This window comes from Canis lupus, chromosome X (assembly GCF_003254725.2).
Source record: "Canis lupus dingo isolate Sandy chromosome X, ASM325472v2, whole genome shotgun sequence".
In the NCBI taxonomy this organism is placed as follows: Eukaryota; Metazoa; Chordata; class Mammalia; order Carnivora; family Canidae; genus Canis; species Canis lupus.
This window is the reverse complement of record NC_064281.1, coordinates 92739781-92801593: the sequence shown is the minus strand read 5'-3', so window position 1 is coordinate 92801593 and position 61813 is coordinate 92739781. Positions and strand designations below refer to the sequence as shown.

Genomic DNA, 61813 nt, shown 5'->3' with positions numbered 1-61813 from the left:
ACAACGACAGCATTCTCAAGGAAAAGTGGTGCGGTGTTCCTAGGATATAATGTGTATGTGTTCTAAAAGCATGATTATTCTTAGCCAAAGACCTGCTACTGTGTGAGAGAGGCAGTTAATGAGAATACAGAAAAGAAAAAGAATGTGTCATCATGTCAGCCTCTCCAGGGTGTCAGCCAATTGGTAGCAGCCATCCGGAGTCCACCACCTGTGAACTTAAATGCAGTTGCGAGAATTTTCCTTTAAAGGATTCATTAACATATTCACTAGAATCTTTCTTTTTTCTTTTTAAAGACTTTTGTCTATTCATGAGACACACACACACACAGAGAGAGAGAGAGTGAGGCAGAGACACAGGCAGAGGGAGAAGCAGGCTCCATGCAGGGAGTCTGATGTGGGACTTGATCCTGAGTCTCCAGGACCACGCCCTGGGCCGAAGGCAGCTCTAAACCCCTGAGCCACCCGGCTGCCCGAATCTTACCTTTTTTTTTAAAGCAGTACACATGCGGGAGGAGCCTCGGTGTCCATCGCCAGATGAATGGATACAGAAGATGTGATCTATGTATACAATGGAATATTACTCAGCCATTAGAAATGACAAATACCCACCATTTGCTTCCATTGGATAGACCTGGAGGCTATTATGATGAGTGAAGTAAGTCAATCGGAGAAGGACAAACATTATAGGGTCTCATTCATTTGGGCAATATAAAAAGTAGTGAAAGGGAACAAAGGGGAAAGGAGAGAAAATGAGTGGGAAATATCAGAGAGGGTGACAGAGCATGAGAGACTCCTAACTCTGGGAAACGAACAAGGGGTAGTGGAAAGGGAGGTGGACGGGGGGGGGTCGGGGTGACTCAGTGACCGGCACTGAGGGGGGGCACCTGACGGGATGAGCACTGGGTGTTATGCTATATGTTGGCAAATTGAACTCCAATAAAAAAATATATGAAAAAAATAAAGCAGTACACATAAAATATAAAATAAAATAAAGCAGTACACATTACACACACACATACACGTGTAATACAAAACTGTGGAAAGAGACCCAACTGTGGAAGTAGTGATATTAATGTGTAAAAAATGGTTATTGCTTGATGGTAGGATACTGGAAATTTGGGACATTTTAAATTTTCCTATGATGTGTCTTTTATCAGAAGGGGGACTCCAGAAATTGATTTCTTTTCAGAATCTGTATCAGTTCTTTTCCACATGCCTAAATTCACGGAGGAGCTTGTTTGGGGGTCAAAGTTAGTATCTAGATTTTCTTGCATTTATCACCAGCCACAGGAAAAGTAATCACCTCCTCCACCACAGGCGATCCCAATCCTTCCTCCCCAGGTCTGAGACAGGTTTCTCCTTTTGCTGGGATTCAAAGGCTTTCTTACCACTTGGTAGCTCCAGCATCGCTTCCTGCATTTGTTGCTTCACTCCATCTCCTTGGCTCCAGTCGTGCCCTGAAGGGTTTACTACGAAGTGAGGCATCACAGAACCTTCCTCTTGGCCTTGGCTCCTCTGGTCCCACCGTAGGACTATCTCCCGCTGGGGCCCGAATGCAGGCCACGTGGCAGGTGGGTAGATCACTCCAGCAGGCATCTGGGGTGGGAATGCTGCTCCTGCTGCTGCTTCTGAGACTACTCTGGGTTGGGGAGCTGGTGGGTAGGAGAACACTACCGGGAATGGCTTGGGAAACGACATTGGCAGAGGGAGTTGAATCTGGAGACTGGCGGCAGCGGTCCCAGCACGTAAAGCACACCTTTTGTCGTCGGGGCCATCGGGGCCATCGGGGCCTCCTCCTTCTGCGTCTGCGAATCCTGCTCACGCTCGCAACCGTGCTGCGACCAGCACCTCATTGCGCTCCGCGGCATTCAGGGGCCACACGTCGGTCGTCAGCTGCTGCACTCGAGACTCGACCTGCTGGGGCAGCGTCTGGGCCTGGTGCAGCTGCGCACGCAGCGCTTCGCGGTCATCCAGCTGCGTGGAGCGGAAATGCGAGGCGACCTGCTCACGCCCCTGGCGCAGCCGCGGCCGCGGGGAGGCCAGAGCCCAAGTGGTGGCCTCGCGCTCCCCCAGCTGCTCCCGCAGCCGCCTGACCTGGTGCGCCTGCGCGCACGCTCGAGGCCAGCGCGCTCCAGGAATAGGCCCTGTTGGTGGCGCGCGGCACCTGTGGGTCGGCCTCCAGGGCCGGCAGCTCGTGCTCTATCTCGTTCCAGGGCTTCGAGCCTGGCCCGCCGCCATTACCGAGCACCTCTTCGTTGATAAACACGACCACCTCGTTGTGGCGGGAACCGCTCCCGGGGTCCCCGAAATCCACGGCCACGGCCTTCGCGGCCTACTCAGCCGGGCCGGCAGCGTCTGCCGCTGGAAACGACGGCGCCTTACGGATCCGCCCCTCAGCCCCTGGCTCGGTCCTTGAGTCCTTGCACAGTCCTGGACCCCCCGCCCCCCGCCCGCTTCCTCTCTCACCCACCCGTTCTCCTAACAAAGCGTGAAACCGACCCGCCACACCAACCTCGTTCCGGACGACAGAGTAGCGCGTCAGACACATGGGATGTGAGTCGCGGCCGCAAGGCCTGATGGGACCGGCCTCCCGGGGTAGAGCCCCCTACTCGGCAGGCGGGTTGGCGGCTGCACCGGGCTCTGCCCCCTTTCCTTGGCTCAACGCCTCCTACGGGGCGGCTCGGGTGGGCGACTGCGATGGAGACTGCAGGGAGCCCAGAGATGGCCTCGGGTTCCCAAGAGCTTCTGAAGGACGGCACCCAGGCGCGCGGAATTAATTTCGGACCTGAAGGTCGGGTGAGTGCGTGCTTGGGGGGCTCTTTTTGGTTCAGCTCCCCCTGCCGTAAATCGCAGGTGCTATATCAGACTCCCCATAGTCTCAAGCTGTCGGCTCGGTCAGCTCATCCTAAGCAGGAGACCGTGGGAGTTCCTCCCGTCGAGAAAATCAAGTGAGTGAGTTGTGAGGTCCCTCAGCTTTCCTTGCCAAACCCTCTGTCCATGCCCCAGACCCTAGGTCCTCCTATTCCATTTCCTCAGCCACTTCAATACATCTTATCCACCCACCCACCTCGTATTTCGCTGCATCTCCACCCCTCCCCATGCTACTGGATATTTTTCTCCCATACAGTAAACCTGTTCAAGGTCCCTCTGTGCTTAGAATAATTGCCCCCCCTCTACCCTATATCCTTCCCATTAGAGAACAGTCTGCACTCTGCCCACGGCATCGTGCTTCCCGTCACCATTCAGCCGGCTGCACACTGGTCCTCACCTTCCAAAATCTCAGTGAAAGTTCTCTATTAACATCATCGGCGGGGCAGCCCGGGTGGCTCAGCGGTTTAGCGCCGCCTTCACCCTGGGGTGTGTCCTGGAGACCCAGGATCGAGTCCCACGTCGGGCTCCCCGCATGGAGCCTGCTTCTCCCTCTGCCTGTGTCTCTGCCTCTTTCTCCTCTTTCTCTCTCTCTCTGTGTCTCTCATGAATAAATAAATACAATCTTTTTTTTGTTAATAAATACAATCTTTTAAAAAAAATCACCAGCAGTCCCTACCTCAGCACAAAATCAAGGGGATATTTTGAAAGTTGGGTTTTTTAAAAACTATTTATTTATTTATTTATTTATTTATTTATTTATTTATTTATTTGAGAGAGCGAGAACGTGTGCAAGCGCAGAAGCAGGCTGAGGGGCAGAGGGAGAAGCCAACTTCGTGTTCAGGGGGAGCCTCAGGTGGGGCTGGATCCCAGGACCCGTGGATCATGACGTCAGCCTAAGGCAGATGCTTATTTAACTGACTGAGCCACCCAGTGGGCTTCTTCCTCTCCCTCTGCCCCTGCCCCCTCCCCACTCGTGCTCTCTCAAAAATAAAAAAATAAAAATCTTTTAAAAAAGAATAATGAATTTCATTCTAGGTATGAAGGGGAAACGTAGTATTTCCTGTGATAGTGTTGTCAGGTGTAAAAAGTTTCACTCTGGATGTTATGGAATAGACATTATATGAAATTATATAAACAGGGACAACCGTTTGGAAGCTGTTGCAGTGGATTAAGCAAGAAATGATCATGATTTGGCTTAGTCTAAAGTGGTGTTAGAGGATATGGACATCGGGAGAGAGATTCAGAATGTATTTTGAAAGTAAAATTGATAGGTATTTTAGATTGTATGAGGGTTGTAAAGATTGAGATAACAGTGACCCCTGGTTTTTAGGCTTGAGCAAGTAGGTGGATGATGGTACCACTTCCAAGATGAACAGGGAAAGATGTCTCTTAGTGACCTGGGTTGAGATATCAAGTAGACCTTCTGGGGTATACAGATCCGGAGCAGAGAGGAGAAATTGTATTGGATATATAAATTTGGGGGGAAAACCCAGTGAGCTGATGGTATTTAACAACCATGGACTTGAATGAGATCCCCTAGGGAAAGAGTTGAGTAGAAAGCAGAGGACTGAGTCCTGGAGCATTCCAACATATAGAAGCGTGGCTTGAGTGTCATCAGTTATTAAAAGCACAAAACATGATTCCATGCTAATTCCTATTTAGCCTTTAAAATCAGATGATTATGACATATGCCATCTCAGCCATAGAAAAATATTAAATATTAAAATTCCCTAGATCATTTTGTATGGCCATTATAATATAATATCCAATGAGAAAAATATATAACCTCAAAAAGAATGCTATTGACACATCTCACTTATAAATATAGCTGCAAAGAGATTGTACCAACATTTCTATGTTGGTTAATATCCAAGAGCAATTCCTTGTTTCGAGATTCTTGCATAATATATGGAGTATAATAACTCTTAAAGGTATGTTATGATAAGCTAAAGATGTGTATTATAAGTTAAGGATGTGTATTCCACATCACAGAAAAAGATGGACAGCTCCCGAGTTCGTTCTGTGAAGCCAATAAAATTTAATAGCCAATCAGATAAAATAGTGTAGAAAATAATATAGTATAAAATATACTGGCCTATCTGTAAAATTCTACATTAAACATCTGAAAAAGGACTGTATCAACATTCCTGTGATGAGTGGGTGTGTTACCCTGTGCTGGTCAGTGAGACAGAAAATTTGCTGGTGGTTTCAGTGAAACATACTCCTTTGTAATAAAGGATCAATGAAATGAAAACCTTACCACAAGCCCTCATCCTTGGGATGCTGGTATGAGAATGTATTGTTGTTTAGACCTTGAGACCATGAAGAAATATGTGGCAGACATATGTTGTGATCATCATGAAGAAACAGGTGAATCCTCACCCAAAATTTGGTTTAGGTGTCTAGACTGATGTCACCACATACACACTAAGAGGGTATGAACATGTTTATTCCTTACCCAATGGGACTCCTGGGGAGAGCAGCCGGGCCTCCACAGATGGTTTAAGACAGTAAGGAAAGGAGACTGGGATTTTTTTTTAAGATTTTATTTACTCATGAGAGACATACACACACACACAGAGAGAGAGAGAGAGAGAGAGAGAGAGAGAGAGACAGGCAGAGACAGGCAGAGGGAGAAGCAGGCTCCATGCGGAGACCCCGATGTGGGACTCCATGCCAGGACTCCAGGATCACGCCCTAGGCCGAAGGCAGGCGCTAAACTGCTGAGCCACCCAGGGATCCCTGGTTTGGGATTTTAATGGTGTTAGGGTTAGGGCTGGGGTGACAGTTCCTAGATGGGGCAGGGGCTTGTGTGGTTTGAAACTCCTGTCAATACCAAAGGAGGAAGGACTCAGGCTTTCTTATTAACTTTCCCAGATGTAGAACACAGGGAAAGAGTGAGGGTTGAGACATAAAAGCTGTCAGCAGTCAAACATTAAAAAATGGGGTCGGGCTTTTCATTATAATTCACCCCGGATGTTTGAGTGATGACAAAAATGTACCATGCTTCATTTAATTGAATTTGAACTTGTTTGAATAAGCCACATGGCATACTCTATGAGGCCTGAAGCCTGTAGCCTGTAAAAAAAGTGAAAGTTTCACTGAATATCTTATTCAAGAGCCCAGTGTTTTATATTCTGAAAAAAAAAGTGCCTTGTTCACTACCAGTAATGTTTGGAAATCTAAAGGGGATAAAAGAGTGTCTTGGTAAGGCCATATTTTGTGATTTCAGTATATATACAGGCATATATGACCTTGATTTTATGTGGGGTATCTCTGAGGTAAGAGTTCTTTACCCCAAAGAGGAAACCTCAGACAAGGAATTATTAGCTGGACCAGAGGGCCAGATCACTGGCAACAGTCTACAAGTCTGTAAAACGGTGCAGATGGGGCTGATTCTTGGCCAGGGAAAATAGTTCTGAGATGCATGCTTGAAATTTGGCCAATTGTGTTGACCTTTGTGGCTTATCCTTTGTCAGGAATGTCCTGGTTAAAGGACGAAAATAATACCTCTCTAGTGAACTTCTGTCACATACGATGGTGACATTATCATCTGTAAAATGTATAAACTCGCATTACTGCTCACTCAGTTGATCTCAAGGGGCTCCCCAGGTAGCCAAGGGGTCTGGCAGAGGGATGGCTTCTCCCAGCACCATGCCATCTGGCAAAGAACTGAGGACAGGAGAAGCCACCCCTCCTGCAGATGGGATATGCCCACGGGCCGAGGTTTGGTTCTGTCCTATAGCAAAGGAGGCCTTTGTGGTCATGGCAAACTTATGGGTGCTACTCCCATGACCCAACCATAGTAGGTGGCTGGATATGGAGTATCATGGTCTCAGAGCCTGTGGGACTTCTGTTTCCAGGGAAGTCCAGTATGTGGCCAGCAATTGCTGCTCCTACAGCGTACAATACAGGGCCGAAGAGGACAGTTTTTTGCACCAGAAGCCCATAGGTAATTCATGGCCAGGGTGAGTGGTCCAGAGACTTAGGAGGCATGAGAGAAGGTTGCTAAAACTTCTACCTTAAAAAGAGTCTGATGGAGGGATGTTAATGAGAGTGGCTGTTACAATGCAATTTTGACAGAATCTAGAGCCTCTTGTTGGAAGGTGCTCCATTCAAAGTGGACTGATTTACAAATAATGCCGAAATGGACATAAGGGAAATTTGTAAATGAGGAGTATGTTGCCTACAGAACCCAAAAGGCCTAAAAGGTATTGGACTTGTTTTCATATTGTGGGAGTTGAGAGGGCCAATAGCTGTTTCTTGACAACGTTAGGTATGGAGGGGCCCTTGGTTTGCCAAATAATTTTTAGTAATTTACAGAGATGACAGGGCCTTGCACTATGTGTGAGGCAATGGTCCATCCCCTTTGCTGAGCTGCCTGTGAGTACTTGCATGTCCTGAATCAGTGTACCAAATGAATATCCTCGGGGGAGTATGTCATGAATATAATGCTATACATGTGCCCCAGGAAAAAACTAGATGCATCTAAGATCATGTCTACGAAGACTGTGTGCAATGGCCAGGCTATTGTGGTACTCCATAGATAGCCAGGCAAAGGTGTATCATGTCCATTAGGAGGTAAAGGAAAACTTCTGGTAGAATAGACACAAACAAAACATACGAGCCAAATCTATTATGGAAAAATATTTACCAGTTGCTGATCAGATAGAGTCAGCAATTTCAATAATTTTGAATATGGGAGCCTTAATGAGTGAGACCACAGTGCTGAGGCTGCAGCAATCTACTGTGAGGCACCACCGTTCATTTGAAGTTTAAGAAATTGGTCAGGGGCGCCTGGGTGGCTCAGTGGTTGACTGTCTGCCTTTGGCCCAGGGTGTGATCCTGGAGACCGGGGATCGAGTCCCACATCAGGCTCCCTGCATGGAGCCTGCTTCTCCCTCTGCCTGTGTCTCTGCCTCTCTCTGTGTGTGTCTCTCATGAGTAAATAAATAAAATCTTAAAAAAAAAGAACTTGGTCAAATTGGGTTGTTAAATGGAAGAGTAGTGGTTAACAATCACTCTTTTTTTCTAAATAGGTCTTATATAATGGGTTTCAATCCTTAAAGGTTCTATTTAAATTTACATTGGACCTTATTAGCTTTTTTAACAGGTATATGGTGGGGAGAAGGTCCACATGGTCTCATTTTTAAAAGCCAATTTGTAAGTTCCAAAGATTTAATTTTAATTTATTGCCCACTGTGTTGGAGTGTCCATGTCCTTATTATAGGATATTTTAGGGCAATGGGTGCTACCATCACAGGGAATTTAGGCAAGGCTATTGTCTGGATAGTTAAGATGAGGTATAACTGGGCAGCCCGGGTGGCTCAGCGGTTAAGTGTCTGCCTTCAGCCCAGGGTGTGATCCTGCAGTCCCGAGATCGAGTCCTATGTCGGGCTCCCTGCATGGAGCCTGCTTCTCCCTCTGCCTGTGTCTCTGCCTCTCTCTCTCTCTCTCTCTCTCTCTCTCTGTCTCATGAATAAATAAAATCTTAAAAAAAAAAGATGAGGCATAACTGTCCTCTATTTTGTGTTACAATAATTTCCCTAAGACTATAGGGGTTGTGTTGTTCAAATTTAGAAAGATCCTCAGGTATCACTATAATTTGAGCACAAGTGTTGATTAAGGCCATCAAGTTTTGCCAGTTGATGCATTTCAGCAGAAATTAAAGTTAATTCAGGGAATGTCTGGGTGGCTCAGCGGTTACACGCATCTGCCTTTGGCTCAAGTCGTGATCCTGGAGTCCCGGGATCAAGTCCCACATTCGGGCTCCCTGAGTGGAGCCTGGTTATCCCTCTTCCTATGTCTCTGCCTCTCTTTCTCTGTCTCTCATGAATAAATAAATAAAATATTAAAAAAATAAAGTTAATTCATAAGCTATGTTGTTAGAGGTCCTAAAACAAATCAGCACACTTTTGTCTTTTTGTTTTATAAATTCTTTTGATAAATTTTGGATCTTCAATTGGGTCAAACTATGGGTCTGTTTCTTTTCTTTTTAAAGATTTTATTTATTTATTCATGAGAGACACACAGAGAGAAGCAGAGACACAGGCAGAGGAAGAAGCAGGCTTCATGCTGGAGCCCAATGTGGGACTCAATCCCGGGACTCCAGGATCACACCCTGAGCCAAAGACAGACACTTCAACCACTGAGCCACCCAGGTGCCCCTGTGGACCTGTTTCATTATTTTCTTTCCTCCCTTGTATCCAGATTTCTCCCTCCCTCCCTCTCTCCTTTCCTTCTCTTCCTTCCTTCCTTCCTTCCTTCCTTCCTTCCTTCCTTCCTGCCTGCCTGCCTTCCTTCCTTCCTTCCTAGTTTTCTGCTTGCTTGCTTGATTTCTTTTCAGCTACATTTCCCAGAACTTAAAAATTTTTAATTTAAAATTCAATTTAATGACAATATAGTGTATTATTAGTTTCGGAGGTAGAGTTAGTAATGACTCATCAGTTGAACATAACATTCGGTGCTCATTACATCAAATGTCCTCCTTAATGCCCATCACCCAGTTACCCTCCACCCACCTCCTCTCCAGGAACCCTCAATTTGTTTCCTATAATTAAGAGTCTCTTATGATTTGTCTCCCTCTCTGATTTCATCTTATTTTATTTTTCCTTCCATTCCCCTATGTTCATTTGTTTTGTTTCTTAAATTCCACATGAGTGGAATCATATAATATTTGTCTTTCTCTGACTGACTTATTTCACTTAGCATAATACCCTCTAGTTCCATCCATGTCGTTGTAAATGGCAAGATTTCATTCTTTTTTTATTTTTTAAAGATTTCATTTATTTATTCATGAGAGACACAGAGAGAGAGGGAGAGACATAGGCAGAAGGAGAAGCAGGCTCCCCACGGGGAGCCCAATTCAGGATTCAATCCAAAGACCCTGGGATCACACCCTGAGCCAAAGGCAGACCCTCAGCCACTGAGCCACCCAGGCATCCCAAGATTTCATTCTTTTTGATTAGTGAGTAATATTCCTGTGTGTGTGTGTGTGTGTGTGTGTGTGTGTGTATCACATCTTTATCCATTCATTTGTCAGTGGATATCTGGGCTCTTTCCATATTTTGACTATTGTCGAGATTGCTGCTATAAACACTAGGGGAACTCTCTTTCCATTGTTTCCAGTTAGGGTGGGACACAAGAGAGTTTATTATGGGAGATTTGGAGGAAAAAGTGAAGTAGTAGCCATGAGAGAGCAAGCATGGGCACACAGGCGGGGGCAGTGAGGGAGAAGCAGACTCCTCGCTGAGCAGGGAACCCAGTGTGGGGCTCGATCCCAGGACCCTGAGATCAGGAACTGAGCCGAAGGCAGATGCTTAACTGACTGAGCCACCCAGGCACCCCACATTGTAGCTTTTCTGTTAATTCACCTTAATGACAAGGCAGCAGCTGGGTTTGGAACTATTCCACCTTCTGCTGGATCTTCCTTTGGCTCCTCTGACTCCTGGGCCAGGTGTGTGAATTTAGTTCTGTAATGAAGTGCCTTGGCCTCTCTGCAGGATACCCATTCCATCAAGGTCAAATGAAATAAGAACTGACAAAGGTTTCAGTTCATGCTTGGGGGTGCCAGCTCATGCTTGTGGGTTCCAGTTTGTTTTTGTTCTCTCCCATTTTACGTTTATGTCCATCTTGCCTTCCTGACTACCTGTACTGTGGACTTCAGGTTTCATCATTAGATGTGAAGATAACAGCCTTAAAAGACTCCTTAACCAGTTCCCACAATTGTATAAGAGAAAATCTCTGTAGCAAATCCCTTATAAATTACATGCATACACACACACACACAGTAGTTCTACTACTTTGATTGAAGCCTGACTGACACACTTTGAAGTAAAATTTAACAAAAAAGGAGGTAGATTTTCACTACTGGTCAAGATGATATAATAGGCACTGGACTTACAAACTTTAAAAAATGGACAAAAGATATGAAATAACAGTTGAAATAGCAGTTTTAAAGTCATTTAATATTAAGTGATGAAGGACAGTGATCCCTGAGAAATGAGGTGAACCCCATGTTTGTGTAGCATACTGTCTGGCATGAGTTTCCAGGTCATGTCCTGAGGAGAGGGAACCCAGGGGGAACCTGAAAAACTGACATGAGTGGAGAATCTGGGGAGACTATATGGTGGCTAGTGTTTGCAAGACAAAGTACTAAATAGGAGAGATGTATATATAGAGAGGACTCCACAGACCTGCAGAGGGTCCCCTTGCCAAGTACTAATGTGCGCATACATCTGAGGAAACTACCAAGGCCAAGGAATTAACCACACAAAAGGATCAGAACACAAACAGAGCTGGAAATAGTGCCTGGTCCCTTAGACGAGTAAAACTTCATAATTCATGGAACATTGGGTAGAGTATTGAGGTTCTTGTCTTAGTAGTGCAGGATATTTAGACTCAGACTGAACACTGCTCTCAATCCATCTAAAATATCATAAAATCCATATCCTAAAGGATCCAACTGTTTCCATGTAACTTGTGTCTGAAAATGCTCAATAATATTTGTGGGATAACAAAAAAACAACCAATACCCAACAAGTTAAAATTTATAATCTTGGGCATCCAGTAAAAAATTGTGAAGCATGAAAGAAGGAGGAAAATATAACTCATAATGAAATGAAAAAAATCAAGCAACCAAAAGCAACCCCAAAGTAACACAGTTGTTGGAAATAGAAGACAGGGACATTAAAACAGTTATTATAACTAGATTCCATATGTTCACAAAATTAAATAAAGACATGGATAATATAAAAGACAAAAATCAAATCTCTAGAGATAAGAACTATGCAATTTGAAATAAAAATGTACTGGATGGAATTAACAACAAATTAGATATTGCAGAAGAAAAAATAGTAAACTTGAATATGTAGCAATAGAAATTATCCCAAATGACACATTCAGAAGAAAAGGCATCCAAAGAAATGAATAAAGCAAATCCTGTCACATACTACAACATGGATGAAACTTGAGGTCATTACACTAAGTGAAATAAGCCAGCCACAAAAAGACAAATACCATATGGTTCCACTTATGTGAAGTACCTAAATTCACAGAAACAAAGTAGAATGGTTTGTTGCCAGGGACAGGGGGAGGGAGGGAAAGAAGATTTGTTTAATGGGTATAAAGTTTCAGATGAAAAAGTTCTGGAGATCTGTTTCACAACAATGTAAAGATACTGAGCATTATTAACTATAAACTTAAAAATGGTTAGGATGGGCAGTCCGGGTTGGTTCAGCAGTTTAGCGCTGCCTTCGGCCCAGGGTGTGATCCTGGAGAACCAGGATCCAGTCCCACGTCAGGCTCCTTGCATGGAGCCTGCTTCTCCCTCTGCCTGTGTCTCTGCCTCTCTCTCTCTCTCTCTCTCTGTCTGTCTCTTATGAATAAATGAATGTAAAAAATGGTTAGGATGTTAAATTTTATGTTGTGTGTATTTTTTACCACAACAGAAAACTATTCTAAAGAAATAATCAGAAATGTACAAAGAGGGATGCCTGGGTGCTCAGCGGTTTAGCTCCTACCTTCGGCCCAGGGCATGATCCTGGATTCCTGGGATCAAGTCCCACATCAGGCTCCCTGCATGGAGCCTGCTTCTCCCTCTACCTGTGTCTCTGCCTCCCTCCCTCTCTCTCTCTCTCTCTGTGTCTCTCATGAATAAATAAATACAATCTTAAAACAACTTTTTAAAAAAGAAATGTACAAAGAGATTTTTTGTGCAAGAATGTTGATTTCTATATAATTTGTAGTATCAACCAAAAAAAAAAGGTAACAACCTTAATGCACAATTTGGAATTGGCTAAATACATTTTGATGTGCCCATACTCTGAATAGTACATAATACTATTTAGTTATTAAAAGTCATGTTGCAAAAAAAAAGAGGTAATTAAGGCAAACAATAGCGATGTAGTGTGGTGTTTATAACATATGTAGAAGAAAATTGTATGATAGCACAAAGATAAAAATGGAAGTATAGGGCATCCCCGGTGGCTCAGTGGTTTAGCGCCACGTTCAGCCCAGGGCGTGATCCTGGAGACCCAGGATTGAGTCCCACGTCGGGCTTCCTGCATGGAGCCTACTTCTCCCTCTGCCTGTGTCTCTGCCTCTCTCTCTCTATCGCTGTGTCTCTCATGAATAAATAAATAATAAAAAAAATGGAAGTATATTGTAAATTTCCTATACTATATGAGAAGTAGTATAATATGACTTCAAGGTAGACAGTGATATGTTAAAAATATCTACTATGAACCCTAAAGCAATGTCTAAAAAAAGGAACCCAAACAAATAAACCAAGCAATACAGCTAATAAATCAATAAAGAGGATAAAATGGAATCATTTTTAAAACTCAATTAGTTCAATTAGAAAGCAGAAAAAGGAGGAAGGGGAACAATGAACAAACAAGACCAACAGAAAACAAATAGCAAGGTGGTAGATTTAAATACAGCCCATATAAATAATCACATTATTTATAAATGGTCTGAACGACTCAAGTAAATGGTAGAGATTGTCAGGATAAGAAAAAATGCAAGACCCAATCACGTGTAGTCTATAATAAACCCACCCTAGATGTAAAGACACAAATAGGCTAAAGTATAAGAAGGGAAAAAATACATTCTCCTTTTAAAAAATATTTTATGTATTTATTCATGAGAGACAGAGAGAGAGAGAGAGAGAGAGAGAGAGAGAGAGAGAGGCAGAGACACAGGCAGAGGGAGAAGCAGGCTCCATGCAGGGAGCCTGACGTGGGACTCCATCCTGGGTCTCCAGGATCAGCCCCTGTGCCGAAGGTGGCGCTAAACCGCTGAGCCACCCGGGCTGCCCAACAATACATCCTCCTAACACTAATCAAAATAAAGCTGAAATGGTGGCTTTAATTTCAAACAAAGTAGGTAGCAGAGCAGCAAACACAAAGAAGACTTGAAAACTGTGATTAATAAAAAAAAAAGTATGATTAATCAACTTGCCTTAATTGATATTTATAGAACACTATACCCACAAACATCAGAATACATATTTCAGGTGATCATTTGCCAAGATAAACAATATCCAGAGTTATAAAACAATTCAATATATTTAAAATCATTTAGATAATATGAAGTATATTGTCTCACCACAATGGAATTAAATCAGAAATCAATAACAGAAAGATATCATAAATCCCCAAATATTTAGAAACTAAATAATGCTACTTCCAAATATTTCATGAGTTAAGGAAGAAATCAAACAGGAAACTAGAAAGTGTTTTGAAGGGAATTAAAATAAAAGCACAATATATCAAAATGATTGAGGTGTAAAGCATAAGCTTACTTAGAGGAAAATTTAAACATGTTTAAATGTGTTATGTTTAAATTTAAACATACTTGGAAATTTATAGAACTAAATGCTTACATTAGAAAAGGAAAAAAGGTCCAATTCAATGATGGAGTTTCTACTTTAAGAAACCAAAAATATAAGAGCTAATTAAATGCAAAATAATTTTAAAAAATCAAAACAGAAATCAACGAGGTAGAAAACAGTAAAACAATAGAGGAAAATCAGTGAAATCTAAAGCTGGTCTTTAAGAAAATCAATGAAATTGATAAACCTCCAGGCAGACTCATTAGGGAAAAGAAAGTGAAGACACAAATTACTAATAAGGAATGAGAGACAGTACATCACTGCAGATTCATACAGGCATTAAAAGTATTATAAGGGAATATTATGAACAACTTTATGCCACAAAAAATGCCAATGCAGAGTATATTTTGACATATCAAGATATATTACTTCCTCTAAATCTGGATCTGAACATTGTCATTGGTGCTCCAATTTGGGTTCTTCAGAAACAGATGCTGAAATGGAGTTAGGATGTCAGATGTTTGTCAGGGATCAACACCCACGACAGGCGGATGAAGTAGGATTGGGCCAGTGGAGAAGCTGAAATGTGATACAGGCCAAAGACTTCGGTGACCCAGCAAAGAGCTTTGGAATGAATATTGCCAATCAGTGTGGCCCCATGTCAGACTCACTCAATTCCTAGATGTGGGCTGCCACAGGAAGCGTGTAACTTGCGCAAAGAGAGACTGCAGCTGAGGCAGGCCCTGAAAACACTGATAGCTACCTAGGGTCTGCTGACTGCCCTTCCCAAGAGCCAAGCAGTAAGTTCTCCCCCAAAAGGCAGCTATGTAGTATATGTCTTTGTCTACCACAATATACCACTCATGCCACTGGGATACATTTCTTTCTGAATATTTGGGGGGAGATTCTGCAGGACTCTATAAGGTATTTCCTCCTGAGGGGAAACTTAGAAGAAGGAGGTCAGTGTTACAAACTACAAGCAACACTACAGACATTGGTCTTGGGTTCACAATCGATAGTCATCATCTCCTTCCTCTACTATCCATTTTAAATTCCTTTCATCCCCAGTTACTACCTCTGTTGTCTCAATGGCATACCAAGTGGTATGACTCAGACCTTCGTCCTTGAGTGGCCTCAATCTCCTTACCACATCCTTCTCAGTCCAAGGTTGCTGTACCTGTCCATTTATAGTCATGACTGGGAAAGGTTGTACCTAGAAAATATTCAAGTGGATCACCTGGATTCCACACACATACCTGTAGGGAAATGGGTCAAGCATGGCACCCTGGCAACCTTCATATGTCTGTGTAGGCCACATAGGCAAGGCTTAATTGGTTTGACCTAAGTCTTAGCAGAACACCCTGGTGATCCTCCCAGGAACACGGCAAGATAGCAATCTTTTGACGAGCTGTCACAAGGCTATTTCTCATAAGCTTCCCTATCTTGCAGGAGGATGCCACAAATCTGGTTTTTTACTACCTCCCTGCTTCCAGTGAGGCATGGACTATCTACCTTGGCTTCCTTAGTGTATAGATAAGGGCTCAAATACTTCTTAGCTGCAGTCTAGAATTGGTTTCTGCACAACAGAGTGATCTATCAGTCTATTATCTGACCCCTGTGATTCAGGTGTCATCCTGTGAGATTAGGGATGTGGGGAGCTGACACTGTGCTGATCTTGCTTATGCTATCCATGAAAGTAACAAAGCATGTATATCTATTTGGGCTTTTCTCCTTACTGGACAGATCTCTGACAGAATAGTAATCCAATCTAGCAGCTGCTTCTGCTTAGAGACTACTTGATCATCCAGTCATTCCTTCCTATTCCCATTGTATAACAGTAGCCCTATCTCCTGATAGCCAGGGTCAATTGATCAAGTTAAGATGGTGACTCCTCTTCTTGCCTGCTGGACCCTGGACATGAGGAGATCAAAATGCCCAGGTGCAGCCACAAATTATAATTCAATGTGAATCTTTTTTTCTTCTTTGGATAGAGCAGTGATTCTCAACTTGGGGCATTTCAGTCTCCCAGGAAACATTTGGAAATATCTGGAGACATTCTTTTTTTCATCACAGCTGGGAAGAGTGTGCTACTGGTGTCTAGCCAGGGATGCTGTTAAATATCCTAAAATGTACAGGACAGCCCCTACAATGAATTGTCTGGCCCCAAATGTCATTGGTGGCAAGGTTGAAAACCCTGGGTTAGAGTGAGCTCCCTTCAGGGCTAGCACCTCTAACCTTAGAAAGTTCAGAACCCACCATTTGCTTTGATGGAGATAGAACTGGAGGGTATGTATTATGCTGAGTGAAGTCAGTCAATCGGAGAAGGACAAACATCATATGGTTTCATTCATTCGGGGAATATAAAAAATAGTGAAAGGGATTAGAGGGGAAAGGAGAGAAAATGAGTGGGAAATATCAGAGAGGGTGACAGAACATGAGAGACTCCTAACTCTGGGAAATGAACAAGGGATGGTAGAAGGGCAGTGGGCGGGGGGTGGGGTGACTGGGTGATGGGCACTGAGGGGGGCACTTGACCGGATGAGAACTGGGTGTTATACTATATGTTGGCAAATCAAACTCCAGGGAAGAAAGAAAGAAAGAAGGAAGGAAGGAAAGAAAGAAAGAAAGAAAGAAAGAAAGAAAGAAAGAAAGAAAGAAAGAAAGAAAGAAAGAAAGAGAGAAAGAGAGAAAGGAAAGGAAGGAAAGGAAGGAAAGGAAGGAAGGAAGGAAGGAAGGAGAAAGAAAGAAGAAAGAAAAGTTCAGAATTGTGGGGATCACAAACATAAAGTCACCCAAATGTGTCATTGGAAGTGATGCTAAGTGTGGCTATTCCTGCTTCCACTCCCTGGCTCCTGAACCCATATATCCTTCTAATTGAAGATATGCACCATGTAAAAATGTTTGACTCAATGAATTTAATGTATTCTGGAAAATAGCATTCTGTTCTCACAAAGTATTTACTTTGTGTTGGCGCTTCAGCTGTTTTTCAGCAGGCAATTCCATTACTTTGTCAGGATATCAGCTTTCTGGAGGGTATCATATGTTATGGAGCCAGTAGATTCCATCATCATAGGCCCATTCTTGCATCTCCTTTGCTGTAAAATGCATCTCCTAGTTTAGTGCAATGTTATGTAATATCACATACCGATTGATCAAATACTCTATAAGATCTCAGATAGCAGTGTTGACTGGGACCTTGTGATTAAGAAAGGCAAACCCATACCAGGAATATACATCTATTGCCATGAAAACAAACTGGTGGTACATCCAGGAGTGAAGCCGATCATTGTAGTCAACTTGTCACCAAAGGTCAGTTGGACACATAAAGTGATGGTGCCATACCAGATGATCCCTATTGGCCTATTTTGCTGGCAGGTTAGAAAGTCAGAGGTAGCAATAGCTAGACTAGTCTTGGTAAGTATGAATCCATGCTGTTGGGCCCATGTTTAGTCTCCACCTCTGCCATTAAGGCCACCTAAATGTGCTCAACATGCTAGCACTGAAGTCAACTGACTAAGTAATTTGTTTACTTGGTTTTCTAGTACCTCTTCCATGGTAGACATTGTCTGGTGAGCATTAACAAGTGATATAAAGATCTTCACACTTTGTAAGCATTGCTGTATGTTGATCCACATCCTGAACTCTTTTGCTTGCAATCTCCCAATCATTTTCCTTCCAGGTTCCCAATCAGTGGACCAGGTCATGTACAACTGCCCATAAACCTGTGATCACCTAATCTTAAAAAAAAAACAAAAACCAAACTCATTGGGTCACCTGGGTGGCTCAGTCAGTTGAGTGTCTGACTCTTGGTCTTGGCTCAGGTCATGATATCTGGGTCGTGAGATCAAGCCCCATGTGGGGTTCTGGGCTCAGCACAGAATCTGCTTGAGATTCTCTCTCTCCCTTTCCCTTGGCCCCTCCTCCTGCCCTCTTGCTCTCTCTCTCAAATAAATAAACAAACCTTTTAAAAGGTCATTATAAATGTATTTAATATCCTCAATAAACTACAGAAAGACTGAACATAATAAGTAGAGACATGGGAACTATAAAAAGGACCCAAATCAAACTTGTGGAAATTAAAACCACAATACCTGAGATGAAATAGCACTGTATTGGATTAATGATAGATTACCAGTTGTGAGGAAAATATTAGTGTATCTGAAGATGTAACAATAGAAAATAGTTGAAATGAAATGCAGATAGAAAATGAAAAAAAGATCAGTGTATCAGTGAATTATGGGAAAATTTCAAGCAATCCTATATACAGATATAGGTGGGAGATGCAGCCAAAAGAATATTTGAAGAAGAAATAATGTCTGAGATATTTCCAGATTTTAGGAAAACTATAAGCCCACAGATCCAAGAAGATCAATGAACTCCCAGCACTAGGAGCATGAAAACTGTGCCAAGCGCATAATATCAAATTGCTTAGAAACAGTGATAAAGAGAAAATCTTACAAACAGTAAGGGGAAAAAAACATATGTACAAAGGTTAACATCAGATTTCTTGGAGAAACAAGCCAGAAGAGAATGAAGCAACATCTTTGAAGTAGTGAAAGAAAACACTCTCAATGAAGAATTTTTTTTAGAGTAGGTTCCATACCCAGTGTGGAGCCCAGTATGGACCTTGAACTCACAACTCTGAGATTAAGACCTGAGCTGAGATCAATAGTTGGATGCTTACCCAACTGAACCACCCAGACGCCCCTCTTAATCAAGAATTACATACTCGTTAACATATTTTTCAAAAACAAAGGCAAAAATGAAGACTTTCAGGCATACAAAAGCTGAAAAAAAAAAAAACATCACCAGCAGTTCTGCATCACTGAACAAGTTAAGGGACATTTTTCAAGCAGAATGAAAATGATGCTATTTGGAAACTTGGATCTGCACAAAAGGATAAAGAGCCTTGGAAATGGTAACTACATGATTAAATATATAAGATTCTCTTTCTCATTATTTAAATCTTTTTAAAACAATTAATTGTTTATTTTTAAAAAGATTTTATTTATTTATTCATGAGAAACACAGAGGCAGAGACATAGGCAGAGGGAGAAGCAGGCTCTCCACAGGGAGCCTGATATGGGACTCGATCCCGGGACCCCGGGATCATGACCCAAGCTGAAGGCAGATGCTCAACCACTGAGCCATGCAGGTGTCCCAACAATTAATTGTTTAAATAAAAATAATGTGTTGTGGGGCTTATAATGTATGAGTAAGTAAAATATAAAATGACAGTAGCCAAAAGGTCTGGATGGGGAAAATGGAAGTATATTATGGTAAGGTTTATATATAATACTTGAAATGGTATAACTTGAAGGTAGGTTGTGATGTTAAAGAGATAAACTCTAAACCAGTGGTTCTCAGTCTGGGGTGATTTTTGATCCCTGGAGGACATTCAACAATGTCTGGAGACATGTTTGGTTTCCAAAACGTATTTATTGGATAGAGGCCAGGGATGCTGCAAAATGCATATAACAGTCCCCAAAACAATTGCCTGGCCCCAAATGTCAACAATGCTGAGGTTGAAGAAAAACCTGCTATAAACCCTAAAGCAACCATTGAAATAGAGCTTTTCTTGCAGAAATTAACAAGCAGATCCAAAAATTTAAATAGAGGTTGAAAGGATGCAACCTTAAAAAGGTCTTTTTTTTTTTCTTAAAAAGGTCTTTAAAAAGAAGAACAAAGTTGGAAGATTCATACTTTCCAATCACAACTTGCTACAAAGCTATAGTAATTAAAAGACTGTGGTAACTCAAAATGGTCATAGATCTAAATGTACCAGCAAAAGCTCTAAAAACACTTAGAAGAAAATGTAGAAGCAAACTTTATGACCCCGAGTTTGGAAAGAACTTCTTAGATATGAGACCAAAAGCACAAGCAACAAAAGAAAAAAAATATAAATTAGACCACATCCAAATTAAAAATGTTTTTACTTAAAAGTATTCTATCAGGAAGCCCGGGTGGCTCAGTGGTTTAGTGCTGCCTTCGGCCCAGGGTGTGATCCTGGGGACCCGGGAGCTTCCTGGGTGGAGCCTGCTTCTCCCTTTGCCTGTTCTCTGCCTCTGTCTCTGTGTCTCTCATGAATAAATAAATAAAATCTTTAAAAAAATAAATAAATTATTCTATCAAGAGCTTGAAAAGACAACCCATAAAATGGGAGAAAAGTTATGTAAACATTATACTTGATAAAGGTCTACTATCCAGAATCCATAAATAGCTCTAACAAAAATAGTAAAAAAGACAACTGAACTAAAAATGAGCACAGAATCTGAATAGATATCTCTCCAAAGAAAATATACAAATGGTCAATGAGCACATGAAAGAAAATGCTCAACATCATCAGTCATCAGGAAAATACAAAATTCAAATCAAAACCACAATTAGATGCCACATCCCACTCGGTGAGATGACTGTAATTTAAAAAATGGGCAGCAACAAGTGTAGGCAAGGATATAGAGAGATTAGAACCCTCATATATTGCTAGTGGGACTGTAAAATGGTGCAGCTTCTTTGGAAAACAGTCTAGCAGTTCCACTAAAAGTTAAACAAGAAGTTGCCATATGACCCAGAAATTTCTCTGTCTATAGATAGACAGATAGATAGATGGATAGACAGTTGGATGGATGGATAGGTGGATAGATAGATAGATAGATAGATAGATAGATAGATAGATAGACAGATAGTCTCATTCCCATTAGCAGTCACTCTCTTTTCCACTTCCCTCCAGCCCCTCCCTGGCAACCACTGATCTGTTTTGTGTCTTTATGGATTTACCTATTTCTATGACATGTCATAGAAATGGAATCATAGATGTGGCCTTTTTGTTTCTGGCTTCTTTCACTTAACGTAATGTTTTGAGGTTCATCCATCCTATAGCATGGATCCATATTTCATAGCTTTTATAGCTGAATAATATTCCATTATATGGTTATGCCACATTTTGTTTATTCATTCATCAGTTGAGGGATATTGGGTTATTTCCACTTTTTGGTTATTATGAATAATGCTGCTATGAACATTCGAGTACACGCTTTTGGGAAGACTTATGTTTTCAATGATCTTTGGTGTGTATCTAGGAGTGGAATTTCTGGGCCATATGGTAAACTCTGTGATTAATCTTTTGAAGAACTAACTGCCAAACTGTTTTTCCAAAGTGGCTTCACCGTTTTGCATTCTCTCCTGCAGCTTATGAAGGTTTTAATTTTTCCACATCCTCAACGCTTGTTATTGTCCTTTCTTTTAATAGCCATTGTAGTGGATGTGAAATGGTATCTTATTGTGCTTTTGATTTGCATTTTCCTAATGTCTAATAGTGTTTAACACCTTTACATATGCTTATTACTCATTTGTATATCTCTTTTGGAGAAATATCTCTTTAGACTCTGCACTGAAGTTGTGTGTTTAAGAAACCATTGTTTAAGAAACAAAGATTTATGTCTATATTTCTTCTAAGAGTTTTATAATTTTAGCTCTTGCATTTAGATCTTTGATCCATTTAGGGTTAATTTTTGTATATGGTATGAGGTAAGGGTCCAAATTAATTTTTTTGCATGCAGATTATCCTAGAACCATTTGTTGAAGAGACTATTCTTTGACTATTAATGGATGTAGCACTGTTTTCAAAAATCAACTGGCCATAGAAGTATGGGTTTATTTCTGGACTCTCAATTATATTCCATTTTTCTGTATGTCTATCCTTATGGCAGTACCACACTGTTTTAATTACTCTAGCGTTATTTTTTTAAAAGATTTTTATTTATTTATTCATGAGAGACACACAGGGAGAGAGAGAGAGGCAGAGACACAGGCAGAGGGAGAAGTAGGCTCCATTCAGGGAGCCTGACATGGGACTCGACCCCAGGTCTCCAGGATCATGCCCTGAGCTGAAGGCGGCACTAAACCGCTGAGCCACTGGGGCTGCTATAATTACTCTAATGTTATAGACGTTTTGAAATTGGAATGTATGAGTCTTCCAGATTTGTTCTTTTTTGAAATTATTTTGGCTTTTCCTGGGTCCCTTACATTTCTATATGAATTTTTGGATTGCCATATCAGTTTCTGGGGTGAAAAAAGGAAGTTGGATTTTGAAAGGATTGTATTGAATATGTAGACCAATTTGGAAAGTATTGCCATTTTAGCTATATTAATCTTCTAATCCATGAACATGGGTGTCTTTTCATTTATGTAGCTCTTTTATTTCAACAATGCTATGTAGTTTTCAGTGCACAAGTCTTGCATTTCTTTTTGTTACTCTTTTCCTAAGTATTTTTTATGCAATTGTAAATGGAATTGTTTTGTTAATTTCTTTTTTTTTAATTACTTACTACTAGTGTATAGAAAGACAACCAATTTTTGTATACTGACCTTTTATCTTACAATGTTGGTGAACTTGTTTATTAGCTGTAATAGTCTTTTAGTAGATTCCTTAGGATTTTCTATATACAAGATGATATATCATCAGCTGGGGGATTGGAGAGGGAAAGGATGTCACCATTATCCTGATTCTCATTTATGAACATGTTTGTCCTTAATGGAAGACAAATACTTTTCTGATTCAAGTTAACTGTATTATGAAGGTTGTATCATTCTGTTCTGGAAAGAAAATGTTTTATGCAAGCTAGACATTTCATTTAATGCAGAGTTGAATTATAGAATGTTTTTTGGTAAAGATAAAGCAGAATAAATCAAGATGGTTTGTTTCTCTCTTCACCCTCCCTTTCTTTCAAGTGAAAGATGTCAACAAAATGCTAGGGTAGACTGAAAGGACTGTTCTTTGGAGATCTTAATTTAAAATTTTTTTAAAGTTCAGATACAACCATAAATAAATGTATGATTACCTCCCTACAAGATCACCTTGGGCTAGCTTAGGCCTTCAACAAGGTCACCACTCCTCTCAGGGCAGTTAGCTGTACATGACTTGGCCCTTCTGGGTTGTGGGAGCCACTTCCTATGCCTGTCCCTTGGGGTCTAGGGAAGGTAAGAGTTCAGCTTATACTAGTCTGGGTTATTGTGCTATTCTCCGTGGTTCCCTGCATCTACACATTTATCAGTAATCTCTTTGTAAATAACGCCCCCTGCCAATTACTCCATTTTGTCAAGTGTGCTATCTATTGTTAGAACGCTGATTGAGGGGCAGCCCTGGTGGCGCAGCACTTTGGCTCCGCCTGCAGCCTGGGGTGTGATCCTGGAGACCCTGGATCAAGTCCCACGTCGGGCTCCCTGCATGGAGCCTGCTTCTCCCTCTGCCTGTGTCTCTGCCTCTCTCTGTGTGTCTATGAATAAATAAATAAAATCTTAAAAAAAAAACCCTGATTGATGTTATGGCCATACAGGAGCCTGCACAGAAGTATATCCTGGCGACTAAGCTGCCAGACTGAGAGCCTATCATATCTTTCTTAAGCCTTTTAGATCCTCCTATCAGTGTTTCTTCCCTTCTAGCTTGCAACTAAAGAACTTTGTGAAGTAAGCAGGGCTATTCAGCCTTTCAACTCCTTTCTCTCACTCTTTGCCTCCATCCATCCTGTTCTTCCTCCCCATCACCACACACATCCAAACCTCTGTTTTCTGCCTAGATAAAATCACAGTGGAAATCATGTTTCTGTTTGATTTGGTTAAATTCCTTTATCATGTTTGAATACTTTAAGAGGAAATCAGTAAGGAAAATGACTCTAACCAAGAACCTAGATTGGGGAAAAGTATTGGGATCACAGATCTCGCCTCAATCAAACCATATAAGCCTAGTAGACCTTAGGCCAGGGCAGCTCCCAAAGAAAGAAGGGATTCCTACAGCAGCTTAGTTTCTGAGTCAGACAAGGGAGTGGAAATATTTGTCTTTAATTGCAGTTACCATTAGAGATTTGCTCTGGGAGACCATTTGTGGCCAGATGTGCCTTAAAATCACTTAGCCAGGCTTTCATCAAGCAATTGCAGCTTCTCTTTGGATATTGGTTCCTTCTCTCCACCTCAAAGTTTCTCTTGGTGTTCTTTTTCTATACAAACAAATGGAACAATTTACACGAGGACTCGATGAAGAAAGGAAGTTTGCTCTGACAAAGTAGTCTTCCGTGAAACCAGAGCATAGAGACTACAAAAGGAAAAATGCTCAGAAACGAAACAACTTTTAGTTTCATCCTTCTGTGGTTAAACCCCAAGAGTCAAAAAAAAAATAGAGGGAAGAAGAAGAAAAAAGTTTTAAACTAATAGGCTGTCAGTTGTCAAGTTTTCCACCCACATGGCTGCCCAGTATTCCTGTGGGAAAATCAGTGGTACTGTCTAGAGAGAGGAAACCATACACTTCTTTTTTATTTCAATTTATTGTTGTCAACAATTCCTCAATACAATAATAATGTTTTCTACATGAAGATTCCCAGCAAATAGATGCCTAAGGAAAGTTACTTTAGGATAATGATTTCGGAGGGGGTGTGAAATCATAAGTCTAGCATGGACAAAACCACGAAGGCATTTGGAAGTAGTAATTCTCATTGACAATAAAGTAAAGCCAAGTGCATTGCAACAGATGGTATGCAAATCAAATCTTGGTATGATACAGTATGGGGGATGATTTTAATTAATCCACTGGAAGTTTATTGAACTGTTAGAATTCCATTTTAGTGAGTATATATTATAATATCCAGTTCTGTGTGATAAAGCTATTTTTTTCATGTCCCAGCTGACAACCCAAACCATCCTAGTACTATTCAATACTGCTTGGAAACTGTGGATACAATGGATTCCACTGAATGAGAAATACTGTATGACAAAAGATTCATAATTCCTTGTCTGTGTAATAGTCAACGCATTTAACAGGATAATGTATTATGTATAAAATATAGCACCAGTAATTGAATTCCTGTGAAATGTTAACTATTCTAACCCAAATTTGACATATGTTTCAAAATGTTTGGGATATCATCCATTGATTTTTAAAAAGATGGTACTTCCTGGTAAGCAGCAGCTCAGAGTAGAAAGAGCACTGGACCTGGAGTCAGATGCAATGCAGGTTGTTTTCTCTAAACACTCTAATATCCTTTCCAGATCTAATGTTCTATTATCTTTTACTACTGAATCTTGAGAGTTTGATTACTTGAAGTAATCTTGAAATGGTTTTAAAGTTATCATCTTCAGGTATTTTGTTCTTTTTCAAGATTAGTTTTGAAAATTGAATTTGATAAGGACAGGGGTTGGGAGGAGACAGTTTTGTTGTTTGTATTTTTCACATATCTGCTGTCGAATATTTTATCACTTGTTAATAGAGGTCAGCTCCCTTCTACTCTGTTGACAAGAGTTGGAAAGTGGGAAGGAGATTCCAAAGAGCAGCCACAGTGCTTTCTGCCACAAATGAAGAGAAAAACACTATCTGAGAGACTAGATTGGTGTGGTGTGTTTAAATAACTGGCTCAAATTCCCCGAGATCAAATAGCTTAGAATTTCTTAAGAGAGTTCACTTAAGCAAATGTTGCTTTTGTTCTCAGATTTCCTTCTCCCCAACTCCACTTATGTTTACATCTCCACATGGGTGTCTGACCAATAGGAATCACAAGCTTTAAATTGATCACATCTTGCTCTCCAATCTTGCTTCTCTCTTGTATTCCCAGTCTTGATCAACAATATCACCATCACACCTGTTCTAGCCAAGTTCAAAACCTTGGTTCCATTCTTGACTCCTTCTTCTCCCTCATTGCCCACTCCCCAGTCTTGCCCTCTTCAACCCATTTTTCACACTGTGGCTGCCAAAGTGCTCTTTCTAAAGTGTAAATATGATCACAGAGCTTCCCTGCTTAAAATACCTTGATGACACCTTTTCACCTACTGGATTAAATTCAAAGTCCTCTTTCAGTACCTGTACACCTTTCTAGCTCAATCCCCTGCCACTCCTGGCCATTCCTTTGAGCTCCTTACACTCCAGTTACATGAACTGCTCCCAGTTACCCAAACACACCATGGTATTTCGTATTTGTGACTTTGCATGTGAAATTTCCTCTGCTACTTTCTCAGCTCAAGTTACGTTTCCTCATGTTCCCATGGCATTACCACATACTAGTTTTATAACTTGTCATACTAGTTCATAGTTACTTCTTTGCTTGTTTGTCTTCACTACCAGACTGCCAGTTCCCTGTTTTGGGAGAAGATAAACATTGTAGAGGAGATTCAGACTCTGGATGCTTCTAGGTGGCATTTAAGCTTACTTTGGACCCTGAGACACTATGCAATGCTCTAATGCTCACTTTTTCTCCTTGTCCCAGCCCTCCCCCTGGTGGAGGTGTTAAGAAGCAGTGGAATGGTCGCATGGCCAAAGATAAGACAAAGCAGCCTGGCTGATCCACAACCTGGATCTCTATAGTGCTTAATTACTATCTGCCTCCTATCGTTTTCTAGGCAAATGAAACGCTGGCAGTGGGCCTTGGGTTTTGGGTGGCCTGGCAGGAGCTTTCTGTCTTACGATGGATCAGTAGGAAGAGACTGAGATTTCAATCCCCAGAGCTGTAGCTGGGGACCAACATGCCCATCCCTGATGATCTCAATGAACATTATACTGCTGTCAAGCAAATAGCCCAAGAATAATTAACAGGTGAAGATCTTCCTTGCTTTCTCCTTTGCCTGAAGTTGAAAGAAACCTGTGTGCAGGAATGTTTGCTTTTGGATGACCACACCTCAGAGCAAGGAATCAAATGCCAATCACATCCACATGGTAGGTATTCTCCCCAATTGCTGTGGACCCCACCTCCCAGAAAAGTCATAGGAAAGGTCTTCATTTCTATTCCAGAACGATATCCAGTTAGCACTGCTTTCTGGCCCAGTTGAAGATAACCTAGTCTTCAAATCAGTATTATTTAGTTGCCCATTTGAGGCAGCCAGTTCCTCAAGCACCCTTAGATATAGAGTTCTCTAGGTATGGTAGCCCTGAGTGTATTCCAAGTTGATATGATTGGTGGTTCCCAGGGAAGGAACTTGCCAGGCAGGTTGAGAAAAGAAAAAAAACTTATCGGCCTGATTGGGAGGACTCTCACCTCTAAAAACAACAAAATTTTACAAAACACGATGAGTTTAAAATTATCATAGCAATTCTCCTTCATGGCTCTTGTGAATTTTATCAGATACTATGTTTACACTATGGTGAGACTTCTAGCAGCAAGAACGGGTTTTAGTTTTAAGTCGCGGGGAAAGGAAATTAACATCATCTATTTGTCATCAGGAGAGACTACCTTTGAAAAATCAATCCCACAGTATCATTTTATACATATGTCAAAGGCAAGGAAAGATGATCTGCTGTCTTAGGTGTCCATCTGGCTGTGTCCTGATCGAAGAAAAAGAATCCAGGTACTACCAGGGGTACATGAAATAAACAGAAACAGAACAAGCAGGAGGCCCCCGCACAGTTCTTAGGTTTCTATGTTCAGAGTAAAGATCACCCTCCCCACAAAACGATCATTGATGACATCATTTATGATGCCTTTGCCCTTCAGCTGGCACTGTACAGGCACTGCTTGGTTCTTCACCACGTCTGTAAAGTGCATTGCCACCAGCGGGGAGGTGTAGTTAACCTGTAGGTGGAAGAACAATGAATCCTAAGTGGGAAGAGGGGAGGGGGTGGAGTGGGTAACAGGATAGAAGCGATCAGATATTCAGTGCAAGATGGGATAATCCTCACACAGGGAACTGAGTGAGTCCTATGAGGCCAAGTCGCAAATGGCTAAAGCCACTGACATGCTCTCTCTCTGCTCTGGGACAGTGGGGAAATGGCATGTTTCTCCTGTAAGTCACTGTCAGATGTCTGATTGTCCTCTGGGGAAAACCAGTTCTAAGTCTATGTGATATGATTTTCTGGATATCAAACCACGAATGAAACCAGAACTAGTATCTTTCAAATGTTTCTGCTAAAGATGAAGCCTCACTCTATGACCCACCACCACTGCCCCAAGGCTTCACCTGGGAGAAACAGGCAGGTGTGATTATTTGGGTGTAATGGAGTGCAATGACAGTGATTTGTCTGCTCCTGGCTCTGCCGCTAATTAGCTATGTGTTTTGGGCAAGTCACTTTCTCTGAAGCCTAAAATCTCCGTCTGTAAACTGAAGGAGTGAGGCCAGACCATATCTGGGATTCCTTCAGATATGGAAAGGAGCGTTTAAACTAGGAATTGGTAGAGGTAGCACCTGGTCTTGGCCAGCTGCTATTCATCCTGCTGTCTAATGCTGCTCCCTAATTCTCAGAGATTCCAGACAGCCCTTCCTCTGTCTCTGAGCCCTTTCTGACAGCAAAGACTGAAAAGGATACAGGCTTACGTGAGTCAGTTTGCCGTAGTAAGGGTAGTAGCGAAGGTCAAAAGAAGCCGACTCTGGGTAGTAATTGATGGATCGGATGTCATTTTCATCGCCTCTCTGTAAGTAAAAGCAGGTGTATGTGGGATGCTGGGTCCCTCCGTGGGTTGAAGCCTGAGCTCAAGGGGCCTGTGCCCCAGGTGAACTCACCATGTGACCCACAACCAACTGTCCCAGGAAGACCCATGAAAGCAGAATGGGGCATAGCTTACCCCACACCTATATCCCCAGAGCATTTCCAGAGGGAGACTGTGCCTTGGTTTTCAGTTCCAAGAATATTGAATGGAAGGCCTAGACTGAGGAGGCCAAACATGCTCAATATAGTTCTGTACTGCTCCTAGGGGACCTAGACAGAAGGGCTCCAGAGGGCTTGCAGTAGCTGGTGCTGCTCTAGCAAGAGGGCCTACCATGCCAGCCCCTCTCCAAGAAAATCATCCTGGGGCTGGCACCCAGTCTTGGACTTTGAGGCAGGTATAAGTTAGAACATGTTTAGTAGGGGTACCTGAGTGGCTCAGTTGATTAAGTGCCTGCCTTTGGCTTAGATGGTGATCCCGGGGTCCTGGGATGGAGCCTCACATTGGGCTCCCTGCCCATTGGGAAGTCTGCTTCCCCCTCTCCTTCTGCCCCTCCACAACCCTTGCTTGTGCACACACGCAATCCTTCTCTCAAATAAATATATAAAATCTTAAGAAAAAGAACATGTTTAATAAATTCCATGCCACAACAACCTTCACATTGTGGGCTCAGTTCTGTTGGAAGTCAGACAGTCAGACCGATGCACAGGAATCTGATGTATAGGGACACATCCCATAAGTTTGGCCCACCAAAACTCATGTCTCTGACCACGTTCTCTATAGTGCTTAATTACTATAGAGGCAATCAGGGGGATGAGCAAGAGGGAACCAGGGCTGGAAAGATGAAATAAATAAGTCTAGCTTCATCATATCATGTCAGGTAGGGGACGGACCTTTCTGCCTATGAATTAGGCTTGCCTTATATGGCGGAGGTCTGGGGGCTGATAAGGGACAGACAGTGCATCACTACTAGCAAATCACTCACTGGGGTCATGTGATTACTTCTTTCAACACAGTGTAATCGTTCCTAGTATAATTGGAGCTCTCCTTAATTTATTCTAGTGATTACCTTATCCTGCTTTATTTCCACAAGTGGGTGTTGATTTTGACCAGTTGATTATTATAGAATGTATAAAGACTCTTAATATTTCTTGTTTTCGTTTTAAAGGACAGTTCTCAGCAAGGTTCTATGTCAGCTGAAAAATGAATGGCTTCTACTAGAGAACTATAAGCAGGACTCAAGCTAATTAATATACTAGTTTAAGATTGTGTTGGTCTTTATGATTTACTTACATATTCTTCTAGAAAGCGATGCAGTTCACGTTTGTGAATAATCCGTGGAATCAGTTCCACTAATTTGTAGTCACACCTCACATGTGTGTATATTTACACATACTCATGTACATGTGAACAGAATGAATGTCCTTCGATCTTGTTCACAGGGCAAACCATATCCTGACCTTTCAACATTCATCTTCAGCGTCAGCACCTCCCATGTGGAACTAACCTTTCCCTCCTCAGTGTCCCCACTGCACTTTTCATAGCAGCTGTAATATTTGATTGCCCTGATTTCAGAGACAGAGTCGTATTTATCTTGGCACCCCCAACACCTAGCAAAGTACCTGGTATATCATAAGTGATCAATAAATGCTTGCTGAATGAATGTTGCCTCTTGCTGCTTTCTGATCTAGCACCATCAAGACTGGAGTTTTGAGCTGTATTTCTAGAACTAAGAATGGGATTACCTGGCTTCACACATTAGTGAGACAACTGTCCAGGGCTGGGGGTACAGTGGATGTTATGAAACAGGAGGGAGCTACCACTTCCAGTTTGAGAAGCAAACCCAAGATCTAGGGCTTCTTCCTACAAAGGAGCTAATTGGTGCAGATGAGATAGGAGTTAATGGCCCCTCGAAGGGCAGTTAATTAGCATATTAATGGAGTTCTGTTTATACTTCCCTTGTAGTCATTTGTTATTGCAACACGCAGTGCCACTGGTCATTGCTGCAAAAAGTGAAATTCTGTTTTAAAAGCAGGGACTAATGGCTCTAATGAAATCTGTTTGTTTAGTTCAAAGAAAAAAGTAATTAGAGCTAAAAGCAAAAGTGTAAACAGAATCCCAATTAATGACGTGGCACATTATCATTCCCTGCTGTGGCCCCTAACAGGTTCATTGTTTGGCTTTCACAGGTATAAACTGGCGCGCACACGCAGACACACTACACACACACACACACACACACACACACACACACGAATTGAATGCTTTCTGGCAAGAAGAAGGCCTGAAGGTACTAAAGGGACTTGTAGTTATGAAAAAATGAACCCTTTCCCTAACCCATAGCCAGTCAGTCATCCATAGTGAAGCCCTTGGAAGGGATGAACCACCTTTTTGCATAAAACCAATGTGCTAGCCATACTCACTCAAAAAGGCACCTTACCTGAACTTTGCAGGACACTTTCACAGGATCCCCAAGCTCAGGACGAAAGCCTACAATCTAGCAAAGGAAAACCAGCATTGTTGTTACTGTCTTCACATCATAAAACAAAACGGATTGGACAGTGAAAATGGGACTTTTCTAAATCCCCCTGAAGCCACCACTTCCTTAGGCATAAACGTAATCTATTTTGCCCTCATAGGAATATCACAAAAAGCAAAATATGCAAAATATCTTCAGAGTTGCGCAGCTCAGCTTACTCATTACACTGTTACCTGATGTTCATACAGAGAACCCTGAAGATGTAAAGAACTTTCTGGTTTGAAGAGGTATGTACTTGGGAAGGCTCTACCACACCTCAGGCATGGCAAGAGAGGAAGAAAATGTATTTCTTATAAGAATTGCCCCTCCCTACTGCCACCATGTCAGTCCCTTGTTGCAAACAGCTCAGGACCTCATTGCTGACAGAGGGCATCAAGGGCTGGTTTGGGATGGGGGAGAAGAGTGGACATAGGAAGTACTCAGGGAGAAAAAGGTATTATTGTTTGATAGGTTTGTCCCATTGTTTGTATTACTGATGCTGTCAGTAAAAGTGACCACACTTGCAGTGTGTGGAGACAGAGCCCAAGAGAAATGGAGTGGCCAGAGCCCTCCTACCCAGCTCATCCACCTATTATCACCGGAGTATCAAAGGCCAGTATACCCGGTTCATCTTTAGAAGGATGCAGGGCTGTCCCGTAGAGTAGCCAAAAGTAGGGTCCTCCAAGCCAGAGCAGTTCTTGAGGAAGGAGCGCTTAAACTGGCAGGCCTTCTTGTCTTCATCCTCATCGCCATCTTGGATGAAGTACTGCCCCGGGGGACAATCTACATTCATCTCCTCTTGAAGACTGTCATTGTAACCTAAGGTGAGCGTGTGGGTGGCAAAAGGGTACGTTAGACAGGTGCTACAGAGGAAGGCCACGTTTCCAGTAGTCCTCCTCCCTAGTTTCCTGTCTGCAGCTTGCTTGTACTCCTCTGAAAGCCCACTTGGCCTGGCCTAGGCTCTGTGACCCGGATCGGTGCCCAAGGCCCTCCATCAATCAGCCTCTCTCCTGGAAACCTTTTGGGCTCATCCCCCTTGGCCCACTTTGATTGCTTCTCCTTCCTTCTGCACTTGGGAATATCTATCGCCGGGTCATGTGCTGGCCACTTTATAACTGCCATTTTCCCTTATTTCTTTTCAGCTATGGCACATCGTAATCTTGGAGGGCTGCTCCTTCTACTCTTGGAAGAGGAATAGGCACGTAGCAGACAGATTTTGGAAGAGGGACTGAATCGTGTCACAGTGGGGCTTATATAAGGAAGTGAAGCTCTTGGGTGAAATCTCTTTAAGGTCAGTCTAGGACACATCTCCTGTGAGGTCCACAAGAGACACCTGATGCAAGAAAATGAGAAGTGTGTGCTGTGGGGCAGGAGGAAGGGAGAGGAAGAGAAAGAGGGAGAAAGAGAAGAAAAACCAGCTTCTGGTCCTTTACAGAGGGAAGTTAGCACCGCAAAATAGAAGCTTAGATTGAGAGACAGAAACCAACGACAAGATGTAGGGTCTCCCCCAAGAAGGTGAGAAGGTGAGATCTTGTCTGTCGAGACCCGAGGCACTCAGAGTTCACGTCACATGTGTCCAAGGTATACACATCGGGAAAGAGAGTTGAAGAGGGCTATCTGGGATCCCTGGGTGGCGCAGCGGTTTGGCGCCTGCCTTTGGCCCAGGGCGCGATCCTGGAGACCCGGGATCGAATCCCACGTCGGGCTCCCGGTGCATGGAGCCTGCTTCTCCCTCTGCCTGTGTCTCTGCCTCTCTCTCTCTCTCTCTCTCTCTCTCTCTCTCTCTCTGTGTGTGTGTGTGACTGTCATAAATAAATAAAAAAATAAAAAAAGAAGGGGGCTATCTGTGAGCTCACTCTTTGGACTACCAGATAGATGCCATGGAACTGGGCTTTGGAAATTACTACATTATTTCCAATCTGGTGTTAAACGACGGAGTCCAGTTAGTCCTGTTAGGTCCAGCCCTCCTGCACTCATGTTCTTAGCCACTTAGTTTATCGGAGGAGATTGTGTACCTATACGATTTACCAGTGGTGAAACTCCAAATGTACTGCTGGGTCTGCATCTAGACAGGTTGTGACTCCAGTTTAATATTATTAAGAAGCAACTGGGAATTTTAAATCAATTCTGATTATGGTTAAGTCTTTATTTTTCCTTCAACAAAGCTACATTTGATTCAAGGCTTTGTTTTAATCTTTTTTTTTTTTTAGCACAAGAACTATGTTCAAATAATAAGTTTCTAAATAGAAGCTCTAATCACGTGCTCGTTGTTTCTCTTGAGGTAGTTCCATTAAAAATAATGTGACATGGGCATGACCCTTATTGCAAAATCCCAGTCCTCCTGGGAATGAAATTGATACTCTGGGATGCTATTTCAGAGATGTGTTCCTTTTAAATAGGGCATGCTATCTACACGTAGCAACTAAAAACCCACTGCTTTCCCTAATGTTTTCCATCTCTGTCATTAGGTCAGAATTGGTATTTCTCTAGCTTCTCAGACGGATTTCCTCCGCAGAGATTCTGGCAACATGCTTGTAATAGTTCACAAACAGTTTGAAAGAAAAGAAGATATTGTGCTGGCTATGATGCCCAAAACATTTTTTGAGCTCAAAAAGGAACAACATGGACTCAGAAAGGACCCAGCTCCCCTCATTTCACAGGTTAGGAATCTGAAACTCAGACTTACCCAAAAGGACACTGAGCATAACTGATAATAAAGCTGAGTTTCTAACTCCTGGTCATAGGGCAGCAAGCAATTACAAAAAGCAGTGTATTTCTCAAGCTTTAAAGTTTATACAGATCACCTGTGGCTGTTGTTCAAGTGCCAGTCCTGATTCCACAGGCCTTGGGGTGGGGCCTGAGAGCCTGCCTTTTTAATAAACTCCCAGGGGATGCTGTTGCTGCAGATCCTGGACTACACTTCCAGTAGCAAGGGTGTCAAAACCACGGATGTGGGTTTAAACACTGGTTCGGCTGCTGGGAGACTTTTATCATGTTACTTCCCCTTTCTGAGCCTCAGTCGCCTCGTTTGTAGAATAGAGATGGTAGATATTTTTTAATGTAGGCTCCACACCCAGTGTGGAGTCCAATGCGGGGCTTGAATTCACAGCCCTAGGATGGAGACCTGAACTGAGATCAGAGGTCAGACACTTAATCGACTGAGCCACTCAGGCGCCCTGATGGTGGATTTTTCTATGCATGAAATGACAAGGGACGCCTGGGTGGCTCGGTGGTTGAACGTTTGCCTTCAGCTCAGGGCATGATCCCGGAGTCTCGGGATCAAGTCTCGCATTGGGCTTCCTGCATGGAGCCTGCTTCTCCCTCTGCCTATGTCTCTGCCTCTCTCTCTGTGTCTCTCATGAATAAATAAAATCTTTTTTAAAAAAGACAAAATTTATGCATTTACATAGCGCTTCCCATCACATAAGAGATTGTTTTTCTCTTAATTCAGTGCACATTCTACTGCCCCCTATGCCCCTCCTCCACTCCCCCACCCCCCAACGCCCCACCAATTCAGCCAGGAAGGGACAACCAAACCAATCCAACTGGCTTTTTTCCACAAATAATTGGTGCAGCAATGTTAATACACTGGGGCTCTTCTCTGATAGCTGGATCGATACAGAGCCTGTGTGCTCCGTGTCGAACCTTAACCAAACTGCTCCCTGGTTTTTAGTCTGTGGAAGGGCTTCTCAAAAAACCACTCATTTGTCCTCAAGAGTGTGTCTGATGACCCTACAGAGATAGGCATCTTGCAAACATTTGTTATCAAAATATTGGAGTGACGGTCACCCAGAGATTCTTCCTCTAACTCCCTGCCGGGATGCTATTAAATCAAGACCCCTGTTCTCTTCCATCAAGATGGCCCATCTCTGAGAAAGGAGAAAGGAATTCTCTTACCTTGAAAGAGTATAGGAAGCAGGAATCTTCCCATGCTGGAGAACACTCTTCTTTTCTCATCACTACCCACTCCCATGGAATGATCTTTTATAATTGATCATCATTGAGCCATCTGGATGTGCCCGGAACATAACTAGGTGCCCGCGAATGTTTAAGAAAAGGAAACAAGTTCTCTGCCCTGATGAACTAAGCATCTTAATGGAGAGTTGGCTTATGTGCTTTCAAGACAACATACGATCACAAGCTAGAACAGTTTTGATTGTGTATACAGGTGCTGAGAGGGATGCATAGTAGGGAAAGACCAGGATGGGCTGGGGTTAGTAAGAGTGGGATTTCTGGTGAACTGTGAATTTTGATCCCTCCCACCCCAACCCGTGCACCCAACCCATCACCTTTCCAAAGAGATTTCCCCCACTCAGAAGCACTTACTTACCCTGGAGAAAGCCATTTAGACTAATGACATAATGCTGCCAAGTGTCAGGTTCAGAAACGTTGAAGTTGAAGTTAAGGCTATGGGCGAAGGGTCTAATCATAACTCCTGGCAATGAAAACAAGTCTTGGATATATTAACCCATTCTTGGGATAATTTTTTTGTATCGATTCCCATGAAATCACTACCCGCCCCAGGCAATCAAAATAAAAAGGACCATAATTTGCCAAATACCATTTTACTTTTACTCTTAATGATTGAATCCCTAAGTCATTACTGGGAAGAGCCAAAGTTAATTGAGGCTGAACATGCGGTGCAAGCAGATTTCTCTCCAGCAAATTTGGGCAGCACAGGGCACTTGGGCACTCACCAGGAGGCTTCACCCTCTCGGTGAAGGGCGGCATGTAAGGACTGATGGTCAGGAAGAGCGTGTACATGCAGAGGGTAATCACAGCGGCCAGGGAGGCATAGAAGAAGAAGTAAATGACTAAGATCAGGCCTGCAGAATAATCAGAGATGAGAGTGGTCAGCGCTTGCCGACAAGCTCTGCCTGCCTCCTCACTCGAACTCATGAACCAGAATCCACCCCAACAAATGAGACAGCTTTTATTTTGTTTTTGTTTTTTCACACTCCCCAGATTCAGTATGTCCTTGCTTGTTCCAATTTCACCAATTTGGAATTCATGAGAATTTTCGTGTCGGAGGTCTGATTGCAGTGTGTACCTTTACAGCATCTCCGATGGAAGGGCTTGTGGAACAGATGATGGCCATGAGCAAGATTACCGGGGAGTGGAGTTGAACATACTGCAGAGGGCACATTGCTTGGGAGTCCTCATTAAAGCAGGTGCCCTGAAGAGTCCTAGCGGCTTGGCTCCAGTGATTATATGTGTTTGCAGGTGATGAAAACAGCATTTCTTTTTGCATAGCTTATAATTCAAACTTTTGATTAATTTCCGCTGGACTTGCCTCTACTCTAATCAAGGCAAAGTGAGTCCTCACCCTACTTATTTCAAGTCATATTCATCTTTAGCAAAAGTTTGAGTGGCTCATGCTTTCCATAAAGAACACATGACAGGGAAGGAAGGAGGAAGAAAGTGTACTTCATTATTGGTGCTTGCTACCTGTGAGCTCTGCCTGTGAGCTTGGGCCAGTTCCAGAACCTCTCTATACCCCACCAAGTCCTCACAGGCAAAATGGGAACAAGTCTAGTACTTAACCTCATAACACTGAAATACATCCCTAACAATATCTGAAATTCCGCTTCTGCTTGCATCCTATCCTGACCTTACCATTGCTTTGCTGTTTCATCTTGGACATGCTGCTTGCCTCTCTGGGCCTCAGTTTCCTCATCTGTAAAATGAGGACGACAGTAGGACTTCCTTCTTAGCATTGGACGATGCATCTAAATAGCATAGCACAGAGCCTGGCAGATACCAAGTGCTCTTTAAACGGCAGGACCTCACCACTGTTCTTATTAATATGATTACTGCTGTGGGACCAGAAGCACAGCAGTGTGAATCCCTCCTCCGTGGGCTGTATTGGAATCATGTTTGCCCCAAGATGAGGCAGTGCTGAGTAAGGTGAATGAGCACGAGGCAGCTGCTGAGGACTTTTCAAGTCCTCCTTGGGGCCTTCTCAGGCAACAATATCTGGCTCCACTCACAGCACTAACATGATGTTGGAACGACAGATTTGAACTGCATCACGAACCAAAAACCGGAACAAACTACATAACTTTGCTGTACCCAAAACTGAATCCAAATATTAATTTTTAAATCGAACCATGAACCAAATAAAATTAACCAAAACGGGGGAGGGGAGAGGAGGGACGGAGGAAGGGAGAAAAAAGATCCTCAGGCATCCAACTGAAAATGGAGCCTTGATGTTTTATAAGGTGAACTGAGGCAGAACTGGGACATGGACACATGAACTCAGCTGGAATCCCTGGAGAAGAAACCGCGCCTGTGTGCCTGCGATACTTGGCTACTGCCCACCAGCTGCCCCAATGTGCTGTGTCCTGGGCCTCCTCCTCCTTCCTAAACCCCCATCCCTGTTCCTGGGGACAGGCCAATGGCTGGAACCCATCCTCGGGGACTAGAAGACTCAGTTTCAGGGATGAAAGGAAAGCAATAGAATACAGGTACATTCCATTGGGGATATCTTCCATCTTGCCTAGGATGTGTGGCTAGGAAGTGTAGAGGAGAGAATGGCACTAGCGGGGAGGGCCCTGAGCCTTACCCAGGAATCTGTGCCCTGAAGTCTGTGATAGGCTAACAAACACAGCTTCCCGACCCCCATCCCCACCAAGAAAGATCAAGCACCATACCTTTCGGAACCCATTGATCCCTCCAACTTTTTCTGCTCTGGATGTTCAGGTTTTACTTGGGCCACTCCTCTAGGTAATCCAGGGGTCTCTCCTGAATACTTTACCCAAGCTTGGATAGACCAGGGTATCTTAGCTATAGTAGGTACCCACAATCCACATTCTTTATTCCTCCCACCGAAACATCCCATCAGGTTCTGAGACGCTACCCATCAGGGCCTCGCTCATCACTACGGTTCACGAAGACAGTGTGGTCTGGCAAGAGAACAAACCCCGGTGTTCATCTGACCTGGGCTTGAATCCCAGTGCTGCCACTTAATAACTGTGTGACTTTAGATAAATTACTTACCCTCTCTAAGCCTCAGTTTCTGCATCTGTAAAATGGGGATAATAATATTACTACCTCATATGGTTCTTGTCAGTATCCAATAAAATAACAGATAGTTCCTAAAAATAGAAGTTGCCCAGCTACCAAAGGAAAAACCCAGAATATAATCATAGGCTGGGTGAATATGTTGGTCATGTTTATGTGCAGGCTGGGATAGGGTTAGTAAATGCTCAAGTGGGCACCTAAGTTTCAAGCAAGAGGGCGGCAAAGCATATGCTCGGTGGCCTAGGCATTAACATCACCACATGACCCTTGCCCAGGCATAGCCCAATAGCAGAAGCCTGAGTTCCTAGACTCTCCTGAGACCTGCCATCCAGAGGCCTGGATATGGCCTACCATGCAGTGTCCCCACTGTCATATCTTCCCCAGGCACTTGAACCTTTCTCCTCCATCACTCTCTTTTGGCCTATGGATGATTCTCCACAGGGACAGTGTGGATCAGATCATCTGGTGAAGTTCTAATGGCTGGCTATTTAGGGGTTAAAGTATAGCTTTCTCTCTCTCTCCCAGAATCACACTTGCATTTCACAAGGCCTGTTTTCCCAGTCTTCTTTAGGCAAGGGAGAAACAGCTGTGCCCCCCTTTGGAGCCTCAGTGAGTGTCCAGCGTTTGCAGCTTCCAGAACGTTGGAATGTTCCTTGAATGGTACATTTGTTCCAGTTGAGAGCTTGAAGGATAGGCAGGGGTGGGGCTGGGAACTGGGGAGGGGTGAAGGGAGGTGGGTGTTGCTCAGAGCCCCACACCTGCTATTCCTAATTCCAGGAAGGGAGGGCTGGCCGTTTCACCCTGATGGAGCTGAATTAGAAACATAAACTAGGAGGGAGAGAATTCTCAGCCAAAGGAGCCTTTGGAAGGCATGACCATCAACTTTAGCAGCCTAGACCGTGGACACTAGAGGACTCTTATTTCATCCATAGAGTCATCTATTTTGTCCTTCTCCTGTGGGCTAACTGAATGCCAAACCAGCAGCTGCTCCTTTTCTGAGCCTCGTAGAGTGTGGCAAGTGTGAATTTTACCACAGGCTAAATCTCCTGAGGAGAAGGCTCAGCATTAATTGTTCAGGAGGTGAGTAGGACCCAGGGAGTGGGATGCTGGGGAAGTGGTGAAGTTGAAGTGGTGGCAGTGTGTGGTACAAGGTGGCACAGCTAGGGGTGCCATTCTGCCATTGATGGAGCACTACGGGGGGCTCAGCCGTAATCACCAGAAACAACCGCTTTAAACCTAATTTCTCTGTGTACACCGTGGGAGCCTAAAACACACACAAGCCAGCCAGGGCCAAGGGCAGCCCTCCTGGCTTTCCTTTTCTGACATTACTGGGTGAAACGATGAGATTTTGTAAACCCCACCCCCTACCCCCAGTCAAGTTAGCGGGGACTGGGGTCTCACATCCTAGAAATAGTCTCTTGCATAGTACAGTTGACCCTGGAACAGTGCGGGGCTTAGGAGTGCTAACCCCCGTGCAGTCGAAAATCTGTGTCTAATTCTTGACTCCTCCAAAACTTAACTAGTAATAGCCAACTATTGACCAGAAGCCTTCCCAGTTACAGAAATAGTCAATTAACTCGTATTTGGTACGTTGCATGCATGATATATGGTCTTCTTACAATTAAGTAAGCTACAGAAAAGGAAATCTTGTGGAAGAGAAAATATATTTACAGCACTATGCTGTGTTTGTGGGAAGAAAACAAACAAACCAACCGCCTGTGTGGAGCAGTGCCATTCAAACCTGTGTCGTTCAAGGGTCAACTGTGCTTTCAACTTGACAATTGGAGCATCTGACGGGGGACCTCAGGCTGATCATATGGGGAGAGACAAGGTAGGGACTGTTGCCCTCATTTGGCAGGTGAGGAAAACCGAGGCTCAGAGAGGGTCAATGATGAGCCCAAGGTCACACAGATAGAAAGTGAAGGGGGTGGGACTTAAGACACCAAAAATAAATAAACACATAACGAAACAAAACAAAAAAAACCCTGTGCTCTTTCAACTCATTCTTACTGTCTCTCTGCATCGCAAATGAAGTTGAGCCCAGTGGCTTTCAGCTCCATAATCCAGTTTGTTTACCTATTTTGGAGTTTCTTCCAAAGGGATCTGCCCGCAGTCCAGGCATTTCCCGAGGCACTGAGCCCTTCACGTGAAATCTAAGAGAAGTTTGCAGACAAGCCCATCCAACGTATGGTAAAGGAGTCCTGGACACCAAGCCAAAAGCAAAGGACACCCGACTGGGGCATTGGGACAACTGGGACTTACTCCAACTCTGACCTGTTCGGGCCAGAGACATCCTTTTCTCCGGGTCCCACAGGTATTCGTTCACGATCTGCCATTTCTGCCACCAGGCATTGCCTGTTGGCTGACCCTGACCCTTTTCCTCCTCCTTTTCCTCCTCTTCTATCTCCTCTTCCTCCTCCTCCTCTTCCTCCTCCTCCTCCTCCTCCTCCTCCTCCTCCAAATCGGGTACCACCATCACCCGAGCCTCTTCTTCAGCTTCTTCCTCTTCATCTGCTAAGTAGTTCTGGTTCACTTCATCTTGATCGTCCTGGAATGGTGACAAAACACAGTCCTCCTTTTGAGAAAAATTTCCAATGGCACATCCCACCAGCGAAAATCAATGAAAAACGACTCAATATTCGGAGATGCTTCAAATTTCCGCTTCCCTGTATACACACCCATTGTTACAAGAGGCACATTTTCTTTCTCTCCACTCTTGGAGGAAATAGCCTCTCTAGGACCCATTTTGACCCAATATTCTTTCCACAGAGGTGTAAGTTTTATTCTCAGCTGCAGGCCTTTGGGCTCTTCCCCTAGGACTGCCTATGTCACCACTCCATCCTGGGGCCTCGACCTCCTGCTTAACTTTGGCTTGTCAGGGCGGAGCTGAGCCCAGCAGGGAGGACGGGGTTGTTTCAGACTCGAGTCCACCATGGCAAATTCTGAGTCCAAGCCAGCTCTTTCGTCTGTCCTGTTTACTTGCAGGAGCTCAACCTGACCATCCCAAGTTGTAGCCAAAAGTAGCCTGGGACAGACAGCAGGAGGAGAGGCCAGAGGCTGTACCCCTCCTCGAAATTTAGACTCTTTTCCTAGCAGAAGCAAATCATAGGGGTTTATTTGCTGCTTCTCTGACTGCTGCCTGAGCTGGCACCTCTGCCTGCCTTAAGCTGGTTGAACAGACTACCTGAGGTCTGGAACCTCAACTGATACTTCCTGAGTCTCCCTCACCCCCACCCCCACCCTATACCCTAGGCAAAAATCCAGGCACGCAGTTAGTGCTCAGCACATATTTGTTGATTGACTGATTGCAGCCCTTGAGATCTGAAACAGTAATCTTCTCTGAGTGGTTCTAAGAAAATTAAGCAAAAAAAGAGAAACCCAGACTTCACCGACGGTATTTCAAATGCGTCCTAGCCCCAGGCAGGAGAGTTGGAGCTTTGCTCTTTGTGGATCTGCCAAGGCTCACTGCAGCAGCAGAAAATGAGGCCACCCTCCCTTCTCTCTGCTGTCCAAATGTGAAGAGTGGCGGGGCCTATGCACCTGTTGGGGTTGGATGTGTCCAGTGCCAGAGGCCAGGGGCTCCATGCTGCCCCCTCCCTGCCTGATTCCTCAAAGGCCGTTTAGAGGACACTCAGCTAAAAATGCTGCCATTAATGGAGGAGGGGGGTGCTCAGAAAATTGGATTGTTCAGGATCAGTAAAAGTGACACAGAATGACAAGGCTCTGCTCTCGGCGTTCAGTCTGCCCAGCACTCTCTCGCTCTGGATCATCAGCACTCTTGAATTGCTCTCAAATTTGTATCAATGTACATCTTTCTTTTTTTTAAGACTTTATTTATTTATTTGGCAGAGAGAGAGCACAAGCAGGGGGAGCAGGAGAGAGAGAAGCGGGCTCCCTGCTCCTTGCTCAGCCCCACCCTGATGCAGGGCTCCATCCCAGGACCCCAGGACCATGACCTGAACCAAAGGCAGACGCCTCACTGACTGAACCACCGGGAGCCCCTCAATGTATGGCTCTCTATCACACACCGTATTAGAACTGACAGGAACCTTGGAGATTCCCTTGTCCATCTGAGGCCCAGAGAGAGGACAGGCCGTAGCTACAGCCACACCGCAGGTTTGTGATCAAGTTGACAGCCTCAGAACCTGTGTGTCTTGTTACCCCGGACCGTGATATTTCTCCTCTGTCACACTGAGCACAAGTGCCTCGAGGTGGTTAACAGATTTATGGAGCACAACACTGTTCGATTCTGTGTTGCTGAGAGATTGCAGGTGTTCATAATCAAGGATTTCTGACCCTGACGTGGACTCACGGTACCAGGCTCAAGAGGATAACCCGTATCACTCAGTGTTGAATGGACTAATAAATGCTCTTCAATCTCTTTCACTCATGTGCGAACACAGGTACACATTTGACCTCCCAGGCTGCACTCTGAGCACCCAGGGGGCAGAGCTGATCTTCCCTAACCCCCCAGCATGGGGACCCACAGCTAGCTAACCAGTGGAGACTGAACAAGCCCCGGTGATAACTGCCAAACTTAAAACCTGAACCCGGGCACCAGGGAAATTGCTCTCACAAAGCTGGGCGTCCTAACTCCAACAGTCTTGTGCACTGTGGTGGGTAATCCTCACGGCCCCCAAACAATCTACTGCAACTGGGGAGCTCGGAGAATTTGAGGTGGAACGGTTTTATAGTCCTTTTATATCTTCTGGACAACTTCCTTTTCTCTCCCTGTCGCCTGCGTGCCTGCCCTGCACCTCTGCTCCACAGGGGAGGCAGCTGGCCTCGGCCTCAACCTGATCTTATTTGTAGATATGAGCTTTCATGATAATCCCATTAAAGATGGCTTGTCATTAAAGCCTTACCCTCCCGGGAAGAATTAACCTTCTCCGAGCTAATTTCCCCATGGCTCTCACACTGCCTGAGCTTCAGGAACCTCAAATATTCTTTTCCCCTCTCCTCTGATTCCAGAGATAGGAGAACGTCATATTGTACAAGAGAGGCACTTTTGTGCAACTATTTAACAGAATCCTGTAGGGAATCCTCTGGTAATGAGAGGGTCTGTTTTTGCCCGTTTCCTAAAGTGGCAGTGCCCTCATGTGATAGCATGTGTGAATGTGCTGGAATATAGTAGTGGGTGTGTGCTGGGGCCATCATGTTGCCCTAAAAGGGAAGAGTCTGAAGGGCAGAGGGTGGCTCCATTTTGAGCACTCTAAATATACAAACATATAAACATATAAACAAACAGTATGACCCAAAGGATAAATTTGTGTCCTGCATTGAGTAACGCTCTGTAAACATTTGAATGGTTGGTTAATTTTAAAAGAGAAATTAGCATACAATTAATCACTGCATTAAATAATTTTTAAAATTTGATCAGGTATTCCCTATAAAGGGCAAGATCACCTCCCACGCATTAAAAATCAAGTATTTCCCATAAAGGGCAAGCTCCTCTGATGCACTTGACAAATAACTGAAATGGAACACAACGCTTTAGCAACATTACAAAGAAAAGAAGCCAAGGAAGGAATAGTTCTATGTGTCCTACAGGTTGTGACTGCTCTGAAAACTGGGAGGGACTCTGGGAATGTGGGGAGAAAAAAAAAAAGACTCTACACGGTGTGGCTGAGAAGTTAAGAGAAGCCCACTGTAGGTTGATGTGGGGTTAGAAGGATTGTGTTTTCCTCTGCTGGCTGTTGACAGTCTCTACTTAACTCCCTGGTTATATAAGCAGCCATTTCCAGAGAAGAGTGTATTAAGCTTTGTTTCCTCCTGGGGCTCAGATCACAGCCCTCTCTGGGGGAGATTTCAAACTACACTCCCTCCCCCACCCCACAACAGGACTGCATGTGGCATATATTAACGATTTAGAGCAAAGTAAATGCAAAGAAACTGTGGGTTCAGAGAAATCTGTAATGCACCCTGGAGATAAATGGCGACAGCAGAGGGGCGTGTGTGTGCACGTGTGCAGGCGTGTGTGTGCCCGTGTGCATGTGTGTGGGGGGGTCAGAGTGGGGTGGCCGGCGGGCTGGCAACGGGTGGTGGAGGATCAGAGGGCTAGGGAGTTGCCTACTGCACATATAATAGAAAGAGCACAGGATTAGAAGTGAGGAAACTTGGCGTTCTCGCTGTGGCTCTTTACTAACTTGCAAGTCACTCCTGCGCTCTGAGCCCCAGCCGCCTCCTTTACATAATGAGGGCTTCTGGAGAGATGATGCCTAAGATTCCTCCCAGCTTCTATGATTCTATGATTTTCGCCATAGTTTGGAATTTCTGCTTTAGAAAAAGAGCAGCTGGGTTCCAAAGACGCTCCCACCCCAAGGGATTGAGACAGCTGGGTGGGCAGTGTCTTTCGCTCCTTCTTCCCCTTCCCTTGGCTCCTGGCAAAATCTCCTGCTATCCGACTGAAACCTCTACTCCCAGACTCCAAAAGGTCTGTTTGTTGAGATTCCAGACACCGCCCCCCACCCCACCCTCATCCCCCAAATTTTAGAAGGCGCATATTCTTTGGCATCTTCCCCTTTCCTGTCTTTGTTCCCTGGGAAGAGGGGCTTCCTCCTTCAGTGCAGCAGTTTGGAGTCCAATGGGGATGCCAGGAGCCACTGCTCGATCTTGAAATGATAGGCTTCCTTTAACCTTGCTGTTCCTGCCCAGGCTAAGGAGAAGTGGCCATCAGCCAAGACCTATGCAACCCCCGACCCACCCCACTCAAAAGGGGCAGCAGGATAGTCTGCTCCCCGGGACTCACAAGTCTGTAGCGATAACCGTAAGGAGAGGCCGGAGCCCTTCTGGACCGGAGCTGCCTTCTCATGGCTGTTCAGTGGGCAACGCCTTGGCAGCAGGCGAGGGGTGAGAGTTCTGGAGCTTCTGCTGGTACAGGAGACACTGGTTGCTGGGGACACTTGGCGCCTAGTAAAAGTGAACCCTCCTGGCATGAGCCCTTCCCCAAAATAATCTAACATGCCCCTTTCTCATTGGTTGGCCCATTCCCTGAATCAAAGGAAAGCCCTTATGGAAAAGCAAGCTCATCATTAGAGGGAGGGGGGAGATATTCTGGGTCACGAGGGTGAGAGGGTGAGCGACTCACCACCCCCCTCACCTCATGTCTCCACCCGCCCTCTGCCCTCCTCTAGCGCCCGAGGTACTATGGGCCCAATGGAAATCTTAGGTTGTGTTCTTTTCCATTAAGAGCTGAGTGTCAGCGTGTGCAGGAGGTGGGGTGTGGGTGGGCGTTGGGGGTGAGGGGACATGGCTGGGAATAACTTTCTTTTTTCATAAGACTGATCTCATGCAAAAGGATCTAGGGTGTCGGGAAAGATTCCCTTTGCTCTCCCCCCCCCCACACACACACCGAACCACCTACAATATTCCTTATTTGTGTCAATGTAGGAGCCCCTTGAAATGTGGATTATGCATTCTGATTTTAGAGGCCAGGCTCCCGCTTTACCCCTCCCCTCCCCAAAGAGGGTCTTGGACATAAAGAAGCCTTTTGCTAGCCCACGTGACAGAATGGCTCCATCAGTCACTGCCCCTCATGCACACACCCCTTGGAATCCTGGCCACATTTCTGTAGTGGTTGAGATCTATATTTATCCCTTAGCATCAGGGCAGGGAACAGGCCAGAATTTTGCAGTGTCAGTTTCCCAGACATATATAACTCCTGAAGTCAAAGTGGGATCCAACAAAAGAAAAATTAGTAGAAAGAGCCAAAACAGCATATAGCATTTTCGGTCTGTTTGGCCCACCCCACCAGAGCCTGGGTGGATAAAAAGCTTGAATGGAATTTGTGAACAAATCACCCCACCACCACTACCATTATACCCAGGTGGCTGAGAATGTTGCAAATAATGAGATTCTGGGCATATACATAACCAAGAAAACCAGCACAATAGCTTAGATAGATTGACTTATTCATAATTCCAAACCTAGGCTATTCTGATGAAGACAGCTTCAATAGTGGTTAATTTAAAATAAAGACTCCATTTACTAGAACGTTACTAATTAGGCCTGTTCCCTAACAGAGTCCCTCCCCCTCACCATACCCTTATTTGAAGAGAAAGAGGCCACTGATAAAAGAGAGAAAGAGAGAGAGACAGAGAAAGCTCATTCCTCTTTTCAGATTTTAATAAAAGCAAAATACATTCCAGGGGTTAACCTGATCTCAGTAGATATTGAGCTCTCTCTTTCTCCAATTAAGTCTTTTGTGTGACTCCTAATGTTAAATATGAGAATCCCGAGGCCCTTTGCAAGCCTCAAAAACCAGATGATAGATTAACTGGTCTTATCTCCCTAAAGTAGAAAAGAGCACAGTCATGTAAGCAAGATTTCAAAAAACAAGAAGGGGGAATAGCATTATTCACAATGGGCAAGGCCTGGAAGCAACCTAAGTGTCTGTCTGTAGATGAACGGATAAGGAAAGTGTGAGATACACACACACAAACACACACACACACACAGGAATATCATTTAGCCATGAGAAAGAAGGAAATCCTGCCATTATCGACAACATGGATGAACCTTGAGGGCGTTTTATGCCAAGTGAAGTAAGTCGGACAGCAAAAGGCAAATACTGTATGCTCTCACTTATGTGGACTCTAAAAAAGCCAAATTCATAGAAACAGAGTAGCATGGTGATTGCCAGGGGCTGGGCAGTGGGGAATTGGGGAGATGTTGGTAAAAGGGTATAAACTTCCAGGTGTAAGATGAATAATTTCTGGGAGAGCTAATGTACAGCATGGTGACTACAGTTAACAGTCCTGCCTTAGACACTTGAGAGTTGCTAAGAGAGTTGACTTTAAGTGTTCTTACCATAAAAAGGAAATGGCACATATGTGACGTGATGAAGGGTTTTGTTAGCTAACGCTCTGGTGATCATCATTTTGCAGTGTAGAAGTGAATCAAATCACCTTGTACACCTAAACTTGGACAATGTTATATGTCAATATGTCTCAATAAAGCTAAAGGGGAAACCCCAATAGGGGGAAGACGAAAGGAGATTTGGAGTAAAGTGATCTCAGGTAACAAAATATTCCTTTCTCCAGAATCTCCCACGCCCGAGCCTTCTGGATAACTTGGGGTCTTGCTATACACTTAGTATAGTTGCAATGTATTTTGACTATAACTCAGGCTGCCTTCTGGAATGCCAGCTGTTGGGTGGGGTAAAATAACAAAATCCCATAGGACCTCAAAGACAGAAATCTGTATGAATTCATACTCAAAAGACTCTAGCTACAGGAGAAACCATTCCTGCCTATTCTAGGGGGTGTGGAAAGCAATCTGCTAAACAGTGCAGCAGGCTGGAGCCAGAAGTGGCCAGCAGATCGGCAAATGAACGGGGCTATGGAGGCAAGGAGAGGCTTTGACAGCAGATTCAACGACAAATGACTCCAGTCTCTCAAACTGTGCCCAGTCCTTGGGTGCAGGTGTGAGCAGCTGCTTCTATTAAGCCTCCTCTCCTGATTGCCTGCGCTGGTAAAACCACACGGTTACTGGGGTGCTGACGGGCACTATAAAACTATGGACTGGGTCCTCCTGTTCCCAAAGGAGGGAAGTGATGGTAGCATTCTTCAGAGAATCTTTGCCTTCACCACGAAGATGGGCTAGTGTCTGACATCTGTTCTGGTGGGTCACTTCCGCAGTGGTGTGTATGTACGGCGGGAGGTGGGGTGCGGAGGGGGAGGGTGTCCCAGAGCCATCAAAGGGCAGCTGTGTGCTTTCCTTACCTAGGGATTCGCTAAATGTTCATGGAGTCTCTGGGAGGTCACGTGCAGTGGGGCTTAAGAGTTTTTTGCCCCTGGAGTCACTCGGGCAGTGCTGGGCACCCTCAAGAACCCCAGACCCTCCCAGCATTAGGGACCTATGGACTCTGGAATCCTGGGTGCCGAAACTCCAGGCCAGCCGAGGGCCTGAGGCTGCCCGTGAATACTGCCCAGTGTAGGGTGTCATCTTCAAAGTGTATGGAGAGGAGGGGGAACTTATTTGGGGCTGCAGAGATCAGAAAAGGCTTCCCGGAATAGGCAGGGTGCGGGTTGGACCTCGAAGGGCTGTCCTTCAGGCTGGAACAGCTACTGCCCGACTTTGCTGATGCCAGTATGGTCCTGGGTGCCCAAGGCTCCCCCTCCCGAACAGCTAGCCTCTGAGTAGTGGCCAGCAGGCATAGCCAACAGGCTCACTGGCTAAGGCCAGAGGCTTTCCTTGACCTGAATGGTCCAGATAATGGCCCCGGATCCCTACTTCGCTGGGTTCCAGGAAGAACCCTTAGCGTATCACATTCCTGAGCAGAGTTTCCATCTGTCGAGTACAGTTGTACAGTGAGAGATGCTTTCATTTCGAGGGACTGAGGGCCATGGGTTTGTGACTCTATAAGCCTAGACCCCTAGGGGGTAAAAATGAAGGCTCAGGAAATTGTGAGGTCCTTGTGGAGATTCAAGCCTATTTCCAGTGGCTAAAAGGCACTAATGAGCATAATGCAGGCAGGAGACGTTGGTTCAAACAAACAACTAATTGGAATTAAGAGAAGAAGTGTGCAGAGGCCCCTAATGAATGGATATGCTAATTGGTCTTCTTTGCTAGCCCCTTGGGCTTTGGCTGTGACATAGACTAGCCTATTAGATGCCTGCTCTATAATAGCTGCTGAACGCTGGGGCCCTTTATCGCCATGGTAACATTGATGTCTAGAGTCTAGCTGAGCCCTGGATCTCTTAATTTACTACTCAGGCGGCTACAATTCTTTGGGTTTTATTATTCCTCGTGCCCCGGGTGCCAGAGTGGCAGTGAATCATGCTTATTCATCCCCTGCACCGCCCACGGTGTCTTTGAATAAGTCAGGGTGTCTCTTACTGTGTGTGATGAGCAGATTATTAAGTTAGAGCCTATTTCTGCTTTAGCTAGACTGGTGCCTCTCAGAAACCCAATGCACCTTCTCTAACTGCCTACTTACCTGCTGCATCAAATGGCTTTTGGCAAGCAGAGTGATGGTACTGCAGTGGACCCGAGGAGGCCCAGCTTCCCCGGAGCCTTGTACTTGCTGGGTGGGCAGGGGGGAGTGGAGCAATATAGTGGGGCAGCCCTGCCAACCAGAGAACGAAGCTCAGGGATGCATGCCCTCGAAGGGAGCAGTCGGAGGCGCAGCAGAGGCTCAGACAGGGTTCTGGCTCAAGGCTGTAGTGCTAGAAGTTTCAGTCCCTCTAGGGTCAGGGCTGGGGCCCAGGTGGCAAAGGAGAGCCCTTGCTCTGAGGAAGGAAGTAGCCCCCAGTGCCTAGCAGGTACCAGGAGGGCGGATTTCCCCTTGTTTTATAAAAGACCCTTGTTGAATAGAAGCTGGTCACAGAGGCCAGCTGCCTCTGAAAGCCAGGTGAGCAACTTTGTCACTGGAGCTGCCCGAACTTTGGTCTCTTGGCCAGGGGGTGACGAGTAGGATGGAGGGCTTTGCCGGGTGACCTCTTCGGAGTCCTCCCACTTTGAAATCTTCTGTGTCTATATATGACGCTGTTTTAACTTATCAGGACACGCTAAACTTGGATGATACTTTATATGTACATGTGCTCACTTCAATAGCACATATGCTAAAATTGGGATGATACTCTATATGTGTTTGTCTGTGTCTATCTCCAGCCGTAGCTGAGACTTCACAACAGGTGCAGCGATGTTTTTCCGATATCTCTGCCGCTAGGAAATGGGCAACCTGAAACTAAAGATGAAACTGTGCAATAAACCCCCAAATTACAAGTGGCTTGTAGGAGACGGTCTTGTTTTTTTGTGGGTTTGTTTGTCGTGTCGTTTTCATTTCACTGCAGCATTTGACCAGGCATTCTCTCTTTTTTTTAAGAATGTATTTATTTGAGAGAGAGAGAGAGAGAGAGAGAGAGAGAGAGAGAACAAGTAGGGGGTGGGCAGAGGGAGAAGCAGGCTCCCCTCTGAGCTGAGAAGCCTATGCGAAGCTTGATCCTGGGACCCTGGGATCATGACCTGAGCCCAAGTCAGATGCTTAACTGATTGAAGCCCCCAGGCGCCCCTGACTGGGCATTCTCAGGGAAGAATTGAGAGACTAGGGAAAAGTGTGGGCTACACAAATGTGGAGCGCCTTCGCAAGGCTCGTTTTCTATTTATTGGGAATGGAAGGCGGAGGGCGGAGGGCAGGGGTGAGAGGTTTTCTGGAGCTAACTAGAGTCGAAGAGGTTGCATTTTTCCCCATGACAGGCTGGACAGAGAGCCGGAAACCTAAAGGCGGTCAATCACATGTGCCAAGCACAGAGGGGCTGTTAGGCAACATTGGTCTTTTCCACCAAACCCTGCAAACCTGTTTATGATCAAGCAGCAGCATTTCCCTGCACAAAGGACAGTGATATTAATCCAACCCGAACCTACTCTGGATTCAGCAAGCACCAGTCAGAAATCACAGTGGCTCTCAGCTGCCTCTTAAATCAAAATCAAATTCATAAGCAAGAGCGTACAGTCTCTCCATCAGCGGCCCTGTGCAGCTACTCGCTTGCTGTAAGACCACAGGAATGCCAATTGATTTCTGTGTCGCATCGCCTCTCCACCTTGAAAGAGAATAAGTCCGGTGCCCCTGCTTCCTTACTCTCAGGAATGCTGAGGGCCCAGAAGGCTTCAGAAGAAAATGGTGAGGGAATTCTGAAGTCAGGTGGAATGAGCGCTCATTAGGGAGTATAGCATAGTGCTTAAAAGTATGGGCTCGACAGCTGAAATCAGATTCAAATCCAGTTCCTCCCTGAATAGCTGTGCAACCTTGGGGGAGTTACTTCACCTCTCTGAACCTCAATTTCCCATCTGTACAATCATTGGATTGATATAAAGACCCTTTCTAAGGGCTCTTCTTCACAAAGCCAATGACCTCACCGGTAAAGGGAGCAAGCTCCCTCACGTTGAAAGCGATATCCCCATCTGGCCTACTAGTGTCTCTTGTGCTAGGAATTTGGGGCCAGGCAAGAGGGAGCGGCCACTTGGAGGTGGAGTGGGAGGTGACCAGTGAAGACACGCTCAGCTCAGGCCTAATCTGTATTTGGGAGGTGGACAAGGCCTTTGAGGACCTTCCTTCACATCAGGACATGCAAAACAGTGGTTCAAACTTTAGGGCACTCAAAACCAGTAGGAGCTTGTTAAATATGCACATTCCTAATTACTCCACGGATCACTTACTCATTTCAAAGGAAAAATGTACCTTTACAATGAAAAGTTCTAAGGGCACCTGGGTGGCTCAGTCTGTTAAGCAGCTGCCTTTGGCTCAGGTCTTGATCCCAGGGTCCCAGATGGAGCTCCACATCGGGCTTGCTGCTCAGCAGGGAGTCTGCTTCTCCCTCTCCCTCTCCCTCTGCCTCTCCCCCTGCTTGTGCTCTCTCTCTGTCAAATAAATAAATAAAATATTAAAAAAATTTAAAAATACAATGAAGAGTTCTAGAAGACACCCCTTATATAAGTGATCAAGTTTAGCATCACCAATTACAGGGCAACGGTACGTGGACCTCCCGATGTGATGCACTGGGAAGTAAGCAATATTCCTTCTAGAGCTTTCTTGCCAAAGACGTTGAATATGAATCTAATCATGAAGAAACAATCAGACAAATCCAGATTACAAATGAAACGACTGACCTGGACTCTTCAAAAACGTCGATATGTTTAGGGAAAATAGCCAAAGGTACTATTCTAGAACCTAGATTAAAGGAGACTTAAAAAAAAAAAAAAGACACAAGTGAAATCCATTATTCTTTAAGTTTTTTTTTTTTTTTTATTGGAGAGAGCACGAGCAGGGGTAGGGGCAAAGGGAGAGGGAGAAGTAGACTCCTCGCTGAGCAGAGAACCCGACGCCGGATTCGCAGCTTGATCCCGGGACCCTGAGATCATGACCTGAGCCTAAGGCAGATGCTTAATTGACTAAGTCATCCAGGCACCCCGAAATCCATGATTCTTAATGGAATCCTGTGTGAACACAAACATCTAGGATGTTTTGGAGGGCTTTTGAAATTTTTCAATATGGGTTTGATACTGGATACTTTATCAATATAACAATTCTTGGATGTGATAATGGTATTATGATTATGCAAGAGAATGAGAGAATGCTCTTATTCTTAGGAGCTACATGCTGAAGTGGCATTCAGGTATAAAGTGACAGGATGCCTGCAATTTAATTTCAAATATGTCTCCAAATACGTACAGATGTGTATTACATATATGTATACGAAGAGGGAACATATGTGCAAATCTAAAACATTAACGATTTCTAGGTGAAGGCTATACTACGATTCATCATAGTTTACTTTCAAATTATTCCAAATGAAAAGTTGGGGGTAAAACATAAATCACTTCCTAGAGCTCCATCCCAGATGTGCTTTCCTCCCCAGCACCTCCGTGTACCTTAATTCTTATACACCTAATATGCCCTCTTTCTTTTTTCTTTCTTTCTTTCTTTTTTTTTTTTTTGCCCTCTTTCATAACAACAGGAGATAGTGGGAGTTAAGGAGTCATGAAATCAAGGAAAGCTTCATGAAGGCAGCTACATCTGAACTTGGCCTCCAGGGGTGGGAAAGGATTTTGCTAAGCAGAGATAGCAGAGAAAGAACTTTCCAGAAAGAGGCTACAACTCAAGTGAAACTTGAAGAACATAGAGCAGAGGTCCTCAAGTTTAGTGTCCACAGAGTTATGTGAGGAGCTTGTTTACTGTGCAGATCCTCTGATCCCAACTCCAAAATTCTGATTCTGTAGGTCTGAAGCAGGCCAGGAATTAGGAGGCTTGGAAAGTATGAAGATAACAGGGTTTGAAGAACATGACTTGGGAAATGCTGACAGGAGCAGTTGCCTATTTCACTCACACAGAAAACTGGCCCTGTCTCTCTCCTGGTCACTGAATCTGTCACAGGTGAATTGTCACCAACGCTGAGGTAAACCTTCAGAGGAAAGCCCTCTGTACCAGACCCACTAGTCACGGTGGCCCCATGTCCAATACCCTTCTCACCTCCTCCCACTCAGGAAGGCAAATCCAGCTAGTTGTGGCATGGAGGTGACCCTAACTGTGCCAGCAATGAGGCCCACAGTTTGGTGACAGATAAGGTAGCCAGGGACAAAGGGCTCTGCCTAATAGGATTGAGGGTAATAAGCAATCAGACCAGCAACCCATGGAACTGTGCCTATAGACTCTGGAGAGAATTTTCCAGTTAGTGGTAAGAGAAGAATAGAGCCGACTTCCAGTGTCAAGCAGGGACACTACACGAGAGGAGGAGAACAAGATGCTGATGACTGGAGCTGCTTTGGAATCTAGTTGTTTCCCAGGCTATGTGTACCCTCACCATAATCTTCCTTCCCTTGAGGTATCCTGAGTGGATCGACACCATTTCTGACCAAAGGGTGAAATTTATGCACCATCTATGAGGTTCCCAGTTCTTAGAGAATGTCCGATGCCCACACTTAAAAAAAAAAAAAAAGAAAGAAAGAAAGAAAGCATCTTTAGGGTGTCTTGCTGCTCACCTGAGGAGCGGGCAAGACAGAAATAAGCCAACTATTTCCTTGTCTCTTGTCTCTTCAAGCCAACACCCGTGTCAAGAAAAGAAACCGTGAGCCCGCTTTCCTACGATCCTTTCTATCTTATGGATGCCTGTGTCCCAGAGGTCTCCCTTGCCTATCCTAGTCCTCCTCACATGGTTCGGGATGGTGGCAACCCCAACTTGTGTAGGCCTTTAATGAACTGCTTTCTTCCCGCCACCTCTGGCTCCAACACAAGTGGGGCTCAGCTTGGTAAATCTGTGCCCAGAAGTCAAGAAGTGAAACAATCATCCTCTATTCAGACAAGAGCAACAGCTGCTGGAGGGGGCTGGGGGAGGGATAGCTGAAGGCTGTGGGGAGGTTACTTCCACCACTCGAAACTCTGCCAGTGGGCCATTCAGCCAGGGGGACCAGCCATCTGGCTGGACTCTGGGAGGGAAGGACTAACCATCTCAGGCCTGAAGACACCTACACCATTACATTTTGGATGCAGGGAGATGAGAGACAAAATCATGATCGGGTCAGACTCTGAGACTGGCAGTCCCCAGTTCTTTGCTGTACACTGGTCCTTCCTTCCGCCACTCTTCCGCCCTGCCTTTGTGGAAGGAAGCGTGGCCTGGCTTGGCATTGACTTTGCCCGCCCTTTGTCTCCTGAGGTTCTGTCTTCCAGGCAGGATGACCAGAAGTTGTCAAAAAGAAGCATCCTCACGCTGATGTTCCTGCTCCTCTTCCTCTTGAAACCAGGGCACTGTCCTCTGAACTCACTAAGGTTCCAGGGCAGGGAGATGAGTTCTAGCCCCAGACCCACTATCAATGCACAGTGTGGTGTTGGAATGGACACTCACGCTCTCAGCTTTCTTGAAGGGCTATTATGAGGACAGCAAGTAATCACTTTGGTGAAAGGTGCTAGACACATCATCATGCCTTCTGGGACAGCAGCCCCCTGGGGCTGTGGTAAGTGGGAAAGGCCTCGCTCCTCCACAGCCTCCTGCTCCTCCTCTTCACGCCTGGTGCTGGCAGCTGTTGTTGTAGCCTCAGCGAACAGAGAGAGTGATTGTCTAACATCCCCATGTTGCTGAAGATAAAAAGAGTTTGTAAATAATGAGAACAAAGACCTGTATAAACAAAAGGGAGACTGCAGACTCCTGAGATTAGAAATCCCTACTGACACCACTTTATGGAAAGGGAGGGTTAGAATTCTACAGAATGTGATACTGGGATCTCACCACTGTACACCTCCTGAGCTGCCACCTAGGTGCCTTTGATACAGAGCTCTCAAGGATCCCCCAAAGAGCTAAAACTAGATGGTGATTTATGAAGTATCTAGGTGCTCTTGTTGTCATGCCCTCTAGGAATTCCTGTCCGTTGATAGGAATCTGCCGGACCGAAGCCTGGCTCCTGGGTCAGAGATCAGGGGCTTGATTTCTCACAGCGATACTAGTAGCCAGAGCATAAAGATTTTCTTGTGTCACTTCCCCTTGTCTCCAGATATCCCAGGAGCTTACTCGAAAGGGGCCAGGTGACACCTCTACCTGATGTGGGTTGTGTTGCAGGAGAGTGACACTGAGCTTCCTGAAGCCAAATCTTTTATAATGGGCAGTAAGTATGCCTTTCCTTCGATCCAGAGGGAGACACTGTCTCTTCCAAACCTGTTCACTACACAAATATCATTGAAAAAAATACTCTGGAACGGTGTCAGCTCAGGAGATGCGCAGAAACATGAGGGGTCCACGGGGCATGGTCTCACACCAGTGATCACGAGCAAGTTCTAACCTCTCTGCGTCTCATTAGTTTTCATTTGTAAAATGTAGATCGCAATAGTACCCACTCCTTGCAGTGAAGGGTAGATGAGTTTGTACATGTTAAAGCACCAGACACCCAGAAGATGCTCAGCAGATGATAGTTTCACTCTGCCACCCCGACTGCTGGAAGGCCCTGCTGTTTCACACTTCCTGTCCTGTTCCTGCAGCCATTCCATGGCTGCTGGTGAGAACTTCAGTTTCTTTCTCACCACCTTTTCTCACTCATCTGCTAGTTTCCATCCACATCCTGCCAGGCCTTAAGTCCCACTCAGTTCATTAACTCATTCTTCATTCATTTGACAAATATCTATAGGACACGTACTGTGTGTCAGAGACCGTGCTAGGGACCAAGGAAACAGCAGAGAATGAAAAAGACATGGTCACCACCTTCATATAGTTTGCCCCTCAGCTGGGGAGATGGACCTTAAGCAAACAAAACATTATTGGTCACCAGGGGAACATAATATATGGAAGAGAGGATCATCCCCATTTCCCTCTTGATTGTACTGCCTCATTGAGAGACACTGTCCACATAGGATCGTATCTCTTACCACTTTTCCTTGATGGAGTCACACTTCACTTCTGGGCCCTAACTAGGTGAAAGGTCAATCTAAACTTGTGGACCAGCTAGGATGTAGAACACGGTCCAAGGAGTGGAGTCCTATTACTTTCCAAGACAGGCAGAGACACTGATGAGAGAAAGGAAGGAAGGTCAGGGAAATAAGGCCTCTAGAATCTGCTGAGGACTTGAGAAAGAACAGATCTCCATTGACATTAGCAGAACCATTCTTTAAGAAGAAACACAGCTGCCAAAGGAACGTTTGTTAGCTAATCTGTTAGCCTTCACTCTTAAGGAACTACAGAGTGCCCTCATTTTTCACGATTAATTAGCTCCAGAACCTCCCTCCCTCTCTTCAAAGGTCAGCCTCACCTCTGGCAGGTAAAGAAATGATCATGCACTCCAAACCAGTGAGATACTTCATACGGTTTGCTACCATCCTTCCTCATCCTAGCTGAACAGTTTTTTGCTCCACTAGGATTGTAAGAACCCTGAAGGCAGAAGTCGCCTCCACTCCTTCCCTTCCCAGCAAAGCCTGCATCTGAACAGATGACACAATCTGTTCTATAAATAAATAAAAATTATATATATATATATATATATATATATATATATATATATATATATGAATGATAGCATGGACTGGCATGGTGTTTACAAGCAGATTCATGGTTATTTTATTTATAAAATTCTCAGACTTCTCTGGTCAGTCAGTCGTAGGCTATCAACAAAAATATTTTTCCCCAAGTATTTTGTGAGCTTAAACTGGTCTCCCCAGTTTCCCAGATAGAGAGTCAGGTGTCAATTTGAACCAATCCCGTGCTAGTGCAGTACTGCTAGGAATAGAAGCAAGGAAACATTATCCCTAACTCTCATTTTAATCATTAGCTCGGCCTCTTTCTTCATCTAATCCCCTTGATCATGAGTCAGAGACCTTTCCGAGTGGTGTGCCAAGTCTTCTGTCCCCGTTCCTCCCTGGGGCAGGGGGCAAATGGCGATTAACTTCAAGGGAGAGCAGGAGGTCATTACCTCTCAGCTATTGCAACATGGTGGCCCAGGAACAGAGCAGCTCTTTGGAGAGAGTGAGGTTGGAGGGAACTTTCAAACGTGGCAGCGAGGAGACTTTCCCAAGAAGGATCAATAGCTCTTTACTTGATTCTGGAGAGGAAGGATGGTGTAATGGGAAAAGCAGAATTTGGGCTTTGACAGTCCAGTGTGCTTAAGTAAGTCTAAAATTAACATATTGACATACCTGACATAACTCCTAAAGACGGTGAGAAACTTAGAGCACTGGAGCTGTAATCACTTCTTTCTGGATACTTCTCCATTTTTAAAAGTTGTGACATATACTTACAGATATTTAAATAGACTTTATTGTTTTAAGTCATTTTTAGGTTCGCAGAAACACTGAATGGAAGATACAGAGAGTTCCCATATATCCCCTGCCCACTCCCCCACTATCAGCATCCCACACCACAGTGGTACATTCGTTACAATCGGTGAACCTACACTGACATATCGTTATCACCCCAAGTCCATAGTTTACATTAGGGTTCGCTTTTGGTGTCGGCCTTTCTGTGCATTTTGGCAAGGGTATAATAATGAGCATCTACGCATTACAGTATCGTGCAGAATAATTTAATTGTCCTAAAAATCCTCTGTGCTCCATCTATTTATACCCTCTCCCTAACCCTTGGCAACTGCTGACCTTTTCACTGTTTCCATAGTTTTATATTTTCTAGAATGTTTTAGAATCATGCAGTATATAACCTTTTCAGATCGGTTTCTCTCACTAAGTACATTCATTTAAGATTCCTCCATGTCTTTCCATGGCTTGAGAGCTCATTTCTTTTTAGTCCTGATAAACAAATTTGACACATAGAATATTATTGTACAGCCTAATGAAAAATTTTTAAAGAGCTAAAGCTAACACCATAGAGAAACTACTACCCAGGTCAAGAAGTAGAAGATTGATGGCACTCAAGAAATAACCTTCTTCCCATGTGAACTTCTAAAAGACAACTAGTCTGGACTCTTCAAAATATCAGTAACAAAAAGAAAAGTTGGAAGGTTTGTTTTAAATTAAAGAAACCTAAAAAGACAAAGCAACAAAATGCTATATGTGAACCTTGTTTTGTTATTGTCCCTGCCCTCCCCCCACAAAAAAGGTTAATAGAAGACTTTCTTAGAGAAATTTGAATATGGAATGTTTATTAGATGATACTATAGAATTTATTCAAGAATGATAATAGTATAGTCAATATGTGGAAAAATGTCTTTATTTCGGGAAGATGCATGCTGAAGTATTTAGGGATAAAATTTCCTGATGTCTGCAATTTATTTTGGGATAGCTCAACAACAAATATATATATAGGAATTCCACTTCCAGCATGACAGTGTGAGGAGCTCTGTAAACCAGCCCCTCATGAAACTGGTGAAAATTATGGAAAAATACATACAATCATTAAAAGTCTCTAGAAATGGGACACCTGGGTGGCTCAGCAGTTGAGCATCTGCCCTTGGCTCAGGCGTGATCCTGAGGTCCGGGATCGAGTCCCACATCGGGCTCCTTGCGGGGAGCCTGATTCTCCTTCTGCTTATGTCTCTGCCTCTCTCTGTGTGTCTCTCATGAATAAATAAAATCTTTTTTAAAAAGTCTCTAGAAATGATCCTAAGGACATTCAGCAAATTAAGAAACATCTATTCAAGAAAGTCTGCTAAAATTTGGTGAGAACATGGGAGTATCTATGGTATTTGAACAAAGATCCATTTTGTCCCTCTCCCTTTCTTAGCTCTGTGAGGAGGAAACTCCACCCCAGATTCGTGCAGCCAAAAACATAAGGCTCTACCTTCTCCTAGCTCCCAGTTGGAGGGCTATTTTCTCAGGAGGGGCAGGAGATGAGCATTTCTCATGTGGCCCTTAGCTACAAGTTGCTGAGTCTAAGATCCAGTGAGTGGGAAAAGGTGCAGGCTTCCTTCCTTTATCTAGCCACCACTGTGGAGGGAGGCCTCTACCTTGGGCATGGCACCACTGAGGATGTGGGGATCCCAAACACCCTTTCCCTGGCTTGTAAGGTGGTGATTCTGTGTTGGGAGAAGCAAGCCTAGAAAACTTGAGAACTTGAGGCTACAGTTCCCTGTTCCACTGAGCACTAAGCTTCTAGAGTGGGAGTGCCACTCAGAGAGAAGTGCACCATTATCTTCACCGTCAGATCCAGAGCCACAACTCAGACACTTTGCTTAGGGGGAGAAGCAGGCCATAAACAGATGTTTCCTGGATTTCTTTCCAAAGGAACTGATTTCATTTGCAACAGAATGTAGAGAAGTTCTAGTTTATTTTATAGATTTTAAAATATTTTATTTATTTATTTGAAAAAGAGACAGAGAGAGCACACATGCACTCATGAGCAGGGGGAAGGGCAGAGGGAGAGGGAGAAGCAAACTCCCTACTGAGCAGGAAGCTCAAGGTGGGGCTCAATCCCAGGATCCTGAGATCATGACCTGAGCTGAAGGCAGACGCTTCACCGACTGAGCCCCCCAGGTGCTCTGAGGAGTTCTAGTTGAAAGGAGCTCTCAAAAATCGTGGAGGTCGGGATCCCTGGGTGGCGCAGTGGTTTGGCGCCTGCCTTTGGCCCAGGGCGGGATCCTGGAGACCCCGGATCGAATCCCACATCGGGCTCCCGGTGCATGGAGCCTGCTTCTCCCTCTGCCTGTGTCTCTGCGCCTCTCTCTCTCTGTGACTATCATAAATAAATAAAAATTTAAAAAAAATCGTGGAGGTCATGGAGAAAAGGAATTGGTAGGAGACTGGTAAATTTGTTGAAGCTATATGGGCTAACTAACTATAGTGGAGAGAACCTAGGAAAGATGCAGCTGGGAGGAGTGCTTCTGGTGTCAGAACAAATTTCAAAACACTTCCCATGGGAATCGTCCTTTCTGATTTTGATTGGATCGGTCTCTGGAGAAGTTTCTGGCCCTGGGCATTGTTGAAAACAGTAGAGCAGTCAGCTGACAATTATTAGAACTCAACAGCTAGATGTGGTTAGGGAAAGACATAAGGAGAACCCTGTGAAAACCACTGTCATCCCAAGGTGACTGTTGGAATACCCAAAACTGCACTTCTCTGAGGAGCAACGTCAGAGCCTTCACACTGTGGTAGTGGTGGGTGGGGGACAGTCTTCACTTAACTAAGCCAGATGGTCACAAAACAAACAAATAAATACATTCAAATAACAAGCCCTAGAGGGGAAACCAGTACCCAGAGTTTCTATAATATATGATCTAAAATGTCCAATTTCCAACACTAAAATTATGATACATCCAAAGTAATCAAGAAGTATGACAAACACCGTGGGGAGAAAAAGCAGGCAACAGAAAACTCTTGTGACAGTGTTGGGGACTGAACGTTTGTGTCCCCCACCCCAAATTCATAGGTTGAAGCCCTAACCCCCAATGTGATGGTATTTGGAGGTGTGGCCTTTAGAAGGTAATCAGTTTTAGAAGAGGTCATGGGAGTGGGGCCATCATCATGCGATTAGTGTTCACATAACTATTCTCCGCTTACCCCTACCCCTACCACACCATGTGAGGACACAGTGAAAAGGTAGCCATCTGTAAGTCAGGAAGAGGGCTCTCACCAGAACCTGACCAGCTGGTGCCCTGAACTCAGGCTTCCAGCCTCCAGAACTATGAGAAATAAATTACTATATTGTTGAAGCCACTCCATCTATGGTATTTTGTTAGCCTTAGCCTAAGCTAAGACAGATAGTGTGACCAGATGATGGATTGAGCAAAGACTGCAAGGTAACCATTCAAAGAATGGTTCAGGGATACCTGGGTGGCTCAGCAGTTGAGTGTCTGCCTTTGGCTCAGAGTGTGATCCCGGATTCCTGGGTCCAAGTCCTACATCGGGCTTCCTTGCGTGGACTCTGCTTCTCCTTCTGCCTGTGTCTCTGCCTCTCTCTCTTTCTATGTCTCTCATAAATAAATAAAATATTAAAAAAAACCAGAATGGTTCAAAGAACTAAAGGAAGTCATGATTAAGGGAGAAAAAGTAAGGTATGGTGACAACACCACATCAAATAGAGGACATCAGTAAAGAAGTAGAAATTATAAGAATGAAATAGGGACACCCAGCTGGTTCAGTCAGTGGAGCATGCACCGCTCCATCCAGGGCTGTGAGTTCGAGCCCTACTTAAAAAGAAAATCTTTTTTTTTAAAAAAAGAATGAAATATAAATTCTGAAGTTGAAAAGTACAATAACTGAAGCAAGAATTTCACTAGAGGGACTCAACAGTGGATCGGAACTGGCAGAAGAAAATATTAGTGAACTTAAAGATAAAACAATAGTTTATCCAATCCAAAGAACAGAGAAAAAAAAGAATGATAAAAAATGCAGAGATCACCAACCTACATGCAGTGGGGGTAATAGAAGCAGAAGTAAGAGAGGAAGGAGCAGAAAAACTACTTGAAGAAATAATGGCTGAAAACTTCACAGATTTATTGAAAAACATTCATTTATGCTTCCCAAAAGCTCAATAAACTGAGGAAACACAAAATGAGACCAGAGCAGGAAACAAAAGAAGTACAAAACAAGGAATATATAAGGAACTCTTAGAAGTCAATAATACAAAGACAAATGACCCAATTAAAAATTAGGCAAAGGATTTGAATAAATATTTCTCCAAAGAAGAAATGCAAATAGCCAAAAGCACGGTAAAAAAGATGCTTGACATCATGAGTGATCAGAGAAATACAAATCAAAACCACAATGAGATGCCCCTCACAAACATGGAGATGACTGTAATAAAAAGTCCAATC

The 61813-nt window shown here is 44.2% G+C and overlaps 1 protein-coding gene across 2 annotated transcripts; it reads right to left on the bottom strand.

Annotated features, from left to right (window-relative positions):
* Positions 1-24493: 24493 nt before the first annotated feature.
* On the bottom strand, positions 24494-45151 carry ATP1B4 (ATPase Na+/K+ transporting family member beta 4). 2 transcript variants are annotated; one of them, XM_025431562.3, is made up of 8 exons: positions 44889-45151; positions 40415-40688; positions 35815-35943; positions 35448-35552; positions 31740-31936; positions 31040-31096; positions 28490-28585; positions 24494-27750 (listed from the first exon to the last, which is right to left on the bottom strand). In XM_025431562.3, the coding sequence occupies exons 1-8, from the start codon at positions 44949-44951 to the stop codon at positions 27589-27591; spliced, it is 1083 nt and encodes a 360-aa protein (XP_025287347.1). In that variant the 5' UTR covers positions 44952-45151; the 3' UTR covers positions 24494-27588. The 2 variants fall into 2 exon arrangements, with proteins under 2 accessions (XP_025287347.1, XP_025287346.1); XM_025431561.3 differs by having other exon boundaries at positions 40403-40688; positions 44889-45150.
* Between the last annotated feature and the right edge of the window lie 16662 nt (positions 45152-61813).

Bases quoted from the DNA above. Each gene is read 5' to 3' on its own strand.
- ATP1B4 (XM_025431561.3), bottom strand. From the start codon at position 44,951: ATGAGAAGGCAGCTCCGGTCCAGAAGGGCTCCGGCCTCTCCTTACGGT. The intron at 31,937-35,447 runs GTAAGTAAGTGC...CGCTCACCTTAG, and splicing joins TCTAAATGGCTTTCTCCAGG to GTTACAATGACAGTCTTCAA. The intron at 27,751-28,489 runs GTAAGCCTGTAT...TTCCACCTACAG, and splicing joins ACTACGGCAAACTGACTCAC to GTTAACTACACCTCCCCGCT.